We start from the raw sequence: 70,509 nt of genomic DNA, 5'->3' as shown, positions 1-70,509 counted from the left end.
GGAGGAAGAAGAAGAAGAAGAAGAAGAAGAAGAAGAAGAAGAGGAGGAAGAAGAGGAAGAAGAGAAAGAGAAAGAGGAAAAAGAAGAAGAGGGAGAGGAAGAGGAGAAAGAGGAAGAGAAATAGGAGGAAGATAAAGAGGAAGAAGAGAAAGAGGAAGAAGAAGAGGAAGAAAAAGAGAAAGAAGAAGAAGAAGAAGAAGAAGAAGAAGAAGAAGAAGAAGAAGAAGAAGAAGAAAAAGAAGAAAAAGAAGAAGAAGAAGAAGAAGAAGAAGAAGAAGAAGAAAAGAAGAAGAAAAAAAGAAGAAGAAGAAGAAGAAGAAGAGGAAGAAAAGAAGGATGAAAAGGAGAAAGAAGAGGAGGAAGAAGAAGAGTAAGAAGAGGAAGAAGAAGAGGAGGAAGAGGAGGATAAAGAGGAGGAGGAAGAGGAAGAAAAGGAGGAAGAAGAAGAAGAAGAAGAAGAAGAAGAAGAAGAAAGAAGAGGAGGAAGAAGAAGAGGAATAAGAGGAAGAAGAAAGAAGAGGAGGGAGAAGAAGAAGAAGGAGGAGGAGGAGGAAGAAGAAGAAAAAGAAGAAGAAGAAGAAGGAAGAAGAACAAGAACAAGAAGAAGAAGAGGAAGAGGAAGAGGAGGAAGAAGAGGAAGAGGAAGAAGAAGAAGAACAAGAACAAGAATAAAAAAAGAATGAAAAAAAAAAGAAATGGAAGAAGATAATAGCCAATAAGAAGGTGGAAAAGTAGCAGCTGCATAAGTAGAAGAAGAAGAAGAAGAAGCAACAGATGAACAAGAAGGTGAGGAAAAAAAAATTGATGAAGAATAAGCTGACAAAGAAAAAGTTGAGAAAGAAGCAGCAGGTGAACAAAAAGAAGATGCTGAGGAAAAAATAGTTGTTGCAGGTGAAGAAAGAAAAGAAGCTATGGAAGAAAAGGAAACTAAAGAAGCACCAGCTACTACAGATGCTGAAAAAAGAAGAAAAAGAAGAAGGTGAGAATGAAGAAGCAATTGCAGCTGTTGAGAAAAAAGGAGCTGAAGCTGACCAAAAAGATGTGGTCATGGATAATGTTGATGAAATCAACAGTAACATTTGTGTTGATGAGGAACTTAGGGATAAAGACATTTGAATCCTAAGTCGTTTAATGTGTTGTTGAATGATGAGTTGTTAGGATATGACAATTTTTTTAGTTTCACAAATATGAAGGTTGTAGGATCTGGTGGTAGGATATGACAATTATTCTTTTATTTTATGAAATTTGTTATGATTCTGCACTGAATCTACTTCTATCAAACTGATTTGTTGCATGGAATTTGAATATGCAGGGTGTGGTCATAGTTGGTACTGTCTATACTTGATATCATAGAATACATACTTAATCTTTCATATACTGTATGCATAGTCTATCATTACCATGCTGGTCGAATTAAAGTTGACGTGTTGTTTAATCGACTATATGATTCAATCAAAAATCATATTAACATTATAGAAAAATAGAAGTATTATTATTTATTAAATATCACTACATCCATGTTACACTTTTCTAAAGAACAAATACTAGCATTATAGCACATAACATCATTTTTAGGACATTCTCCCTTTCTTCGGCCAAAATTATTTTTTCTTTTAGTTGATCCCTCTTTATTTGGGTGTCATGTAGCAATAATTTAAAGAGATCCCTCTATTCTTCGGCTTCATTGAACAAATTCATGAGGAAATCTATATTTTCTTCGCATTGTTGGAGCCTTTGTAGTAGAATAAATTTTGTCAAGCTTTGAAAATTAGATGTCTCTAGTCCCGGACTCAACGTTTATGAACTGGTTGAAGGTTATAGCTCATCAATCCATTTAAAAAATGGGCATGCGTCACTATCCTAGGTAAAAAAAAATAATTACATAACGATTAAATGAACTTTAAAAAAAAAAACACAGCTCACCTTCGCAATTGCACAATTATAAAATTTGCGACCTAGATTTGAATTCGTGCGTGACGTCCTCAAGACAGCCGCATTCCACAATGACAAATTAGAGTATTTTTTGAATTGTATGTTTGAGATGCTTGCGACATTGTAGAATTTTTAAAGACAAAACAAAGTGGATGAAATAAAATAATGAGGGATGGACACCTTATATATGAAATAAAAATGAAGTGTTAACGCTGATGGCTTACAAAAATAGCTATTTATTATCGTTGGAAAAGTAATTTTTCTTTTTTGAACTAGTGGTGACACTTAATAGACTGTCGTAGATCATGACCTATGTCAGCCATCAATTTGTCTGATCTACCGTAGACTTACACCTTTAGTAGTGCATCGATTGATATCCTGATTATGCGTAGACTACGGCGATCTATGTACACTTCTATAGACCATCACTTGGATGTAGTTAAAAAATAAAAAATAAATTAAGAATGATTTAAATAGATAATCACATGTTTTGGGATTGGTGAAAGAAAATAATTAAATTAAAAATGATTTAAATAGATTATCTTGAACTATTGGTGACCCTTATAGACTCCCATCGATGTTGACCCATGTCAAATTCATGTAAAAAATATACTTGTACTCTGTAGGTCCATTGATTAGTCTGATCTACCATAGACTTACACCTTTAGCAGTGCATCAATTGATATCATGATTATACGTAGACCACGGTGATCTATGTATACTGCTATAGACCATCACTTGAATGTAGTTAAAAAATGAATAAATAAATTAAAAATAATTGTAGTGTGGATTCTACACATGTGAAGGAGTGTAAACAAGTCACATAATCATATTAGAACTAAAACTAATTAGGGGGGTGAATTAAGGAGTGTATGGATAGGTAGTGGTTGAATGTTCAATATCTTAAGAGTAATATTTGTCAGAGCACAAGTTTGTTTTGAGGATATGTATTGTATTTGATGACTACACATTCCACATACTCCTTCCATCACCACCCCTAAATCAAAAGAGTGTGTGGAATTGATTGTGGTAGAACAATCATCATCCTCAATACAATATATATCCTCAATACATACTTGTGCTTTGACAAACATTACTCTTAGGATATTGAACATTCAACCACAACCCATCCCCACACTCCATAATCCCCCCCCCCCCATTTGTTTTAGCTAAAATATGATTTTGTGACTTTTTTACACTCCTTCACATGTGTATAAATCCACACTGCATTTATTTTTAATTTATTTATTCATTTTTTAACTACATTCAAGAGATTGTCTTTAGCATTGTACATAGATCACCGTGGTCTACGCATAATCATGATATCAATCGATACTAAATGTGTAAGTCTACGGTAGACCAGACTAATCGATAACGGACATAGGTCATGATCTACGACGGTCTATTAAGTGTCATCACCAGTCCAAGATTATCTATTTAAATCTTTTTTAATTAAATTATTTACTTCCACCAGCCCCAAAATAGGTGATGATCTATTTAAATCATTTTTACTTTAATTATTTTCTTCCACCAGCCACAAAACAAGTCATTATTTATTTAAATTTATTTTTAATTTAATTATTTTCTTTCACCAGTCCAAAAACATGTGATTGTCTATTTAAAACATTGTTAATTTAATTATTCTCCTCCACCAGCCTCAAAACACGTGATAATTTGTTTAAATCTTTTTGAATTCAATTATTTTCTTCCACCAGCCCCAAAATATGCTATTATTTGTTTTAATTTAATTGATGACCTATCGATTCATATGATCTACGATCGACTGATATGTCCAGTCGAGGAAGGACTGAGTATACGATTGATGATAGACTATATATTACTTTTTACTCTTCTGGAAATTATTCAGCGTAAGCTACAGCACTATAAATTGAACAAGACATACATATTTGATTCAAGTTTTTTCTGTACAGAAGAATACTGCCACATAAAAAAATAAGGGATCACAATAAAGATGGTAAACATAATGTTCAAACAAACTGAAACATACGTATATTAAACTTGTTCATTTCATTACATAATAAAATTTACAGCAAAAAGGGAAAAATAGAAGAAACTTTCTTCTAACAAAATCCTACTAAGAAAGCATTGAACAAACCAAAAAAACTTAAAAACATAAACTAAAATAAAAAGTAAACTAAATTATGGGAATGGTGGAGGTGATGTAGTCATTGCTGTCCATTCCAAGATGCTCCAGAATTGCTCGGAGGAAACGAGTAATTTGTTGGAGCTCACACTCCAAGTACCATCGATCTCCTCCCAGGCCGTAGAAAAGACGGTCAAAGTTGTTTCAAAACAGCAGTAGATCATAGGTACGAGGGGGAACTCGTCTGATTGGGAGAATGGGAATTCTGGGACAAGACATTATTTTGGATTTGGGTGAAGAAGAAGAAGAACAAGAAGAAGTGGGTTTCTGATATATTGGGTTTAGGAAATAGAAGTTGTACTTATAGACCTATAGATGGAGTCCTTTCATTTATCCACCCAATGGTCAATTGACGTGTGTGAGAAGATAAAATACTTGATTTGTGTATACCAGTTATTTTTCTCATGAACAGACGTTTTTGTAGCTTTTCATTAAATGGGAACGGGGAAACAATGATTCATTACATCGATTGGAGAGATTCTGAAGTAAAATGACCAAGATAGATTGTTTGATAAGCAATAATATAACCAATACTCAATATTTTATAGACCTTATGAAATATACACCGTAGACTTTACATAGTATATCATAGACAACGCATTAAGTCAATTACAACTGAATGTTAAAATCTACAGAAATGCACATTTAGCCACCAAAACTTTAGCTTTTCAACTGAAGCTAAAAAAAAAAACTATCTACCATTTGTTGGTCATTCTACACGTGATTCTTTTTTGCTTAAATTTCTTGCACATTGAACACCTATTCCTCTTTTTGGACTTGATTGTTTCACCGATGCCCTTAGTGCATTTGAATTTCTTCCTTTCGAGTTTAGGATCATAGGGGGTGGACAAATTTTAGTGTCTAGAAATTCCTGTGGCACAGTCCATTTGTCCTCCGGAGGGACAACGTTAATTACTTTCGAGTATGCCAGGAGGTAACTTTCAGCTTTATAAATTGGCGAAGAGTACTCGTAGATGGAGTTACCATAACCTTCACAATTGTCATACTTTGCTTGCAAAGCTGTCATCGCATGTTCGCATGATATTTTCACCAAGTCAAATTTCCAATAAGAACAACTCCTCTCCAAGACATTGACCTTGGCAGTAATGCCATTATCGAACACCGTGTACTGTTCGAGAACCCCGTTTGGATTACTTACATACAAGGAATCGCTCACACTATTATTATCCATTAGTATCCTTTCCGCATAAGACACAAATTTGCTTTCTTTACCATCGATAAAGGCATACCGCTCCCTAAACTTTTCATAAAATTTCCTAGGAATCGAATTGAATATGTACGACGCGGGGTACTCCCATTCATCCATCAAAATTGAGTTAAGCGACTCGGCGATATTTGTGGTCATCACGTCTTACCTATTTCCCGAAAAGTGTGGTCTACTCCATTTTTCAAAACCAAGCATATTTTCAAGGACATGTGCTACCTTGGGGCAATTACTCTTCAATTCTACAAAATTATTGCTAAACTCATCTAAGGAATAAGCCTTTTCCGCGATGTAGAATAGATAAAAATGCTCTCTGCTCCTCGAGGGATACTTAAGCCACTTTAGTGCAAACTAAAAGGACTGGAGTTGTTGGATGTTGCTTAATCCTGCTATAACTTAACAACCAAAAAGCTCTACGTCAAACTTCAGCCTCTTCGAGTTAGCCATGGGGTAACAGTCTTTGGCGCCCCATACCATTACGACAGGAGTGGGTTTGCCCATTAGCCTACTTTTCCAAGAGGTGGCAGGAGCTCAACAACCTTAGCCCAAACCTACTTAAAAAACCTAAAGGATTGGCTCGGTTTGAAAGTAGACCTTGTAGAAAAGAAAATAGGAAAGGTAGCCATATCCTAGCTATCATCAAGGCAGTTCCACTATAAAGCCTACCGGCCGGCCCAAAAGTCCTTAAGAACGAGAAAGTCGACTAAAAGGCTATTTCATAACTGACTCTTGTTGCCGATTAAGGGGGCGTTTAGCCACTGTAAAGAGATGGAGCTTGGCTGGTACCAGTCCCTAAAAGAGTTTTCTTCAAGCGAGTGGTCTTTCTATCTTTTTGGGTTGCATTCCCAAGGCAATGCTTTTTGTAGATTGAGATGGATTGATCTTTCTATCATGCCGAGTGTTGATTTATGCAAAGATTTTCAGCGATATGCCTCATGGAAACTCCATGATATGCACGACTGTATACATGGTAGAAGACATTGGCAATGCTAATATGTTTTTCGAAGATAACACATAGATTTGGTTCATCTTCTACTATAGACTTCATCTTCTCAAAGAAGAAGGTCCAAGAGGCATCGTTCTCTTTATCCACGACGCAAAAAGCAATCGAAAAGATATAATTTTCAGTGTCCTATGCAACGGCACTTAGCAGAACGCCCCCATATTTGCCATACAAATATGTTTCATCGATGGTAATTACCTTTCTCATGTGGGCATATTCCCGTATGCAAGCTCCAAATGCTAAGAAGTAGTAAACGAATGATCCATCAATCCAATTTACCATGATAGAGTAAAAAGACTCGGGATTCAATAACTCCACCATGTGGAAAAAAGCCGGCAAGCAAGCATATCCTTGCTCCGGTGTCTTGCGAATGATGTTCTTCGTAGTTACACTTTCTTTCCAATACATCCAATATCTTGCATTGCAACGCAACTCCTTAAACATAATTCTTTGAATTTCTCTTATTCTTGGACCCTTACTATCCCAAAAATGATTTACTCATGCTGAAGCAATCAATTTGGAAGAGAAATTTTTGTGCCTTCGAGGGGCATTTTCAACACCGTACGTGTGCAACTCGACATATTTGTATATAAGAAATTTGTCCAAGGTGTCATACTTTTTTGCCCGCAACAATCATCCACAACCACGAGATAAGAATTTAACCTTAATCAATTTTGTGCAGCTCTTCTCCATATAATAATCAAAAGACTACCTCGTCATTACTGCATCTAGTAGCATTTTCAGCTCTTTCTTATCGGCGAATATTTGACCACAATAGAATTGGTTCCGTTAGTGAATGAGTATCATGGTTGTGATCCCATTCCACGGTCTTCTTCATCATCTTGCGAAGTTGATAAAAAGTCTTCCATATGCATAGAATCATCTTTCATATTAATTGGATGATCGTCATCATTCTCGTAATCATTCAAATCATCATCAATCAAATCATCGTCGACTGTCGGGTGCCGCGGTGGGGGTGATGGTGAATTCAGCGGTCCTTCAAAGAATCTTTCAACCACATATATCCTCAAAATAGGCCTAAATCCATCTACATCAGCATCCATTATGTACGTCCGCATACGTACATCATTATTTATGATCGTAGGATTCATTTTTTCCCTCGAATACATTAGATAACTAATCATTATATTGCTTGGCATACAATCTAGATCCCCGCTCTGCATTACTCTTGCAACGAATTCATCATACGAACTGTTGAAGTAAACAGGAATGGGAATTGTCACCTTGGTAAATGATCTCCATTTCCAAAATTTAGGAGTCTCCACCCATTCTCCTATGAAATCACCAGAAACCAGAAAAAGCTCTACAATAGATATCCTATAATTAAGCTTTTGCCGATGGTAGTTATGCTTAGGGTCTATGTCGAGATGTATACACGATCGATGACTGACGATAATAGGTCGATGGCTGCGCAGATATTCATACAAAAAATTGAAATTGTAAATATTGCTTCTAATTAATGATTGTTGGGTTTATAGAATAGATAAATGAACTTGGAGTCGTCTGAGCTGCTGTAATGAACTTTCTAAAGTGGTTTTGAGTAATGTGAGTGATTTAAAACTTTTTAACAATGGTGAAAAGTGTGTTTGAGAAGATAGGAAACAAATGGGGTAACAATGGATGCAATGGACAAGCTTATGATGTTTGTGGACTTATTTACAGCTGATCGCCGAAAAATAATGCCAGAAAAGTGGCCGAAATCAGAGCTTTTTGGAGGGAAAAATAACCACCTTCCATTTTTAGCTTTTGGAATTATTTTTAAAATATATTTTTGGAAAACCTAGATATTTTGGTATATATAATGGTGGATGATGAAATGGGTTGAAGTGTATTATTAGAAACTTGTGGGTGAATTTATTAAGTTGGAAGTATTGGGTTAAAGTGAATTATTATAAAAGTTGTAGCTAAAATTGTTAAGTTGGAAAAATTGGTAGTGAGGTGGAATTAAGTGGGTATATGGCCAATTTTTTCTAACTTTTGGAAATTTGACAAAATAGTTTTGAAAAAGAGTCTTTTTGGCATACTTGCCCCAAAAAGTGACCCAAAACCTAATCAGTTGCCAATCCTTCATTTGCACCTGATTGGCGGTAAGCTTTAATTAGGGACTTGTTATAGTTGGCCATGACTTGCTTCTCCCCTGTAATTGCTGCAACCCGAGGAGAAAACAAGATACATATCTTACTTCTACTGATGGTGATTTTCAGAGAAGAAAGTAAAACGAAGATTGCTTTACTCCTATACAAATTTCATCAAAGCATGGCATTTCAATAATTTAAACTTATGACAAGGCCATTCTAATGGAGTTTATTATCTGTTCAACCACCGTTTCAGCCTTGGCATAAGCATCTTGTCCTCTGGATTCCATCCTGGCTAAGAGAAGGGACATCGCTCTATCAGATATGACAAGTAGAGGAATGATGGATAACATGGCAAGCGTGAGAATCCAGCCTTTGGTAAATGAAATGATAAAGCCCCCAATGAATGTTGGTATTAGTTGTACAAATTTCCAAACCTGCCGCAGATAAGAAAGTAACATAAAGTATGGAAAGAGCAATTATGTCCTCATAAAGGATCTTTTATGCAAAAATCAAGTTATGTAGTGGCTTCACTAGGAAGGGATTTGTAGAGTTGCTTTACAACATGAGTAACTTCTCTCCCATTATGTCTTGTATAAGAATAGTGTCACCAGACATCCACCCAACCACCTCTCACGTATTTGTTTCCTTATCATAGAAAGCAATATATTGTTGCAAAATAGTTTTTAAATAGAGACTCCTTATTCAAGAAGCCTGTCTTTCACCGGAGATCATCCAACAAGAGACCTTTGAACAACACTCATTCATTTAAACTTCAATAATAATTCAAAAATAGCTATGCTTAGTAAAGGCAGAACACTCATCAGAATGAGAACTTACGATAAAACAAATTTCTGTGAGACCGACATGAGATTAGAAAATAATTAGAAGATCTCTATTTACAATTCAATTTGCAAACCATTTAGTATGCAAACCATCAAATAAGGAGTCATGCAACAGGAGTAATAACCTTTGGAAACTATACATGGAAGAATACATTATTTTGTCCATATTGAGTGCGACTCTAAGTTGTTAGTTACATTCACAAAAGGGGATGCACACATTCAACGATAGAGTCCAAATACAAGATATTTGTTGATGATTAAATACTTGGGCAAGTATGCCAAAACACCTCTTTTTCAAAACTATTTTACCAAATACCCACAAGTTCTTAAAAATTGGTCAAATACCCACATAATTCCACTTCACTTTTTCAACTTAACAATTTTCGCCCCAACTTTTATAATAATTCACTTTAACCCAATACTTTCAACTTAACAAATTTACCCATAAGTTTTTAATAATACACTTCAACCCACTCCATCATCCACCATTATACATACAAAAATATATAGGTTTTTCAAAAAAAATTTAAAAAAATCCAAATGCTAAAAATAGAAGGTGGTTATTTTTTCCTCCAAAAAGCTTCGATTCCGACCACTTTTCCGGTGTTATTTTCCGACGATCAGCTGTAAATCAGTCTACAAACATCATAAGCTTGTCCATTGCATCCATTGTTACCCCATTGGTTTCCTATCTTCTCAAACACACTTTCCACCATTGTTAAAAAGCTTTAAATCACTCACATTACTCAAAACCACTTTAGAAAATGCATTAGAGCAGCTCAGACGACTCCATGTTCATTTCTCTATTCCATAAACTCAATAATCATTTATTAGAAGCAATATTTGCAATTTTAAGTTTTTGTTCGGATATTTGCACAGCCATCTACCCGTCATCATCAGTCATCGACCGTGCATACATACCAACATAGACCCCAATCATAATCTACCATCAACCAAAGTTTAATTCTAAGATGTTTATTACTGAATTTGTTCTGGTTTCTGGCGAATTAATGGGAGAATGGGTGGAGACTCCTAAATGTTAGAAATGGAAATCATTTACTAAGGTGATAATTCCCATTCATGTTCGCCGCAACAGTTCATACGATGAATCAGTTACAAGCGTAATGCAGAGCGGGGATCTAGATTGTGCGTCGAGCGACGTGGTGATTAGTTATCTAATGCATTCTAGGGAAAAGGTGAATCCTACGATCATAAATAGTGATGTACGTGTGCTGACGTACATAATGGATGTTGATGATGCATCATTAGATCTCTTTGAGGATAAATATGGTTGAGAGGTACTTTTAAGGACCGTTGAATTCATCAGCACCCCCACCACGGTACCCGACAGTCAATGATGATTTGATCGATGATGATTTAAATAATTACGGGAACGATGGCGATAATACAATTAATATGGAAGATGATTCTATGAATATGGAAGACTTTTTATCAGACTTGCAAGATGATGAAGAAGACCGTGAAATGGGATCACAACCAGGATATTTCTGATAGTTGACTGTTATGAATGTGAGAATACATACATGCATAAGTAACTATAACTAAACTCGCAGTGATACTGACTACGGAGTCTGAATACTGGCAATATGAGTTTACTGATACTGAGATACTGATTGACTGAGTTTACTGATATTGATAGGTAAGTCACTAATAAGTGAGGTGCTGATACTGTATTACTGAATAAATGAATGAATATTTTTGATAGTTTGAATTATGAAGAACTGGCTTAATTGATTGTGCCTGGCAGTCCTAAAACTGAATACTGATAACATGAGTTTTGATAACTGATATAACTGATAACATGAGTTCTGATAACTGATATAACTGATAACATGAGTTTTGATAATTGATATAACTGATAACATGAGTGACTGTATCTGACAGTCCTGAATCAGATGGAACTATCTGAGTTCCGTACTCGTACTAAGTTGACTATATCTGACAAACCTAAATCTAAAGAACTATCTAAGCTCTTTTACTGAGACTAGGTGACTGTATCTGACAGTCCTGAAATTTGTAACTAAACTGTGGGAAGGTAGTTGTTTAACCAACATGTCTCATGTGTGCTAATATAGCTGAGCTGGGGTCCAATCCTTGCCCTGATTGGAATGGTGTCAATACCACGCCACTAGTAAGGACAAGCTATGAGAACCCTCTACTGGCAGGTTCTCAAAATGAGAACAGTGGGAACCCTCTACTGGCAGGTAAGCCACCTCATCTACCCTCAACCTACGCTGACTACGTAGTTCTGTAATGCAAGGATCACTTTTAGGAATCACACCCTCTATTGGCAGGTGAGTTCCCATCCTTGGGTTCACTCGGTGCTAACTCCCACTCCCATCTGAATAGACACTGAACTGATTAAACTAAACTGAGCATGAACTACACTGAATTCATGATATTCCCCGTTGATTGATGAAATAGTACTGATATCTGACAACTGACTGAGTTTATGAGACTACTGAGATTAATGGGAATATTGAGGTTACTGAGATTATTGAGTACTGAGATCACTGAGATTACTGAGTTTTCCTGAGTCACATGACTGACTGAGTTTTATGGATCATGTATTGACTGAGGATATCGTGAATACATGACTTTGCTCTAGGCACACAACTATATTTTTTGGGTACAAGTACCCCCAGGACTCGATGGAAGGAAACTGATGCAACGTGACTTTCTTGAATACATGACCATCAATAATAATCCATAATAAATGAGTGAGGGATTTCATGAAGTACATAGTCATCATAATGTCTAACATAAATGGTAATGCTTGTAATCAAGTCATAAACCTCATGTTCTAATATCATGGGCATTCCGACAACATATACTTTTCATAACGATAGCATGGAAACCATCTAAACATAAGAGAATGGCAAGCATGTAACATTGAGTTCATATTATAATAATTGGGGGATAACTCATGTGATACTTCATAATCATGATCTTGTACATAACATGGAATGCATATAGACACACTATGAATCAATTCTCCAATCATCATGTACATTCCACTAACACATATATTGCACAACAATAACATGTGAGCCTTTTGAACATAATATACTAGCATTAACTTATCATATAGTTCATCCCTAAGCTATAATACATGATTTCTATTATTCTAGGCATTTTATCAAACACCTTACATGCACAATTTTTGGCATAGGTATACTTATCAATTTAACAATCTTAAGCCACCCAAATTCATGGATTTAAACTAACATGCTCACATACTTCATGAAAATACATCAAGATACCAAATAAAAATCATTAACATAAACATAATCACACCACAACAAGATAATCACAATTCATGATTTTTAAAGCATGATTCTTGAGCTCCATGGATGAACACTACGCATACCTTAGAAGATTATTTCTTGAAGGTTATTGAAGAAATCCTTAGGTTTGTTCTTAATTTCTTGGCTAGGGTTCTTGAACCTTTGAGAGAAAATATTTTGATTTGGAGAAATTGGATGAAAATGAAGTATTTTGGTTATTTAGGGTATAAATCCCTTTTTTGGATGGGTTTTAGGTCATGGTAAATGTCTAAGTTGCCCCTGAAATTTATAATACGGAGCTGAAACGCCAAAAAAAGATCCACCGTGACGTGCTGGATGACCCATCTCTATACCCACCGTGACACAGTGTGATAGCGGTGAGCTATTGGAATTGACATTTGTCAATTTGGTCTTCATCACAACGCGGTGGCCTGTCAATCGGGAACACTGATAGAAAAAAGGCAATAATTTCTTCACCGGATGTCCGTTTTAGGCGAATTTGGTATCGACAAAAAGCTTATTCAATTCTATACAATTTGGTGGGTCTAAATCTACCAAAATACCACCTATAAACCAAGTTATGCTCATTCAAAAATGACCTATATGAAATCACAGACTAAAACTTGGTGGATTCAAAAGCTCTTAGCTTGGCTTACTCTAAGTGACTCTTATGGACATTCTTAACACATCATAATCTCTATTATCACTAGGATACTCATTGAAATTTATGTACTCAAACATGAATCACGGGATAGGAGGTTTCATACGTAGGAACAATGGTTCATTTTCTAGCTTAGAAATACACGGGGTATTACATCAACCTTCATATTTGTGAAATAAAAAAAATTGTCATATCCTAACAACTCGTCATTCAACAACACATTAAACGGCTTAGGATTCAAATGTATTTTTTCCTAAGTTCCTCATCAACACAAGTGTTACAGTTGATTTCATCAACAATGTCCATGACCACATCTTTTTGGTCAACTTCAGCTCTTTTTTTTCTCAACAGTTGTAGTTGCTTCTTCATTCTCACTTTCTTCTCCTTCTTTTTCAGCATCTACAGTAGTTGGTGCTTCTTTAGTTTCCTTTTCTTCCACATCTTCTTCTCTTTCTTCACCTGAAATAGTTGTTTCTTCCTCAGATTCTTCTTTTCGTTCACCTACTACTTCTTTCTCAACTTCATCTTTGTCAGCTTTGTCAGTTTCTTCTTTATTAGCTTTGTCTTTTTTCTCTCCTTCTTGTTCATCTGCTGCCACTTCTTCTTCTGCTTTTGCAGCTGCTACTTTTCAATCTTCTTCTTAGCTCTTATATTCTTCCATTTCTTCTTCTCCATCCTTCTTTTCTTTTTCTTTTTCCTTTTCTGCCACAACAGAGGCCAACTCATTTATTTTGCTCTTTTTTTCTCCTTCTTCATTTCTCTCTGATTCACGAAGGTCCACATGCACTGTATCATCATATTACAAAGTGTTACTAATATTTAAAGCTGAAAATTCATTAACAACATCAATTATTGAATGAAGTTACCTCGCTCGTATTGTCGCTCATTCTTTTCCTTTTTATTTATTCTTTTCTCTCTGATATAGGTAGCAATATCCAACACCGCTTCCTCAAGCGCATCAACACGCTTATGAAGATCCCCGGGGGATGAGGTTCCCACTGCATCTTTGGAGGTACTCAAAGAATCATCATTACCAACGCGTACTTCAATGGGGTTACCACCCAAATCCCCATCATCATCAATGTCCTCATTTGAAGTAAGGATAGTTACCCCTTCTAACTCTTTCTTCAAGCCATCGAGGACGTTATTCTCAACCTCGTCTGTATATGGATCAAACGTAATCATGTAATCTATCTTCGTCTCACAAACAGTAGGGATTAAGTATGGTTGCACATTCTACAAAATATCAATTAACGATTACATAACATTTGATACAACGGTAGTAGTATTGCATGATGTTGAGTGAATTTATGCATTCTAGTATTACTATTCTAGCTTATTTCGCCTTATTTTGAGGATGATTCTTATGCTATATGTGTTTATAATGATATAAATGATCATTCATTTGTCCAATTATATGTTTACAATGTTTAAGGGTGTTTCCACACAAGTTTTGATTCAATTCAGCCATTTAGAATTCAACCGAGAAAACTAGTGTGACTAGCTAGAGCCAGGTGTTTTTCTAGTCTATTGTGTTGAGTTCTAATGTGTTTTAATGAGTTACTAAGGTTGTTATTATGTGTTTATATGTAAAAAAAACACTTAATTATAATGTTCAAGGTTCAATTGGATCAGGAAAAGAGTGAAAACAATGAGTTAAAGCTCAATGTGAATTTAGCCTATGCTTAGCTCGTGTTTCTAGTTCATCGGTGAGGATGTTGTGTTGTTTTGAGATCTTAATTGATGTGTTTAATGATTTATGATGCTTATTTCATGGATTATTATAATATATTAAGGATATACAAGCTTCAAATTAAGTGGAAACAACTCAAGAAGGCTCGAAATGCTCAACAAAAGCACAAGATGCAAGTTGGACTCAATTTGGACCCCTGAAAAGTATTGGGCGAGTGTAGACTGTACAGGTGTCCAATGGAGTAGATAAAAATACTAAATGGATTCATAATAGGCCCAAATGTTTGTAAATATGGCGCATGTAGCTTAATTTGGGGTTTAAGGAGGACCCGCAATGCTTTGAAATCACGAACAACTACTGGAATTTGATAGATTTTTTGACAATTGTGAACTTGCATGTATCCGTGTCGCGCCGATGCCCAAAATAGGGATAATTCTGCCCAGTTGAAGTAAAACAACGTGGAAACCCAATCCAAGTCGGTTTATGACTTGTACATTACAAATATAAGTCCCAAATTCTATTTTAATCATCTTGGGACATCTTGGAACACCCTAGATCACTTGGGACATCATTGGAGGCTACCACAACTTCCTTTTAAGTTTTATCATTCTTTAATTTAGTTTTTTTTATGGTTTGTATCATCATTCCAAGGGATTGGATGATGAATATTTCCATTAAAGGCTAAAACCCTCTTTTCGGGGTTAAGGCCAAGATCATGAATACTTTTGTTTTGAATTAAGTTTGTTAAATTGCTTATCATTATGGTTGCTTGTTTATTCTTGTTTTAATTATTGTAAGGATTAGCTACCCTTAGAATATATTTATTGTAGACTTTTTGATCTCGGGAGGGGGAATAGGGAGATAGAACATGGGAATAAACAAAGTTAGGGTTTTTATTCTTTTATAAAATAAAAAATGGAACTTAGCACCTAGGACAGGGATGTACTTAGGAACCTTACTTGATTCACACGTAGGATGATAGCTTTAAAACACTTAGGGGTCGTTTGGTAGAGTGTATTGAAAAATATAATGCATGCATTAGTTAATGTGTATTATTAACACCTTGTTTGGTACGTTTTTTTCTCTATGTATAACTAATGCAAGCATTAGTTATACACTCTATTTTGTATTAAAGTGTGTATTCGCAATACACTCCATTTTCTATGTATTAGAAATACAAAGACTTTTAACACATGTATTAACTTATTAAATGACCTTAATACCCCTCAATTTTCCTCTCAAAATATTCACAATTTCTTTTCCCGCCATTTTAATTTTCAACCTCAAAACATTTCACAATTTTTTCTCGCCATTTTAATTTTCAACATCAAAAATTTCACAATTTCTTTTCCCAAAATTTTAATTTACAACAATGGATAGTTGATTTAAATAATCACAACATATTTTTTCTTTCCTTTGAGAGTCTTTAAAAAGATTAAAATGAATTCTTGAGACTATTCGTTAATTTTACATCTTGTATTTTATTTTTTTCGACTACGTTAATCCGTCGGCATAACATTTCATGTGCAAAGACAAAGGTCTTGCAATTGATCCAAAATCTCTATATACTAGTTAAACAATATTAATTATATTTGAGATGACAAAAAAAGTGTATAAAGTCAAAGAAGGGTATTTTTGTAAACAAACACGTTTTTTATAGAAATTATGTAAGATATATTATTTCTTATACATCAAACCAAACAATGTATAAGAAATAATACATGCATAATTAATACAAGCATAACTAATACAAGCATTACTAATACACTATATTTGCATTATTCTTATACACTCTACCAAACGACCCCTTAATTTGATTATTGCATCCCCGCTCAATGATGTAGTTGTAATATCCAAATTAGGTAAAAGGTTAGAGGTCGGGAGACCATAATCATGCAATTAACCCTACAAATTAACAACCAAGATAAGCAAGTTAACGAATGATATTCAATAACGTAGTATGATTGTTCGTAAGCCTTAACCCTGGGATTCTATCCATTGATTGTCCAAAGTTATTTACTTTTCTGCATTAGTTTAGTTTATTTTTAGTTTACATTCTAAAACACTATTTGCTACCTTCCTCAATTGGTTAAACTAGAAGTAGATAGGCGGCGAACGCAAGTCCCTGAGAGATCGATACTTGGGCTTTCTTGAAGCCACTATATTACTTGATAAGACCATGTACACTTGTCCGTACGCTTGGGCGTTGTCATTGCATAATAGAAAATAAGTTCATACCTCGATAACTTTTACTTTATACTTGAATGGATCGCCTTCAATTATCTTGTCATGGTGTGACATCTGAGGATGCGGGGAATGAGAAAGGGCTCATCCATTGATTTTCCAGCAAATTCTTCAAGATAAGGAAAGACCTCATAGATCCAATCTGTAAGCAGTGCAGTAGTGAAAAAAATAACTCAAAGTTTATGACAGAGTTTAAATAAAATGAGAATCTACGATAAACTCACTAAAGGATTTATGGTAGATACCATGAATGCCCAGGGAAATACGAATAGAGCATAGGATGCCTTCTGCTTCTCATCAAATACTTTCTTCTTCTTCTTCAGGTCACTTTTCTTCTTCAGATAGTCCATGATCAGTTGAAATGTATCTTTTCCCCACAGATATTTCTCGAAGAAACTCAAAAAATCAACCATTCTAATCAGTTTTGTCTCGAAAACCTTCGTCGAATCTTTTGCAAGCAACATGGTGTGCAAGAACCACAGTAGACAGCACTTGAACTTCTGGTCCTCGTTCAGCTTATTTCCTCTGATCAAGTGTAACAAGTTGACCATTGTGATGTTTTTATTTTTCGTCACCTTAAAACAAAAATTGTCCCCCTTTGCTAACACCTTCTTCATTTTTTATTCACTGGGTATGGTGAGCAATTCAGCCCCGTGATCAAACAAAACTCTTTCAAGCCAAAATAGGAGGCTTGTTGTTAATGCAGAACCACATCCCATGACGCATTTTATCGTTGTTGATGCGTTGCAACAGTAAATAATGGACCAACTGCCCATTGAACTTGAGATGTTCCGGCAGATTTCTCAGGTGTCCGAAACAGGACCGCTTGAATCTTTTCTTCAATTCTTGGTCAACAAAAACTTGCTTAAATTCTCGATAAGCACCATTCTTGATCTGACTGATATATTTGCCGGGAAAGATTCGACCTCATCAATTATCGTTCAAAGGTCATACCGCTCTACGAAAATGCACCTTGAAAGATATGGCACGGACAAGGGATCATTATCCCCATCATCACTATTTCTCTCACTTCCCTCGCTCTCTTCACTGTCAACACTAACACTCCACCTGGAAACATCTTCACTAGACTCGACGTAGTCGCTTATCTCCTTTAACTCCGAATCTGATTCGGACACCGACTCTTCAATTTTCTTTCTTTTTGACATATTTTCAACTGCCTCAACTTTTCTTTTTCTACTGCTACCAGCAGAATCAGAAGCGGTACCGGCTTTGAGTTTAGGAATGATTTTTTTTTACCCATTTTTAATATAATCTACACCTGAAGAACAAATCTCCCATTTTCAGTTCATAGACCACAAGTCTATCAAGAAAAATAACTCAATGCTCAAATGAAATCACCCCCCCCCCTCCTAAAAAAAAAATTAATAAACAACCCACCATTAAACAATTTACCACACAAGCATACAATAATTGAACCAAAATCCAACATGCAATATCAAAACACAACAATTGCTAAAAATCAAATTAGTGCACCTAATCAAACTAATTATCTATTAATATTTCAATTTTCACTATTTCAACAATCATGTTTTAAAAGAATTTCATACGTCTGAGAATTGATTTCAATCTAGGGCATTCTTATTTCATAGACCACGGGTCTACGGATAGACCGCGGGTCTACGGACAAAAACAGGTCACTGTTCAGATTACAATGTTAAAATAACTCTTCAAATAGCAATTATCCCACCATTCAACACTTCATTGCTAAAAAAAACCACGACTAAATCAAAACACCTAATTCGAAAAAAAAAATCTTACATCACTACGAATCGATTAGCAAAGAAAACCATTTAAATGGATCTAGAAATGATCGAAACTTGATTTTAACTAACCTTGTGAAGCAACAACGACCCCTTAGCAGCTGGAGAAGAAGACGAAACGAAAATGGCGTTTTTGGGAGAACAAGTTTCAAAAGCGGAAGTTGGGAATTGAAGAGGAGAGAGAGGGTTTTTTCTTATATTGGAATAAGTGGAGGGTGTTAGGTGTAATATATTAAAGTTGTGAAGTTGTAAAAATGATGAATTGGTCCCTTGGCCCACGTGTGGACCCCACTTTTTCTATTTTTTCCCACTTTTTACACCCTGAACCTAAAAAATAAATCAAAAAAAAAATTAAGTGGTCATTCGGTAGATTAGTTTTGAAAGGTGCCTTCTTTGCCAATTATTCCCTAAATACTTACTGAGCTTGCTGACGTACAAGTCTGGTCATTGTTCTTCTCAAGTGAATCGAATTCTTGGCTAAAGATTGGTCCTTGAATATGGTGCTGAATTGTCCAGGAAGTGTATCGTATTTAGGTTCATTAAACTTAGACACTAGTCTTTTTGTACGACATGGTCAATTTTTTAGTATAGAAGAAGTCTTTCCTTCTTTCATGTACAGTAGCTTGCTTTGTTTGGCTTGCAGCTAAAGAGGCATTGCTGTCATCTACCATGTCAAAAACGCGAGGCATTGCTGTCATCTACCATGTCAAAAACGCTTTAAAGTCGTGCACTTGATTTAATTTATGAATGAATAAGTTAATTTCAACATGTCTCTTGAAGAAAGATGTGATATTAAGTAATCATCATGCCAATATAACGCTGTCTTTTTATTCTCATATTGTATCAAGAACTAATATCAGTGGACCCTTTCTTAGTTCAAGATTTATTTTAAGCCAAGAACTCACCGTGTCACTAAAATGAGAAGCACCTTTAGCAATACATAATCAAATTAAAAATGTACTGCAATCGAGTTCGACCACATCAAATATCACGATTGGAACTGAAGTGGCACTGGCAACACAACTTTATTTGAGTATCTCACCAATTCATGCATATATAAGATCTAATCAATGTCCTAACCAAATAAGATGTCTTAAAAATATCTACTTCGATACACCTGTACCTGTAGGGCGCTTGATAATATCCTACAAGAAATAAAGAAAAAGAGGGTGTGAGAGGCTTACCAGGTATCGCCACCGATAATTATTCGTTTACTACAAAGGGTGATTCTGTTGGGTTCAAAATCGAGAGGGTCATGCGGAAGTTTATAATTTGCAAACTAATATGGTGGTAATTCAAATGACACAAAACTAAACTAAAAAAACATAATATTTTTTATATGGTTTGGCCAATCGGCCTACGTATTAAAAACTAGATCAAAAAAACATAAAAATGATGAGAGAAAATCTCTCCATAAACAAGACAAGAACTACATTATGGATTATATTGTGTTATCATATGAGAAGAGAGGGTTTTCTATGTATAGAGTTCCAAAATCTTTCCTCTTTATGAGATTACTTTTGTTTTCCTTCTAAAGTCAAATATGAAAAAATTTTATGGTATTACTTTTATTTTCCTTTTAAGAAAAATAAAACTTAAATTTAGTAAGAAAATCAGAACAAAAATCCTAACAGATTTTTGTAGGCATCACTCATCAACCACAATTACCAAAATCTCCAGTGTAGAAACATCAGAGTCTACACTATTTTCACTTATCAAAGCATAAAACAGAAATCCAGAGGCTTGAATAAAATACACAACACATTTATGTCCAAAGCTCACAAAATCTGTGTAATTCATTATATCGATCTGATTTGGATAAACGCACACAATTGTGTCATCCTCATACATGCTACAATAGTTTAGAGGATCAGCAAATAAGTAAAAATTGCGTCTAATTATTAAAATGTTTTCTGCTTCATGGTAATCTGATAATAGAAAATATGCTATACACTATGAATGGGCTTTAAACTTGTTTCATGTGAGGAAAATAGGAAGCTCGCTAATTGAGTTAGCGCTCCAGACCTTTAAATTTGTACTTAATCATCATTTCGAAGCAAACCTTTAATTTAATTAAGCCAAACTCATTACTTGAAACTCGAGCATATAACAAATTATCGAACATATAGTAAACATGGAAAAGAAAAATCTGAAATTTCTAATTTCGGCAGTTATGGACATTTTGAATAAACTGTATATACACAATTGTAAGGTTCATTTGTTTGAAATATCATGAATCAGAATTGAGTTTTATGTGTTAGGAACAAACGCAAGAGGAAAGTTAAAAAATTAAAATAACAGATAAACCGACAAAAACATAAACAAGAATAAAAATTCAAAGCAACAAACAAAAACGAAGAACAAAAGCTATGGAGATGTTCATGTTGAAAGCACACATTAAATAAAACAATGATGTGTCTGTATGAATAAGAGATAGGTAGAAAGAAACACGGAAAATCATCCATTTAACAATCAATATATTTATATAAAGGAAGAATATGAGATTGTTTATGTGGCATGCTTCTAAAGCTATCATTCTCATTTATTTTTTTTGTGGAATTTTTGAGCCTTTTCTTTCATTCTAGAGCCTTTTCTTTAATTTTAATTATTTTGTTGAGCTATAATTAAACATCAATTTCATAATTAATGAAAAAAACGTTGCCAACAATGACTATTATTGACATTAAAGTTCAGCGTTTATAGCTCAACATTTACAGCATGATAATAATCCATTACCTATTCTTTCAAATATAGTAACTTACATTTCATTTAAACTCATTAAGTCTCATAATTATTAAAAACTCTATTTAACCCATTGTAAATTGTAATCTTTTCTATATGGCTCAATTATTCCGAGAACCATAGCCTGTAATCTTCTTTTCTTTCTTTTTTTTCTTTTTATTTATGTGTTGTTTGATTAACTTACAAATAGTAGATGATGAGAAACAATTGTTTCGCAACCTATTTCTCTAAAATTTATTGATTTACTGTGAAAGTGTAGGTTTTTTGATAGTATATGGATAGCAAACAATAGAGAAATGGATAGTATTTACCAAACACCTCATTTTTTTCTACTTCTCATTCAATATTTTATTTATAATTTCATATTGTAAAATGTAAATAACCAGTTTGATGATTTTTAGGCTATACACTATGAATTTATAAAAGTAGGATAGTATGAGAAGTTTACTAAGCATTTCAGGGAGAAGCGGTGGAGGCGGAGGCGGAGGCGGAGGAAAAGTAGAAGCGGAAGAAGCACAAGCAAAAAGAAACAGGATGAGGAAACATAGAGAAGAAGAAAAAGAAGGTGGACCTGTTCTTTAAGAAGATTTTATGTTATGAATTTTAATAGAATTCGTAAGCTTAAGATTTATACTTTTATTCACCATATGCTTCTACATGTATGTAATTGTTCATATGAGTTATATCACATTTTATCTTCTCAATTTTCTTTTACATTTTGCTTATTATTGAAATAACATTTTGAATTTTAATTTTTTTAACTTGTAAGAGCAAGGTCAAATTCAAAGTCATGAAGTAGATCTACACAAAGAGAGTCTCAAAATCGAAAAATCAGTGAAATATTTTTATTTCTTTATAATTTTCTTCTTGATACTTTTTTTCAATTAATCTATAGTCATGCATCTTTTACTTTTTCCACATATAATTTGTCAATTTTTTGTTCTCAAAATTTTAAGCTATTTTACTTACCCACAATAACAAGTTTCTCTTTTGCACGTGTAGTATCTATTTTTTTTATTTTTATACATGTAATATAAAATATGTAGATATGTTTTACGATAGCGCAAATTATGAAACATTACAATTACAGAGGTGCACGAAATTAATAGTTGTAATAATATCAATCTCATAAAGAATGATTTTTTGTACGTCTAATGTTGGTGAATGAGGATCAACTCTCTTTGCTCAAATATATTGCAATCTATATATAATATAAATGAAGGCTACAGATAAGGTAATGTGGTACCTCCTCCGTTATATTTATCTTTTTTATCATTTTTTTGAATTTTTTTCTACTTTTTAAAATTTTATATCTTATTTTTATTTAATGTCTTTTGTTATGATAATAATAAATGACTATTATTAATACGCTCTCCTTATTCATGAACTAATTTATTGACATAAAATAGTTATGATTTTTCATCTTCTTCATCCGTAACAACTCTCAAATTAAGATTAGCAATTAATAAACATTAATAATAATGTCTTATAATTTCATTCCACATTCGTTGGTTTTGCTTAAATATTTTTTCATATATATCATATTGGAATTCAGTTTTGTAGTTGTAAGCTTATGTTTAAAAGCCTAATTTCTTCCTATGTAGTTGTAAGCTCATATTGTAAGTTTTTGTTTATTATGTATGTAAACTGCAAAGCATATGTTAATTGTTTATAAGTTGCTTAATTTATTTTTCGTAGTTGTCGCACCCCTATTTTTACTTCTTCCGACCCCGCTCGGGAATTGGTTTAGAGAAAATGAGTTTTTCCAATTAAAGTGACGTTTTAAAAAGGGATTATTTTATTTTACAGAGTCGCCACTTGGAATTAAGTTGTGGTATTCCAAGTCACCTTTTTGAATCCCTATTCAAAAGAAAATGACTCTTTCTTTTTGGTCTGCAAACTAGAAATCCGGATAAAGAATTCTGTTGACCGAGGGGAAGGTGTTAGGCATCCCTCGAGTCCCGTGGTTCTAGCACGGTCGCTTTAATGACTTGTGTCTGGCTTAAATGAATCTTTTGGATATATAATATTTGTTAGCCTAAAAGTGAGTTTTATCCCGCTTTTTATTATTTTTTGAATATATTTAAAACTATGCTGATGTGTGGCTTACCGATAGTAGTACTTTTCGTCCTTACCACGAGTTTTGAATATATTTCTTGCGCCCTTGAGGCCTTTATGGATCGTCCCATTTTTTTCTAAATCTAATTAAGCATCTAATAGGTTTAGAACCTACGCGATCCGATTCAATCGGCTTCAAATGATGTATTAAATTTTATTGTAACGAATAGTCGGTAGCAGGGCTTTCCAACTTCATTGTTAACCTTCACTTGGATATAATTTTAATTTTGTAGAGGCTAAGGAACTAATTCACTCTTTTATGAATCATTCTCTTGAATTGATTGTGCACATGATCTATATTTCTTTAGCCAACCATAGTTGTCTATACTACTGCCCGTTATATCATACTCCTAATGGTCCAATTAGATAACAAAAATAATGAAAATCTTAAGAGTAAAATACAACTTCATTCGTCATATTTCATGTATTCATCACTCGATTTATATGACGAATCTTATCAAGGTAATACAAACTTTAAATAAATACATCAAATAAAATAGTAAACAAAATTAGATGATATATTATAAAATAGCAGCCACAAATTCAAAAGATCACAAATTTGAACCAACCTAATTTAATAAATTATTTATAAACCCAATTTTTAGTATGAATTTACGGTTCATATGCCAACCGAATAACCTGAACTAAAACTGTAATGTAAGTGGAAATGAATTTCATGGTTGTTTTTAGGTTATAAAAAAACAAGAAGAGTGGTGAACTATGGCTAAAACAAAAATCTTCTGCACGACCCTTTTTCCTATAGTGCACGTGCACATTATGCATGGCTACATAGTAGGATGCTGTGTGTTTTCCTACTTTTATTTATTTTATTTATGTATCATTATTATTTTTATTTTATTTTTTTGGTAATGCATGGTCATTCATATATAATGCATGTTTCCTTTCTTTATGTATATGCACAGAATGTGTCAAAAGCTAAGAGAAGGAGTTATGGTGATGGCGTTTTCATGCTTTTGCTTTCTTTTTTTTTTAAGTGTTTTCCTTTTGTTATTTTCAGTCTTGTTTTTAATGTTATTGTCTAGTCTTCTCTTTTCTTCTTTGTTTTCTTGTTTTTCAATGTTTGTTTTTCTTCCTACTTTGCATTCTATGTGAGTGTCATGCATTTTCTTTTCTTTAAAAATTCTTTTATTTTTTTGCATGTATGCATGCATGCATCGTAAATTGTGGTTTATAACACGACTACATGCTAATCGTGTGATAATAAAATGCAATGCCACATCTTTTAACGCTAATCACTTTAACAAGTATCTCATTGAAAATTCAAAATTAATCTAATGAACTTCATTTTAGACCGGCAAACGAATTATAAATGACACGTAAAGCACGAATTATATATATAAAAGTAATAAACTAGGCACAATGAATAACATAAAAAGTCATTGAAATAACTTTATTCATGCTTTGATATTCACAACGAAACTTATAAAAATAATAGTAGAGGATTTGAATAAAACCTGTATGACAAACTAAATCAAAAGAGAAGCTTTTACGTCAAAATCGAAACACAAATGGAGATCCCAAACGACAAACTCGAATTCCATTTCCTCTTCTCCTTTGATTTTTCTTTCCTACTATTTTTCTTAAGTCTTTTTTCAAGTTTGTATCTATGTTCTTTCCTTTGTTTTTGTGTGTGTTTATATAGGGAGTGTGTATGTGTGTTTGTGTGGAAGAAAATGGAAAAAATTAGGTTTTGGGAGATAATGGGAAAGTTAGGGGAAATTAGGTTTTGGGATAATGGGGAAATTAGGTTTTGAGATAATGGAGAAATTAGGTTTTGGGATAATGTAGAAGTTAGGGGAAATTAGATAATTTAGAACTTTTTTTTTAATATTTTAAATAAAATAAAAATAATAAAATCTATTTGAAACTAACAAAATACAAGTTAAATAGATAGTCTTAAAAATATGATTAAGAAATATTAACATCACTAGATTAATTATTAAAAGTTAAAAGAAGAAAACAAATATAATTTTTATTATTTAAAAAAAAACTTATTTAAAAATGTGACTCTATTTTTGTAGTTTTTTTAAAAACTTTTAACAAACTTCGTAAAATAAGACAAACTCAAAATATCCAATTTAGACCCCCCAAAAAAAAAAATTAAATTAAATTAAGTTGAACACTAAAATGGTATAAAAAAACATTAGGTTTAGGTCAAAAATTAGGTGTTTACAGTAGCTATAGGTTTAATAGGGAGTAGGATTATGTGTTATATGCGGAAAGGAGAGAAGCAATTAATGGAAGAATTTGTGTGAGAATTATGTTTAGATTTTTTTTTTTCTATTATGGTATTCGAATCAACTTGCGCACACCTCGATTAATTTCAGAGAATACTTGCCACCTTAACATCAGGTCATGTTTTAATTATTTTCAATTATTTTATATTAAACAGAAATAGGATTACGTATGATGTGTAGGAAGACAGTGAAGCCAAAGGAAAAAATGTTGAGCTTCACTTTGCAAATAAAACATGACCTGAGGTTAAGGTGGCAAATATCCCGTGAAATCAATCGAGGTATACGCAGGTTGATTTATTTTCAATTATTTTATACTAAACAGAAATAGAATTATGTATTATGTGTAGGAAGACAGTGAAGTCAAAGAAAAGATTGTTGAGCTTCACTTTCCAAATGGATCTTATTTTTACATAAGGTTAGAAAACATTTTGGTTGGAAACTTTACACTTTTGAATTTCATAACTAATTTTATTATAAGTATTAAATTTTGATATTTTGTGGTATGTATTCTACATTTAGGAGTATGGTATGCATGTAATATATACCTCAATGTTAGATACATTGCTTCTAACTTATTTATACCCTCTCCAAATTCATATAAGCTTTTTCCTAATTCTTAATTGTTTAGGCTTTTTTTTTAATCAAGTATAATTTTTTTTTCAATTAGATTTGTTGAGAAATTATCACAATGTAATTTTAGAAGATCTTTCGATACTTAGTATGTTGAAATAGAAGCAAAATCTAACTTCTTAATGAGATATGATCATTTTCTTAACATTTAGTGTAAAATAAAAATTGTTAAATAATTTGTATTCATTTTGCACTCAACAATTTTCAGCTAAATGTAACTCACAATATATAGAGAAATTAAAATAATAAAAAAAGTGATAAAATAAAAATTGAAATAGACCGCAGAAGCATTTACTGCCAACACGAAGAAGAATTTGTTAAATTAAATTTTTAGTGATCAAAGAGTAAAATTATTAAAATAATTTATATTATTTTGTTGGTTCTTTCCTCATTACTCCTAATTATTTGTTATTGTTCCTAACTGATGAGTTATTTTCATATTAAATTGAATAAATAATGTGGAATAGTATCTCTTTACAATTCTTCATATTATATAGTGTGTTTTTATGCTCTAATTCTCAAAATTCTTCTTTTGGTTACTTATCTTTTATATTATTAGAAAGCTAAAGAAGCAAGAATTTATTTTTAACGTTTCTTTAAAGAAAACGAGCGATTGTGTAGATACTAAAGCTAAGAAATAAAGTTAAGAGATAAAAAAGTTTAAAAGGCGAAATTGTAAACATAAAAAATTATTTAAAAATCATAAAATTAGACACATATATACATACATAAATGTACAAAGAAATAATTACATTTTAGTTTCTCACATATATATTTTTTTCTTTCTCTTCTTTCTTTTAAGAAAAATAAAAATATTGATTCACGTATACATAAACAACACAAACCTGAATTTTGTAGGCTTACATGTGAAAATTATATCTTTTACTAAGTTAAATTACAAAAGATTTTTCAAAAAGAAATAATAAAATTTATTTTACACCCGTGCGAAGCCCGAATAAATTCACTAGTTGAAAGAGTATAATAGTATGAAGTTGCATTTTAATATTACTATTAAATATTATTATTTTGCATGGTTTTATGGAAGTTTGGCAGATAGTAGGTGGTTACACCTAATTTTTTACCCTCCACATTTCAAATTAATTCTTAAATTTTTCAAATTTTTTAATAATTTTAAAATATTTATTCTAAGTTTTTTAAAATAAATTTTAACTCTACCTTTTGAATTTAGGTGAAATTAATATATTTAGTATTTAATTATACATGATTATATAATTATCAGTTAAAGAAAATGTTTAAGAATTTATTCGGAGTGAAAAGTTTGAAAAATTATAAATATTCCATCTTTCTCAAAGTCGATTGAAAATAAGAATTGACAGCATAATTAGTTTCTTAATTACTGTTATTATTATTATTATTATTATTATTATTATTATTATTATTATTATTATGAAAAAAAAAAGATAAAATGAAAATGCATTTTATTTAATATTTATTTTGAAATTATTAAATTTTGAGAAATTTGTCAATTAATTAAAAGGTAACTTCCTCTCAATTTTATCCAATTAATTCAATTGTGGCCATTTTTATTAATATAAAATGTTACGATTTTTAATTGGATTCCCTTGATTTACCTAATCCTAAACCCCTTTTTAATAACTTTTTCCCCATCTTTTTAATTTTTGGGCCAGCCACCTAAGCCCAAAACAATATCAATAACAATCCACTAGCCAGCCCAATTAAATCATGAGCCCAACAACAAAACTAGGCCCATCTCCCATTCCCTTCGCCCCTTTTATCCATCAGCAACCAAACATTAACAACAAACAAGTTCTCACCAACCCGACCCCATATCTTTTTTCTCCTCTTTTACACCCATTCCATTAACAATACAACAAATTCAACAGCAAAAGCTGCGTACAACCAACAATTTTCAACGCCAACAGCTAACAACTCCTGCTAAATCACCAAAATTCAATCAATAAAGATCCAAAAATCACGGGAATCATCTCTCTCCATCTTATCTCTGCAAATTCTCAGACCTCGAGCCTCTATTCTTGACTTTGATTTTTAAAAAAAATAAAAAAATTATATATATATTTTTTGGTCAAAAACTGATCTGAATCAGGGGTCGTAAATTCGAATCCGGATTTTAGGGGGTATGTCTTTCTCTCACTGGTATTTTCTTTCAACTTGCTCAGCCAATCTCTCATACCTCGCTCAAACGGCTATTTTTTTGAAATTCAAACCAATATTCTTTCTATAAATAGAAGTTGAGAAAAGGGAGAAGAGAAGATTTTGGAGGGAAAAATTAAGGCGGGAGACACGTGCTTCTAATCCTAGGTAACCCAAAAGATTCTTGAAGAAACATACTCAAAAACTCAATTCTGATAAATTCGAATTGAAATTTCTGTGGTGGAAGTCCGTCATCAACTCGTTCCCATTCGTTGCCCGAAAAAAAGGTGAACAGATCTTCCTTTTTTTTTTTCTTTTAGTTGATTTTTCTTCATCGTCTTCTCTCGTAATGGTAACTGTTTCTACTGTTTGCTGTAGAAACTTAAGATTTTCTTATATTTTTTGATGATTTGTTGGTTGTGCTGCTGTAATTCGTGGACTGCATCTCAATATATTTTGTTATTTGTGATATTCGGTTGCATGTCGGATTTGCGAAATTGTTTATTCTTTTCCTTGTTTGTTGGGAATAAAAATTCGCTTTGCAACTGTGGCTTCCTTCACTAGTAAGTATATTTTGTTAAAAAGGAAATCTGCTTCATTTGTTTCTCTGTATTGCTTGGAAAATAGTGGCTTGAAAGTTTTCTTATTTTCCTTTTTCCATATTGGTTATTAGTGTTTATTAGATTTACTTTGTCCCGGGTTTTGTTAGTTGAAATAGAGTAATGTCTCTCTAAAGTTGGCACGATCATAATCAATTTTGCTTCATTTGATCCATCTTCTACGTAAGCTCTAATTGATGTCCCGTGTTTATATTCAAGAAGTACCCCAAATATGTTGCTTCAGTAAACAGAACAAGGAATTAGTTTGGTTGGCTAAGCAATATTAGTGGTGTCATAGGACTATTTAAAAGAGCAATAGTAGCTTCTCACTAGTTACACAGAAAAATGAAAAAGAAAAATCAACTAAGGATACTGTTCAAGAGTGTTTCACATTGTTCAAATTGCCTCCTATATTATTTTGGGTATTTGTTTATTTCATTGGTTGACTTTCAATGTTAAAGTTGGATCAAGGCTTATTTTCCTTACACGGTTCTATAGCCAAATTAGACAACATTCTTCGTTTACTCATTATTATTCCCGCTCCACCCTCTCTATTCGTTATTAGTATTTATGTCGTTTAAAATGGGATATTGTCTTGAAATTGCTACACCATTTTACTTCATACAAATTGACTAGATTTAATAAATGGATATGTATGAATAACAAATTTTTACGTTGCTTTCTTGATTAGTTATATCAGTACTATTTGAATAAATTCTAATCTTTATATTTTTTTTATGCATGTGAACCGACTTGAGTCTCAACGGGATCCATTGCCCTTGCATTTCCTCGGGATCAAAAACCATCTTTATTTGAGTCAAAAAATTTCGTCAAATCTGCATAGGGACTGGTATACATTTGTATACAGCAGATATACAAAAATGCAACAGCAACAGGGCTGATATACAGAAAATATACACCAGATATACATAAACACAGCAGCAACAGTACTAATATACAGTCAGTATACAACTGATATACACTTCCGATCAAGCCCAAAACTGGGCAGCTTCATTAATGGGCCAATTGAGGGCCCAATTTTAATTCTTGCATCATTTTTGTAACTTGTATTGTTTATTTGTGCTAACCAACATATTAAATTAACTAATCTAGATAAATACCCTAAGTCATTACCATTTTATTTTATCACGTATTTTAGTCGATTCATGATCTTCTCACTTAATATAACTAAATAGTCTATTTGAATTAAAAATAACTCTTTTCAAACTCAAGAAACTAATTTTTTTTTTTACTTATAAATTTCAACTTGTCATTTTTTTTATTCAACATTCTCTTAACATTTTTCCAAAGTAATATATCTAATATAATCAACTTTTTTTAAAAAAATTAATAATAAGAAAATAAATTCATAATCCTCTTCTTTTAGCAAAATCCATTTCCCTTTTAAGCCTGAAAAACTAGAACTTAATTCAATTCAAATAAACTGTCTTCTCCTTTGAATAAGTAAGTGTCATTTCTTTAAAATGTTTAATAAATATATTCTATAAAATCAAGTCTTTGTAAAAATTAGTCACTTTAACCAGTCAAGTTACTTCTTTTTGGTATACCGTATTAAACGGACGCTCCTAAGTGTCTTAAAAATCTTTTTAGGGCGTTAATTGAACTCTTACCCATTATCTCTAGTTTTTAAAGGTTTATTTTTGTTTTTTGAACCTTTGAAACTCTTTTAAATTTTTTCTTGATTTTTTTTTTCTATAAAAATCAAGTGGCGGCTCTGTAAATTTTCTTAAAATTATTTCGAAATTTTCTTAAATATTTTGAAATAGTCTTAAAAGGTCAAAACCATTTTTTCGCCAGAAATGAAGTCCGAAAATGGATAAAACAGTGGGAGTTTTTATTATTGTCATTATGTAACATCTTTGGTCAGTTTTTTTGTAAAATACATTCAACAATTATCACTTCAATTGCTAGTTACTCTTGAAAGAGTTAATGGTCTTTGTTTTGCTGTAAACCACTCACGTTGCATAGCTGATTGTTCACTTTAAATTTTCATTATTTTGTCTTTTTAATCACAATATTTAGTGGGCTATACTGTGAATATAAGTTTTATGTAACTCTTTTAAGTTTCACTCTTTATTCCTCAATTACTCTACTCTTTTATGTGGTATCACTCATGTAACTCTTGTAACTCATGAAAAATCAAAGTCATTGATCTTCCCTCTTTACTACCATCATTCATTCTTCCTGATCATTGCACAGAAGATTTCTTCACCTATAAATAGAGGAAGTCTTGTATGATTTTGGTACACAAACATACACAAGATATTATAGAGTTCACAAAAAAGTTAGTAAAAAAAAGAGTTTGTTAGTTGAAGAGAGGTGTTCTTTTGTGGAGCTTTGAACTCAACTCTTGTCCAGAGTTGTTGTGAGAAGGCTATTGTATCCTAGGGGACAAGTAAAGAAGATTACTGCTGGACCGGTGAAACATTTTGCTGCAGTGGACTTGAATCTCTTTAAGGAGAGCGAGATATCCGCGCCTCAGCCAAAGAAGAAGAAGATATTTTTTTTTTATTTTCTTCACTTGTAATTTTTAGTTGTATTTTTATTATAATTTCACCAATAATTTTAAGAAGATTCAATGGCAACAACTGAAAAATTCGCGGATATCAAGATAGGAGATCTTAACAAGTCATTCTAGTTCAACGGTACTCACTTCAAGAGGTGGAAGGGTAAAGTGTTTTCTACTTAAGTCTTCTCAACGTTTCTTATGTGTTAACTGAGAACAACCCAAATAAAGTAGTTAATTCTTTTATGACCGATGATAAACTTATCTCTCTTCAAGAGAAAGTTGAAAAGTATGATGGTGACTTCTACAAGTGTCGGTATTTTCTTCTTAATTGTCTATCAGATAATTTTTATAATTATTATGATAGTTCTTACTTTAGTGCAAAAAAAATTGGAAAGCCTTGCAGAGTAAGTATGACCCTGAGGAGGCAGGAGCGAAAAAATATGTGGCTAGCAGATTTTTCCATTTTCAAATGGGGGACAAAAAATCAGTGGTAGACTAAGCTCAAGATTTCATAGTGATTGTTGGAGAGCTGTCACGCCCCAAAATCCCATCGGGCCGGACTGGCACCCGAAGCCGAGAAGGCCCGGGAGAACCCGTTCAAATACCTGTACTTTCACTTATATGTCACCAAAAATTTGGACAGCACTTCGTTGCATATAGAAGGGTCTAATTACCTGTATCAGCACAACACGCACAAATATATATATATATATTACTTGGCCGTCGGGGCCACCACATATACAAATATAACATCACTATATAAACTTCCATGACTTTACCCTTTCTTATGTCTACAAAGCCTCTAGGATATACATGACATAACTAGGGTCGGGACAAACCCCCCGCCCACACATGACTCCTGTACAATAACAAAACATAAGGAACCGACTCGGAAAGCTCCGAAGCAAACTGGAGCTCACCAACAATAGCTGTATAACCTGGCTCCTATCTATGCTGTGAATGAGCTGAGGTACCTTTGCCTGCAGCATGAAATGCAGGTCCCCGTGGGGGACGTCAGTACGAAATATGTACTGAGTATGTAAAGCGGTAGATAATCACATATAATATAGGAGCTCAATAGAAATCAGAAACAAGTGAATAAGTCGTAATAGGAGTGGACCACATTTACTAGAACTTGTGACAACCTATACATTGTATTTATTCAATCACTTTACCTTCGTTCTTATCGTCTTTGTAATCATTACTGTACTGTACTGTGACCATTAGGCTGCCTCCAGTACATATCAACTGGGATCGACCCATGCTAGGCTTATGCCCCTGGGATACCACCCATAAACACATAAATAGGGATCGACCCATGCTAGGCTTATGCCCCTGGGATACCACCCGATAAGAGAGAACTTCCATCACTTAGTTCAATTAATCTTTGAGATTGTTATTTCGGTCGCCACCATATTTTTGATACTTTGAAACAATGATACATCAATAGGAACCAAGTAATAGACCTTCTATACAATAACGATGTAATAAAGACTCATTGGTACATCAACAATGTGTTTCAGAATCATCAATATCACAACAATGAAATAGGAGCCTTTTGGTATATCAATGAAACATTTTGACACTTTATAGAATGGAAACAACTTCGTTGGTAACGTAGAACAATACATGTTTTTGGACAACCTCGGAATCTTACTTGATGGAACATTGGTGTTTTCATGCCAAAGAACATTGTTAGAGTATGCTTTACATACCTCGTCGTAGATTAGGATACCAATTCAACACAACTTCCCGCCTTTACAAATCACTTATCTACAATGAAATGTTTGGCATCTAGTATTAGCAACCCAATACCACAATTCTCTTCCATAATTCCATACAACCAATATTTGTAAAGCATTCCAAAAACCAACTTGAACAATAGGTTTATGTGTATATATATATATATATATAATCATCATTTCAATACCACATCATCACACCAAATCCCTTCACAATTAAACATAATCCAACCATGCACAAGAATAATCCAACATCATTTCCAATCATCTTTCAACAACAATCAAATAACACACTTCTTACACTCACATGCATATATATACATATCCATATAAATAACACCAACATAATTTACATCCTTACCATAAAATGGCCCTTTTGATTTCGAAGTCCTGTTGGCACAAATAAGAGGTGCTTCTCGAAGCCCTCGAGACGGTGAACACAACTACGGAATCAATTTGGATTTTCTACGGTTGAATCACAAGATAATTGGAGTTGAAATTTGGCTAAGGTTTCTTAGTCTTCAATAATGGATGATAAATAATGGATATGAGGCTAAGTATATGTATATAATGACCAATTTTCGTTCATGAGGTGATGGAAAATGATCATATTGCCCTTAAAATTTTAAGTAAATCCGAATCTGTCCATGGTGAACTGTTTTGACAAGCTAAAGTAGATCGACCATAACTCTTTTATCCGATATCGGATTTGGGTGAAATTGGTATCGTTGGAAAGATAATTCAAAGGGCTTTCATTTCATATAAAGTAGGACACCCAGTTCGTCCTGTACAAGGAGTTATGATCATTTGAAGTTGATCCCAAAAATCTGTTTTGAGAGGCTAAAGTAAAACGAGTATAACTCCTTACTCATACGTTGGATTTGTATGAAACCAATTGCATTGGAAAGAAGACTCAAAGATCTTTCTTTTGATAGGTCGTATCTCTCCCAGTTCATTATATTAAGGGAGTTATGAGCGTTCAAAGTTGACCCAAAATACTGGCAGGCCTCAGTAGTTTGTGTGCAGGAAATTTTCCTGCACATTTACTATTCACCATATCCCGGCCACCGTTTTATAGTTTCGAACGTGCACGATTATATCCGAAACTTATCCTTTTTTGGAAATCTTTATATCATTGGAAATCTTATTCAATAACCTTCGTATGGAACCATCGACGGGCAAATTCCGGTATAAATAAAATAAAAAATTAATTCCATATAAATAAGACCAATACACGTACTTGAATACGCCAATACATGTACTTGAATACGGGGTGTTACAAGAGCTCAGGTCCGAAGAAGTCAAAATTAGAGATACTCTTATTGTTTGTGGCATAATTAGTAAACTTCCACCTTCGTGGAAGGAATTTCAAAAAACCATGCGCCACAAGCAAAAGGAAACTTCTCTTGAGACTTTGATAATGAGAATCCACACGGAAGAAGAAGCAAGGGGCCAAGATGCACTTTTGCAAACAGAAGAGAACAACATCACACCGAAGGTAAATTTAAATTCTTCAAATAATGTTACCCCTGAAACTAACAAAAATACTAATTTGAAGCCTAAGAAGAAGAATTCAAGAAAATGATGGTAGACATCCCAAGGACAACAATGGTGAAAACAACCAAGCAAAAAATCAACATGTATAACAAAAAGGATCGTGCTTTGTCTGTGACAAGAATGGGCATATTGCTCGATTTTGCAGATTTTAAAAACATGAGCCTAAACCTCCGGTAAACATTACTGAAGAACCATTTGTGATAGTGATAATAGACATTAACATGATGGAGAATGTTAATGGATGGTGGGCTGACTCTGGTGTAAACCGTCATGTCTGTTATGACAAAGACTGGTTTAAAAATATATATAAATTTTGAAAAGTCCAAAACCATCATGCTTGGAGATTCACACACAACTCAAGTACTTGAAATGGAAGATGTCGAATTGAGTTTTACTTCTGAAAGGGTATTGATATTAAAAGATGTTCTTTATGCTCCTTCTATGAGAAAAAATTTGATGTCTAGTTTTCTTCTTAATAAAGTAGGCTTCAAACAGATTATTGAATTGATCAGTATGTAATTGTTAAAAATAATATTTTTGTGGAAAAGGGGTACGCATGTGATGGTATGTTCAAGTTGAATGTTGAGATGAATAAAACATATGTTTCTGTTTATATGCTTTCTTCTACTAATTTTTTGCATACTCATTTGTGTCATATAAATGATCGTTATGTAGGAATCATGAGTAGTTTAGGACTAATTTCAGTGATCAAAAAGAACTTTGAAAAATGTGAGGCTTGTAATAAAGCCAAAATCACAAAAAGGCTGCATTTTCAAGTTGAAAGAAAAACTGAATTATTCGAATTAGTTCATATTGATATTTGTGAACTTGGAGAAAGTTTAACTCATGGAGAAAATAGATATTTTATCACTTTCATTGATGATTTTTCTAAGTTTGCATATGTTTACTTAATGAAAAATAAAAGTGATGCGTTTGAGAGCTTTAAAATTTTTCTCCATGTAGTTAAAAATCAGTTTAATAGAAAAATAAAAAGTATAAGAAGTGATAGAGGCAGTGAATATGAGTCACATGAGTTCAATTATTTTGTTAGATCATTGGGTATAATTCATGAAACTACTCCTCTTTATTCCCCCTCATATAACGGTATAGCGGAAAGAAAAAATAAAATTTTGGTTGAGTTAACTAATGTCATGTTAATTGAGTCTAGTACACCTTTAAGTTTTTGGAGTAAAGCTCTTTTGGCATCTTGTTATGTGTTAAATCGTGTGCCTCATAAAAAGATCAAACTAACACCTTTTGAGTTATGGAAAAGTCATAAGCCAAACTTGGGATATCTAAAAGTTTGGAGTTGTTTAACCTATGTAAGGTTAATGGATCCTAAAATCTCTAAGTTGAGTAAAAAAGTTACTACTTGTACTTTTCTTGGTTATGCGTCAAATAGTATAGGCTATAGATTTTTTAATCTTGAAGATAGTGTGATAATAGAATCAGGTGATGCTATTTTTCATAAAAATAAATTTTCTTTTGATTCTAAAAATAGTGGAGGTCTAAGGACTAAAGAAAATATTTTGTCACTACCTAGTTCTTCTACTTCTACTTTAAAAAATAAAGAAAATGATGATTTTGAGTTAAGAAATAAACGAGCTAGAGTAGAAAAAGATTTTGGTCTTGATTATTATGTTTTTAAAATTTGAAGATGACTCACTCACTTTAAAAGAAACTTTTTCTTCACATGATGCTATTTTCTTGAAAGAAGCTGTAAACGATGAAATGGAATCACTAATTTCCAATAAGACTTGGAAGCTAGTTGATTTACCAGCGAATTGTAAAATAATTGGATGTAAATGGGTCTTACATAAAAAGTTAAAACCGGATGAATCTATTGATAAATACAAAGTTAGGCTAGTGGCTAAAGGTTTTAAACAATTAGAAGGCCTAGAATTTTTTGATACTTTTTTACCGGTAACTAGAATTACATCCATAAGACTTTTAGTTGCTATTGCAGTTTATATACAAATTCATCAAATGAATATAAAAACTGCTTTTTAAAATGGAGACTAAATGAGGAGATTTACATGGAATAACCCGAGTGTTTTGTTGAGGCTGACCAAGAAAGCAAAATGTGTAAACTTAATAAATCTCTATATGGCTTAAAACAGGCACCAAAACAATGACATAAAAAGTTTGATTCCTACATGATTGATAATGGGTTTGAAACAAATGAGTGTGATAAGTGCATATATCATAAGTTTTGAAATAATTCACATGTTATCTTTTGCCTATATGTTGATGATTTATTGATCTTTAGCTCTAATATGAATGTTATTGGAGAAACTAAAAATATTCTTAGAAGCCATTTTGATATGAAAGATCTTGGTGAGGCAAATTTTATTCTAGGAATAAAAATTACTAGAACATGTGATGGAATTTTCCTTGGTCAGTCACATTATGTTGAGAAAATATTGAAAAATAATAATTTCCTTGATTGCAAGCATCTTGTAACTCCATTTGATTCTAGTCTTCACTTGTTTCCTGTTGAAAGTGAAAATGATGTTATAAATCAAAAGAAATATGCTAGCATAATTGGAAGTTTGAGATATGTGACTGATTGCACTAGGCCTGATAATGCATATGCAGTAGGAGTACTTAGCAGGTTTACTAGCAAGCTAGGTAATGAACATTGACATGCTTTAACTAGAGTAATGACATATTTAATTGGAACGAAAAATTTTGGTTTGTTCTATAAAAAATATCTTGTTGTACTTGAAGGCTTTTGTGATGCGGATTAGAACACTTTATCAGGTGATTCCTTCTCCAATACTGGTTATATTTTTACTTTGAGTGGTGATGCTATTTGTTGAAAGTCTAAAAAGCAAACTATAATTGCTAACTCAGCAAACTATAATTGCTAACTCTACCATGAAAGTTGAACTAATTGTTTTATCTTCACCTAGTGAGGAAGCAAATTGGTTGAAAGATTTATTATTTCAAATACCTTATTTTGAAAAAAATAATTCCTCCTATTTTAATTCATTGTGATAGCAATGCTGCAATTGGTAGAGTTCAAAATCATTATTACAACGGTAAATTCAGATCTATACGGAGAAACACAGTAATGTAATATCATATTTGACAAATGGTACCACTAATATTGATCATGTCAAATCTTGTGATAATCTTGCAAATCTGTTGACTAAGGCCTTATAGCAAGAGAAAAGGTCTGGAGCACATCGAGGGGGATAGGATTAAAGCCTATTGAAGCTTGAGTCATATGTGAGAAAACCCAACCTGGGGACTAGAGATCATATAACTAGGTTCAATGGGAAAAATGAATCACATGATGACTTGTTGTAAAAAATGTACTGTTTTTTTATCCCTCCCTATGATGTGAGTGCATTTGCCTGTAATGATTGTGAGGTTGAGTTTTAAGAAACTCTTAATGAAAATCTGTAGATCGTATGAATGGGATGCTAAAATTACAGGAGCACTCTCGGCGGATTTCACCTCTGTGAGTGTGGAGGTAGGCCGCTTCCTATGAGAATAAGGCTCATTCTCAAATGGTACTCATTAAAACTGGAATAACACAAGGCCGTAACGTGTTAGCTATAAAACTCATGTCAACACCTTGACTATTAATTGTAAGCAGTAAATTTTTATTTTCCTTAAGCAGTCATAGTTCAAGTCTGAGACCACTACGACTCTGGAGTAAAAATTGTTGTTTTATTAAGTGAAGGTTCAATGCAGAGCACGCCTTCATTTTGCATGTTAGTCTTCCTTCAAGTAGTAGACTCTTTTGTTAATATTAAAATGAGTGGGGGATTGAAGTTGCATTTTAATAGTATTATTAAATATTATTATTTTACACGATTTTTTGGAAGTTTGGCAGATAGTGGGAGTTTTTATTGTTGTCATTATGTAACATCTTTGGTCAGTTTCTTTGTAAATACATGCAACAATTATCACTTCAGTTGCTAATTACTCTAGAAAGAGTTAACGGTCTTTATTTGGCTGTAAACTACTCACGTTGCATGGTTGATTGTTCACTTTCAATTCCCATTATTTTGTCTCTTTAATCACAATATTTAGTGGGGTAGAATGTGGATATAAGTTTAATGTAACTCTTGTAACTTTCACACTTTATTCCTCCGACCAAACCCATTGATAGACCCTCAAATTTATTTCGAAAATTCACTTAGATCCCTTAGCTAAGGCTTGTACCTATCAGGTCCCTAAATCCCCCAAATTTTATTTCAATTGGACATTTTTTGCCCATATGGCACTGCGCGTGCGGTGCACTCGCAGGAGATGTGGGAGGTATATTTTTTTACTAAATTACGAATAGAAATGTGCCAAGTGGCACTGAGGGCCCCAAAAAATATTAATTAAAAATTTTATATTTAAATTATTTTATTAATATAATTTTTAATTATTATAATTTCTTAATTTTTTTTTAAAAAGCACCCCACTCCCCTATGTCATCTTCTTCACAGCCCCCCACCCCCACCTTCACCCCCACCCTACCCCTGCATCTCCACCCCACCCCACTTCAGCGTTTCAACCCTACCCCACCCCGCGTCTTCATCGTCACCCCACTTCCACGTCTTTAAATAAACAAATTCTTTTTAATCCACCATAATTATTTTCATTTCTTGAAAAAATTTAACAAAATTCACTTTTTTTTCCTTCACTAGTGTCACCATTTCTTGAAAAATTACTACAAATTTCAATAAAGATCATTTTTTTCTCCAAGAAAGATCACTTTTATCACCATTTTTTTTTTCCTCCACAAGAAAGATCACTTTTTTCTCTATTAATATCACCATTTTATGAGAAATTTCAATAAAGATAGTTTTTTTCTAGGCTATCTTTTGAATTCTTGAAGTAGATTTAAATAAAAAAAAAAATTGTGTGTGTGTTTTTGAGGTTCACGGAGAAGCAAGGTTCACTTTAATGGAGAAAAGGTTGGGGAGTTTTTTATTTTCATTTTCTAAAAAAATTTATAATTTTTTTTTAATATTTAGTTTTTTATTTTTAATTTTTAAATAATTTTATAATTATTTTTTAATAATTTAGATCCTCAATGCAAATTTTTATTTTCATTTTTTAAAATTTATAATTTCTTTTTAATAATTAGTTTTAAATTTTTATTTTTTAAATAATTTTATAATTATTGTTTAATAATTGGGATCCTCAATGCAATTTTTTATTTTTATTTTTTTAAAAATTTTATAATTTCTTTTAAATAATCAGTTTTTTATTTTTATTTATTAAATAATTTTATAATTATTTTTTAATAATTTGGATCCTCAATGTTATTTTTTATTTGCATTTTTTAAAAAATTTTATAATTTATTTTTAATAATTAATTTTTTTATTTTTAAAATAATTTTATAATTTTTTTTAATAATTTGGATCCTCAATGCAGTTTTTTATTTATAAAAATTTTATAATTTCTTTTTAATAATCAATTTTTTTTTTTATTTTTAAAATAATTTTATAATTATTTTTTAATAATTTTGATCCTCAATGCCATCTTTTATTTTCATTTTTTAAAAATTTTATAATTATATTTTATTTTTAAATAATTTTATAATTATTTTTCAATAATTTCTTTTTTTAATTTATAATTTCTTTTTAATAATCATTTTTTTTATTTTTTAAATAATTTAATAATTATTGGACCCACAATAATACTTGTCAGCTTCCAATTAGTCCTTTTTGCCACATCATCGCGTGTGTGCAACACACACTTTGTGCTTTTAACTGATTGGGAAAAATACTTAATTGAAACAAAATTCGAGGGGTTTAGGGGGCTGATAGGTACAGGCCTTAATTGAGGAGTTTAAGTGAATTTTTGAAACAAGTTTGATGGTCTGTCGATGGGTTTCGCCTTATTCCTCCATTACCCTACTCTTTTATGTGGTATAACTCATATAACTCTTGTAACTCATGAAACCTCTAAGCCATTGATCTTCCTTCTTTACTATCATCATTCATTCTTCCTGATCATTGCATGGAGAATTTCTTCACCTATAAATAAAGGTAGTAGTATTGCATGGTTTTGGTACACATGCATACACAAGATAGTATAGAGTTCACAAAAAAGTTAGTAAAAAAAGAAAGTTTATTAGTTAAAGAGAGGTGTTCTTTTGTGGAGATTTGAACTCAACTCTTGTCCATAGTTGTTGAGTTGTTGTGAGAAGGCTGTTGTATCCTAGAAGGGATAAGTCAAGATGATTACTGCTGGACCGGTGAAACATTTGCTGCAGTGGGCTTGAATCTCCTTAAAGAGAGCGAGATGTTCGCGCCTCAGCCAAAAAAGAAGAAGATAGTTTTTTTAATTTTCTTTACTTATAATTTTCAGTTGTATTTTTATTGTAATTTCACCAATATAGTAGAAAATATATAACCTTTATTTATATAGATAAAAATTAATTTATAATAAAAATAATTAAGATTTTGTTTATTCCTTAAAATAGCCATTAGATCATTTTCTTTCCTTTTCTTTTGTTTTTAAGCAGTAACAAAACACTTTTTTGTGTGGCCCTTTTTATGAACCTGAAATAGTTGTTCAATTATAAATTTCTAATATTTGTATTGCTACTGATTCTGTAATGCTAGCAACCGCATGCAATGAGGATACGGATCCCAGTACTAATCGAAAGCTGGGGGATCCACAGGTCAGCCATGAAGGGAGAATCACAAAGAAAGTTGTGGATATGCTAGCAAAGGAGGGCAGAAAGATGGAATCGCATCACTTTTTTTTAAGAATGAACAGTTCTCCCATTATTTATTTTGTAGGACTTTTCAAATAGATAAAGAGGTAACTTCTTTTGTTGTACCTAATAGGCTCGTAATCTTGAATATTAGTAGTAATTTTTGTACTGTCGAACTATCTCCTTTTAAATAAAGAAAAGCTATTTATTGAATAAAAAAACACTTTTTGTGTTGTTTCTACGGGGTTGTTTAATTTTAAGAAAGTTGCATAAATAGTTGTAGTGTATATATAACATATTGATATTGAATTAATAATGTATAAACATGTTTTGATATTGTATAAAATGGGCATAAACATGTATACATGATGTACAAATAATTATGTAATGTAAATACTGCTATACATGTATAACAGTACTTTTCTATTGTCATAAAATCTTCGGATAAATGCTATCACTATAGAGAGATTTGATGTACTTAAATTTATATTTTTAAAGCATAATTAATAAGACTAATTTGATAAAATAAATTCCTAAAAAATATTTTCTTAAGGAAAGTGCTAAGTCATTTAGGATCAATTATTTTGAAATGGAGAAAGTAGTGGGTAAGGGTGAGATTTAAGAGAGGCGTTTGAGCATGAAAACATTTTGGAGTTGGAGTTGACCGTGAAATATTGGAGTTGTTTTTAAATTTAGGTCAAACACATCAGCAGGCTCCTCAACCTAGCACGGTCTTTCAAAGTGACACCTAAAGTGGACGTTGTTTATTTTAAGCACGTAAAGTAGTCATAAATTGTGTCACTTTGACACCTTTTAATGACATTACAAAGTGAGTGTAGAACACACTTTTGGGCGTGTGACAATATTATTTTAGCCCTTTTCATTTAATTTTATCATCTTCTTCCTCATTTTTTTATCTCACTATTTTCTACCATTTTTTCAAACTCAAACTCTTTTAATGGTACTCAAAAACTTCCTCCATCTCTTAGAGAATAATTCATCTGAATGTTTTTTTTATATCACTTCTAACAATGTAATCTAAAATATGAAGAAAATATTGTATGCATATTATTTATGTATTTTGTTGCGCCTCGTATTTTATAACACTTGTTCCAAGGGTATTAAAGTAGCGAGTCAAGAATCTTACTGGGTTATATTTATATATTGCTCACTCCTTACTTATATGTCTACAGATACCGTTGCAGAGGGAGAGACCAGAGGTTGACAATTCGTACGTTTGAGTTCCATTGTTGAGGTGAGCTTTCCCATTATATTGTTCGTGGAGGTTGTCATTCAACTTTAGATCTTTTTAGATTATGTTTCTTTTCGTTGAGTTTACATGCCCAAAAATTGAACTCATGTAACTCTGTTTAGATGCTCTATGATCTTAGTGTGGAATTTGGGCTAAAGGTTTATTATTTGAAGTATTGTTGTATCTATAAATCGTTATATGATGCCTGGTTGAATAATTATTGTGTGTTTAATGGGTATTTTATCCGTTTGGAGATGCATATGTTTTTATCTCGGTGTCTACAGACATTGTGAATGTATGGGAAATTGATTCTCCCGGAAAGTGGTGTTAGCAGGAGTCAGTCACACACAGGAGTTCATTTTGAACGTGACAAAGTTGTCTAAAAATATATCTACGAAAAAAGCTAATAAAATTAAGTTACTAATTCTAACATGAAGAATTATATATTGTATCAATGGCATAATTAATTTATAAAGAATATTATTAAAATACAATTTGATCTGCAAGCTTCACTTCGAAGCACCCAATCTTTGTAAATTCAACTCCCAACGATACTTATTTTTCTGTTGTTAAAATTTTCTAAAACAATAGAGGCTCAGATATGCCAACAAAGCTCAAGAAAAAGTGATTCCGACAACGCCAAAGAGATTCACCATAGTTGCAAATGCCTCAATTAGAAAAGCTCGTAAGGAAATGAAAATGTTAACCCCCATGAATAGAGGTTAAAGAAGATGAGTTGGGTGGGGAATAATTTGATTATTTTTTAAAAAAAAATAATTATAGGTGTATATAATGATGTGGCGATTTAAAATGAGTAGGTACAAATCAATTGATCGTTTAATTCAGATCGGAGCTATTGCACCCCACGCATCAGATCTGATGCAAAAATGTGTCCAAGTGACATAGTTTGTAACTGGTCTAGGTGCTTAAATTGGACGTTTTTCATTTTAGTTACTAAAATGAAAGTTCATGTCAAATTGAGGGACCTAATGATGTGTTTGGCCTTAAATATGTCACTAATTTTTTAACTGAATTTCTACTTTTACTTATCATTTTTGACATATCAAGAAGAGATAATTTTTTTCTTATTTTACCATTAATATTAATTGTGTTTTCTTCAAATAGTTTCAAGATTCAATATAAACATCATTTAATTGAAACATTATAATAAAATAATTATCCTATTAATTATTATTTTAGTAAATATGCTATCTCAATTTGTGACGAGTAAAATCGAATGGAGAATCGAAGAGAGTAATAATAAGGGTGAGATTTAAAAGAATGAAATAGTAGGAATAGAAGGATGAAAAGAAGAAATATACGTATTTAGGTAGAGTGTGAGGACTAAAAAGTGTAAAAGGACGGAGAACCCTAAGGGTCATTTGGTGTGAGGTATAAGCATAAATAGTTTTGGGTTTAAGTGAGATTATTTTTTATCATATTTGGTGTGAGGTGTTAATTGGTACCAAGATTATTTATTCCACCATTTACACCACAGTAATGAGATAAGTAATTTCATATATATGATGGAATAACTAATTCGGAATAACTAATCCCGAAATAACTAATATCGAAATTAGTTATTTTGGGATAACTTTCTGTCAACCAAATGACCCCTAAAAGATCTGATATACATTGTTATTTTGATCTAACGACCCCAGAGATCGTTTGATAAGTGTATAAAAATAATGTAAAATATGGTTTGTGTTAGTAATGCTTGCGTTAGCAATGCTTGCATTAATTATGCTTGTATTTTTCTTATGCATTGGTTGGTTTGATATATTAAAAATAAAATAAATTAAATAATTTCTTAAAAGAAATTACAAAAATATCCTCCATATATATGTTGGAAAGGATGTAAATTCTTTTTTTTTAGAAATAATAATGTCTTTAATCATGTCAATGCATGTATTGGATCCATTGCATTATTAATACCATGAATTTTTAGGTATTAATAATAAACACCTTAATACATAATAGAGTATTAATTATACATAGGTGCAAAAGTATACCAAATAAGATACTAGTGATATACATTAAACTGATGCATGCGTGTTTTTCAATACAGCAAACGACCCCTTATACAATGTTATTTTGGTCTGATCGCATTGTTGTCTTCTCTGCTGCGGCAAAATCACAAGGCACTTTGAGGTTAGATAATGAGCCACATTATATGGACTACCATTTGGCCTACAGCAGCAAATAAAGAATATCATTCAACCAACATAACAATATAAGGAAATATTCGAATAACGATCTCTACAGGATCAATGTCTCGCCTCTCAGAGACCAATAATACTTGTCCCTCGAGAGTGACAACTTAGGGATATAAGCATCTTCAAGAATTCACTTTAGTAATGGTTCAAGCATCAATTTAGAAAATAAAATCAATGGAAAATACAGCCATGAAAATCTCAACAGAGAATCATTAAGCTAAGCATATGCAAAAACTATTCTTGAGGAAATAAATGGTCGGCTCGATAACAAAGTAAACATTGCTTAGGTGAAAAGAGGCGCATTAATTCATGATGAATAGCTAAAATTAGAATACGGTAAATATAAGGTAGAATGGCTTCCTTAAAGTATAACGAATGCTAAATAAAGAAAAAAATTCAAAGAATCCTAAATCTAACACACTACAATTTTTTTTTGGCTTCCTAACGTATAATAGACACTAAATAAAGGAAAAAACAAAGAATCCTAAACCAAATACAATATAAATTTTTAAATAAGGTGAAAGTCTTAAATTACATATATTTTAAATAAGGTAAAAATAATTTATAGTAAAGTAAAAACTAATTTATAGTTAGCAGGTTTCAAAGTCCCAAATCAAAAAAAATAATTAAATTATTTATTTTTAAATATAAAAATAGGGAAAAAATGATTTTGTCTAAAGTGAAAACGTTTAATGAAGGACAAAAAGTTCAAATCACTTTTTTAAGAAATTTCATACTTTAAATATATTATAGATATAAATTATAGATTATAGATATAGATTTACTTCTCTCTCTTCTCTTATTGAGATGCATTTTATTATTTATAAAATAATTTAACTATTGAAATAACAATAATTTTGAAGATATCAGAAAGTTAGAAATAAAAAGTAAAGATTCGTAATCTTACTTTTAGAGTAAAGGTAGGATATATAGAGGAAGAAAAAGAAAAAAGAAATATAAACAAATACTAGAATAAAGGATAGAGACAAAATTAACAATAGAAAATTATTTAGATGATGATGAAAAGTTAGAAAAGAAAAAGATAAATATGAATAAAATGTCAAAAAAAAAAAAAGATATAGAATTGAAGAAGAATTTTCCGAATATAAATTTACCTTTTAGTGAAAGCAAGAAGAAAATTAAATTCTTAAATACATATATTTAAATTGTATTAAATTTATAAAAAAAAAGTGCATTATGAAACTTTTTCTTCCTAATTTTTATTTTCTTAAAAATATAAAAGTCATAAAATTTAAGGACTTATAATAAATTAGATGCACCCAATATTTTTAAAAATTATTTATTAATTTGACAAGGTATTTTATGATTGTGCGAAACACGATCAAGTTCTCTAGTTTATTATATATACAAATTTAACATGTAATGTACTTCTGGAGACACCTTCAGTGCTTAGAACTTAAAAACTCAATTTTAGTACTTGCAGTCGTTTGATATTGTATTTTAAAGATATACATGGTTATGTTCATTTCATGGCTTTAGTATGAAAGTGAAACTTCTGCAGTATTTGGTATCTTTGGACTGTCTTAACCCAATATCAAAGCCTATGATTTATGAAAACGAGTATGGTTATGGTGAAATAATTGTGCAAAGTTTGCTTTATTATTTTTACCGGTAAGTAGAGACACATGCACGCAAGGAACTTCAGTGGTCATAAATACTCCAACTATGATTACAAGGCAGAAAAGCTTTCAAATGTTCTGAGTTCTGCTTCAATGCAAATCATATAACATGGACCATCAAAACCGTTTGTGCTAGGATTCTGGATTAAAAATTATATACATTGTTGGTGTGAGAACTTTTAATACTATGACGGTACTACAACCTTTGGTAGCAGGTTATACAAAATGAAAGAAACCGAAGGCATTGCAAGGCAAGCCTTCATGTGTTGAAGCAATACTCTCTCCTGTCCACAACAGAAATATCAAAACTACCCAAACAGGTATATTTATTTATGATTATGAATAGCTAAATTCATAATTCCCAACAATCATGATATGATAAAATAAATTCATATTAGTTACTTTATAGTATAATTATTTGAAGAATAATATGTTAAGAAGTTTGTTAGCAAAGTGGAAACGAAGAAAAATTCCTAAGAACTATACCATCCTAAAGGTGAAACCAATGAGGCAAGAAGCCGTGGTGGGGAGTAACCAGAGTAGAGGCGCTGTTTAAGGGAAAAAGTATCCAAATTACCATGCTAATAGTGACCAAAGAACATGTTATTTAAGAATAATCTAGTATATAGTAATCTAAGATGACTATATTTTGTTATATATATGATTGGAGGGAATATTTTGAAAATAGCAATTTTATGAAAATGAATAATTATTTATCTGATGTGATGGTAGATAAATTTAAAATACTTATTTTGTATGCACTTAAAGATATAAAAGTAGTAGATATAAGAAAAATCATATTAGAAAAAGCATTTGATAAATATTATATGACTAGAGTAAATTATATATCATACCTGCCTAACTACTTTTACAAATACTTACCATGATAAATTACATAAAATTTTTAGAAAAAGATATGAGCAACATACAGTTAATAGAAAAACAGATGAAACTAAATTTAGACAATTACATGAAAACTAAAGAGATAAAATAAATAGAATTTCTTAATAAAAATATGCAAGAACTACTAAGGCTAAAACAAACAACTAAAAAATATTATAATAAAATATTTAATCAATTTTAAAAAATAGATCATCTTAAAGTCTTAATCTTATATATATTTAGAGATATAGAAATTATAGATATTAAGAGAATAAAATTAGAAAAAGTATTAGACTATGAAATTGAAACCATAAATTGGATAGAACAGTTATACCTAGATAATTACCCAGAAGGATATTATTCAGATTAAGAGATGTTAGAATATATTAGAAAAACTAGAGAAAATCAACATAATCTAAATAAAGAAATTAATTATAGAAACCGAATTAGAAAAATAATGGAAAAACTAAAAGAAAAATTAATATGGATAGAAGAAAACTTAAAAAATTTAGAAAAAAGTCCATGTGATAGTTTATATAATTTAAAAAACTCACTACGAGAAGAGCAACACAAGATAATAAATAACATTGAAAATCTAGAATTAGATATACATTACAGTACAATTAGGATAAATTATTATACAGAAATTTGTAACTCTACAATTACTACAGGATAAAATAATAAACCATACAAATTAATAATACATCTTACGAAAAGAATAAATCAATAAAAGATATTGAAACAAAATTTAAGAAATATTCACACACATAGAAAAATAGATTCATCATACATATAATAAATCTATTTCATAAGACAGTTTTCTAATTTTTGTGTAATTTTTTCACTTCCTTTTATCCAATCAATTTTCTTTCTTATTTTATTATTAACTCTTTTTGCTCTTACTTTCTGTTTACATAGTGTTGTAAACCACCAGTCTGTTCTAGTTATTATATGTGAATATAATTTATCTAAAAACGACATTTCTAAAAGTATATCTTTTGATGTTAGTTCATAATTATAAACTTCTTTTATTGTTAATATCTTATCTCATACTTGTATTTTTACATTCCTAGCTTTATAAGTAATTAGGCTTCCTTCATTATTAAATCCTTTAACTATTATTGGTGTTTTTAATTTATCCCATTTACTTTCTGGTAAGCAATAATATCTACATAAATTAGCTTCTGCTCTTGTATCTATCATGGACGTATAATATCTACTGTAATTTCTTTCTACTACTATCTTCATTAATACATATATTTTCATTTTATGTTAAGGCTCTTCTTAAGAATAATTTCTCTTTGTTATATGTTAAGGTTAATTGTGTATGTTCTATATTATATGGTTTTACTTGTTCTAGCCATTTTATTACTAATATTATATCTGTTTTTTGCATTTCTTCCTTTACTTCAAATTCTATTTTTATTTTTCTAATTCCTATTATTATTTTTTTTTCTGCTATATTTTTACTATTTATTAAACTTCTTGGTAGATCTGGACACATATCATTATCAGTTTTTATTTCTTCATTTTTTACTAGATATTTTGCTATATAATTTTCTTCTTGTCCTGTATTTAAGAGTATTAAATATTTTTTTTCATTTATTTTTCCTGTTATGTAATATTGGTTTAAATTACTTGTTGAATTTATTTCATAACTTGTTCTTTTTGATGAGCTTGATGATTCTGTTTTTTCATTAGCTATTCTTTTCGTTGGACTTATTCTATCATTTACTATTTCTAAATTTTCTTCTATATCTATGTCTCTATAGCTATAATCATTATAATCTATTGTTTTTACAATTTGGTCGAATGAACTTTCTATTCGTATTTTGTTAATCTTATTTTTTTTTGTTATTTTATGTTTTGTTGTTAATACATATAAATTTTTGCATCTTGTTGTAAATATTTTACTCCCTAGGGTTAATTCTATTCCTGATATTTTCCAATATAATACGAGTGATTTATCTATATTTTTATCTGTTACCGCTACTGAATAATTTGCACTTATTATAAATTAAAATTTTTGGTATATTAGATTTCCTTTTACGGTAGTTATTATGCTTTTTTCTATAGGTTTTATAATTCTATCATCTGCTAAATATAATTCTATTGGTGTATCTATTCCTTCTCTAAAACATGCTTTTATTAATATCTCTGTACCTCCAAGGTGTACATATTTTATTGGGTCTCCTTTACATTTTATATCATTTATTTCTTTATTAATTATTTTTTTTGTTACTAGTGGTATACTAGCTTTGCCTTTTGCATATCTACAGTCTATTACATGTTCCTTTTGGCATACCACATAATATTCGTCCTTTTTCCTAGTAAAAATATTTTTTATTGTTGGTATTTTAAATATTTTTTCTACACTTAAATCTAATTCTTTTCCTTTTATTTCATCAAATATGTTACTGTCAAATATTATTTTTTGTTCTGTTCCTTCATCATTTAAATATTCTTCCTTTGTTATTATTTTTATATCTTCTTCAGTCATTTGATTCATCTATTTCACTATCTATTTCATTATCTGTTTCGTTTTCTGAAATTTTATATATATTATCCTCACTTTCTAATTCATAATCTATATAATCTATCTACATATATTCTGTATTATCTATTTTTATTTCTGATATTTGTTTATTTTTTGAATTTTTAGGTAATTTACAATCTCTAGCTAAATGGCCTAACTTTCCACAATTATAACAAGTACATTCTTTTATAGATTTCTTCTTTCTATATGATCTTTTGTATTTATAATTTTTTACATAATATCTTTTTCTTGATTTCTTGTATTTATATTTTGATTTTTTATATTTCTTATATTTCTTATGCCTTTTTTTTTCTTATAATATCTTTCTTCACATCCAAATTGGGGTGCTATTTTATTTTTGCAACATGCTAAATTTCTTATCAATGTTTTTTCCATTTTTAATTCTTCTCTATATTTTTCACATAAGTTTCTATACCATTGTTGTAAAAATTTTATTCTTGCTCCTAAAGTATCTACTATTTTTGCTTCTTCCCAACTCTTTATTATCTTTGAACTAAATGGTTCGGGTAATTTATTAAAATATAATTTTCTTATCTCTTTACTTTCTTCTATATTATATGCTCCTTTATAATAATACTCTTTAAATGCGCAAGTATATTCATCTATATAACACATATTATATATTGCTAATTTTAACATTAAATTCCTATTTGTATCTTTTTCTTCATCTTGTTCTTCTTCTATTGTTGTCATACTACCAAATTCATCTTTTATAGCTGTTTCATATTTTTTTAATAATTCTATAGGTGTTAGTTTAGTTGTTGTTGATGATGTTCCTTCTATAGGTTTATTAGTTCTTAATACCTTCTTGCTATTTTCAGTTAAATTTGAAAACCATAATTTCACTGATCCTATTAGTGTTCTTTGTATATATTCTGGTGCATCTGTTATGTTTATATTATTATCTAATAATTGTTTTGTCATATATCCTATCCATAATTGTATTATTTTTTTTGTATCTATTACACAGTTTAGGTCTAAAAAGTTATAATTTTTATTAAATATTTATTTTGGTGTCCATTTATCATATTCATTCTTTAGATTATATTTCTTAAACTTATTCTTATAATATATAGGTTTTCTTATTTCCGATGTTCTAGGTATTATATTTTCATCTTCTTTTTTATCAGGAGTATTTATTTCTGTGTTGGTATTTTTTAAGTTTTCTTCATTAATTACTTCTTGTTTTTCATTGATTTCTAAATTTTTTGTATTTGCTAATATTTCTGTATATGTTTCACTATCTTTTGAATCATAATTATCTGTCTCTTCGATATCTATATTATTTATTTCTAATTCCTTGTTTTTTATTTCTAATTTTTCCTTAAATTGATTTATCTCGTTTAGTAATTTTTGTTCTTTATCTTTTTCTTCTTTTTCCTTTTGTCTTTGTTCATACAAATCTTTTAACATTTGTAGTTCCTTTTCTAATTCAGCAATCCTACTATTTTTAGTTTCTTCTAATCGTATTTCTTCTGTAGTTTGTTGTTTAATTTTTTCTATTTCCTTTTTCCTATCTATTTCTTCATTTTCTCTTTCTATTCTCACCATTGCTGTCAATTTATCTTCTAATTTTAATTCTTCTTTTTCTAACATTAGATATAAATGTTCATCTATTTTCTTATATCTTCTTCCTAGATTAGAAAATACTATTTTTATTTTTAATCCTTCGTGATTTTCATATATTTTTTCATCTATTATAAATTCTTCTTTGTTCATTTTATTGTGAATAGTTCATGTTGATATATATATTCTAAACTATCTATTTGTGATTCTAATTTTGATATTTCATCTTTTTGTGTATTTATTGAGTTTTTACTAACTCCTGCAAATATATTATAATGTAGTCTTTTTATTCTCATTTTTAATTATTTACGTTTTTCAGAAATAATTTATTTTAATTCTTTATATTTTTATACTTTATTCATTCAAACCATTTTTATAATAACTGTCATCAGTTAGCAAGAAAACAAGAAAAAGAAACCAAAGATGATAACTTGGATCTGAACAAAGACAAAACAGATTCTAATAACCACTTTTTTCAACAAAAACAAAATACACGTTTTTTGGGGGGTTAATGGGATGATGGATTTTTGGGTCAAGAATAGCGACAGAGATCCCTAAAGTCAGACACGATAGAATAAGCAAGCAAACAGAGAGAATGAGATTTATGAGAAATTGAAAATAAAACTTACCTCTTCTTGATAGAGAGCAGCAACAGTTTGCTTTCTCCTTTGGCCTTTGGGTCTTGAGTAGTAGCCGAGCTTTGAGCTCTGATTGTAATTCTAAGTATTGAACCTAAACCTAATTAAATGAAGACTCCCTCCCAAGTTTGAGCCGATCGGATCCATAATTATTTATAGGCCAAACCCACACCTCAAACTTGTCCCAAAATTTACACTTCTACCATTCAGCCCCTCAGAGTTCAATTATATTCGAATTCATCACGCATCGAGCTCTATTTGAGGAGAGCTTCTAACAAAGTGTTTATCCATACCCAAGATCGAATCTTCGAACTCTGAATAGTAAGAGAGAGTGTGTTACACAATGCGTGAATGAGTCTCAAATGATAATTTTTCTTTTTTTTTTTGATAAAAAAATCACACTTTAACTTATTTAATATATTTTTAATAATAACAAATTTTAATTTAAAAAAAAAAAATCAGCCCCCCCTTCGACTACCCACTCCCCACATTTTAACTTATTTAATATATTTTTAATAATAACAAATTTTAATTTTTTTGAAAAAAAAGAAAACCAACCCCCCCCCTTTCGACCACCCACCCCACCCCTCACATTTTAACTTATTTAATATTTTTAATAATAACAAATTTTAATTTTAAAAAAAAAAAAAAAAAACCCAAATCAGCCCCCCCTTCGACCTCCCGCCCCACCCCCCACCCCCACAAATACCCCAATCATCTTCTTCATTCTTAGCCATCTTCTTCATTCTTCATCTCTATTTTTTTTTCTTTTTAAATTCTTAACAATTAACAATTTTCAATTAAAAAAAAAAACAGTGAAAGTCATGAGCTTTAGCATATTAATACATTTCTCTTTGCAAACTTGATATATTTTTACGGAGTAAATTTGATTTCGGCTAACTTCATTTTTTCCGGCTAACTTGATATGAATCTAAGATTACTTTATTGATATTATTAAAGAATTCAAATTCTAAGGAACCCACAACACAAGAAGAAGAAAAATAACAATAAATATGAATTAGATTGCAAAAGAAATAGGATTTCTAAAATATGCTGAATTTTTTATTTATTTATTTTCAAAAAATAGAGAAGAAGATGATAAGAGGGAGCGGGGGTCGCGTGAGTGGGGGGAAGGTAGTGGAAAACATTCTTTTATTTTTCTTTTGATTATTGAATAATTAGATATTGAAAAAAAAAATGAAAGATGGAGAAGAAAAACAAGCGGCTGGGGTGGGGTGGGGCGTGGGGGTGGGGATGTTGAAGGGGACCCCATTTTATTTTATTTTTTAAAAAGAATTTATAATTATTTTTTAATAATTATTGGACCCACAATGCCATGTGCCGGCTTTCAATTAGTCCTTTTTGCCACATCATCACGTGTGAATTACACACACTTGAATGTTCTGCTGATTGGGCAAAAAATGCCCAATTGGAACAAAATTATGGAGGTTTAGGGACTTGATAGGTACATGCCTTAGTTTAGGAGCCTAAGTGAATTTAGAAATAAATTTAAGAGTCTATCGATGGGTTTGGCTTTATTTATATATAAATAACATAAATACCAACACTTTTGAAAGTAATTACACTCTCTCCCACTTTTTTAATTACTTTACTCTCTCTCCCTATTAATATATATAACATAGCCGACATATACATAACATTCTAGGTATATATTGGGATTTTTAGATTCTTTATTTGGGTGGTGCCCCAATACCCATTGCATAAAATTACTAAAAATTACACAAATACGCAAATTATATTTTCAATATTATAAAAAATCTCAACTACCTAAACATATTACAAAAATCCCAACATATACACATAATGTTATGTATATGTCGGCTATATTATGTATATTAATAGAGAGAGAGAGTAAAGTAATTAAAAAGGCGGGATAAAGTGTAATTGCTTCCAAAATAGTTGGTATTTATGTTATCTATACTAAATATTAGGGAAAAAGATAAAAATAGTCTCTCGGCAAAAAAAATACACACGAAAATAGCCCTTGAATTCAAATTCTATTTCTTAGCCATTTTGGTAGTTGTGCAACTTTCTTTGACTTTTCCTTCTTCTTTTTAAATTTTGGTGATTTTGTATTTTTAATTCACTGCTCCCTGTTTTTTAAAAAAAATCTATCAATTTTTAATTCTAGTAAACATCATCATGAACATACACCCACAATTGACTTTCTTCTCCAATTAATCATGAAAACCAATTAAATTTTTTTCATTTGCTCATTCATGCAAACAACAACAACTCTAATTGAAATTGAGTTTTGTTTGAAATTTGGTGTGTTTTGAGGGTTCAGGCTAGGATTTTTTTTTTATTTTGCAGTTCTTTATTTTGTTGAAAAAATATTTTCTTAATTGTATTATTGTGGAACAATAGAATACATATCTACATATATACAACATAATATAATAGTGATATGAATATTTTTATACAACAATGACATAGTTTTTACATACATCATGTACTATACACATCATAGACGAAAAAATATTATATGTTATATACCATATTGATACAATCAGTATACCGTATCGATACAATCCCTTTAACCAGATTGATACACCCCCATATCATATTGATATTTATTTAGATACATGCTTTATACAACTATTATATAATTTCTATACACATTTTATACATATACAAATTTTATACAATAATGATGCAGTTTCTATAGCCTTATACATATAGTTTCTATACACATTTCATACAATAATTATATAGTTTTTATATACATTCTATACAACCTTTAGCTGCAATTATTATACGAATGTGTATTTTATACATCAACTATACATTTCTATAACATTTTATACAATTTTATATATATACATATATATATTTTATAGAAGTATATAATTTCTATACATATATCTTATATAGATACATATTTATGTAACAATTATACCGTTTTTATATAATTATATTTAATTATTATTATTTTCAATAAAAAAGTAAAATATTTTTCAGTTAAAAAATTTTGTAGTTAAAAAAAAAAGTATAAATAACATAAATACCAACCATTTTGGAAGTAATTACACTCTCTTTCACTTTTTCAATTATTTTACTCTCTCTCCCTATTAATATACATATCATAACCGACATATACATAGCATTCTATGTATATGTTGGATTTTTATAATATGTTTAGGAAATTAAGATTTTTTGTAATATTTAAAACATAACATGTGTATTTGTGTAAATTTTTAGAAAAAAAAAAGAGTAAAGGGCCGAATGGCCAAGGGAAGGGCCGAAAATGGCCCAATGGACAAAGAAAATGGCTGAAGATGCCAAATGGCCCAACGGCCATAAAGTGACATTTCTTTTGCCAATAGGACATTATGTGTCCAGGAAATTGTATGTCATAGACTCAAATATGGGTGACTTTAGATATTTGATCCTAATAAGAAATGTATTTAAAGAATAATCTTCCTTACTTTTTAAGTATAGTACAAGTATCGTTTTACCCGTCTACACGTCAAATATATTTTTTAAACTTTCCATACTTACTAGATTAGAATACGTACACTGCACGTAGTTTTTATGTTTATAAAAAGGTAAATAAATATATACTTATAAGAATGCATTATGTGTAACGTTAATTAATGCTTAGATAAATATAACATTCATTTAAATGAAGAGATAAATATTAATATATTGACGCAATATTTGTATTCAAAGTAAATTGAATATTTTTTTAATTTGAAAAGATAAAAAATATGAATTATTTAGTTAATTATACAGTATTTTTTTCTATCTAATGTGGAGAATTATTTAATATATGTTTTATATATTTCATCAAGATAAAAGAAAATAAAAGATATTCATATTACTTTCAATAGCTCTATCCAAAAAAACACATAAATATAAAATTAAAATATGAATTATTGAGATTAAAACTTTTGTCAAATATTCTCTCTTCATACCTTAACAAATTTTTAAAAATAAAAAATCCAGATATACAAAAATCTAATCTAAAAATCTTTTTCTCCTCTAGAAAATCACTATCTAAAAAAGAAACAAATATAATAATTAAAAGTTGAATGATTAAGAAACAACAACAACAATAACAGACTCAGTATATTCCCACATAGTGAGGTCTGGGGATGGTAAAATGTACGCAATCCATACCACTACCTCCGAGAAAGTAGAGATGTTGTTTTCGATAGACCCTCGACTCAAGATAGAGAATAGTATACCAAGGTCGTAATGAGACATGAAACAGGATGTATAGCATAATAGAAATAAGAGATAAAAAATAATAACACTAACTAACAGAGAAATAGGAAATAAGAGAAATACGAACAGTACGAAATAGGGAATAAGAAAATGGATACCCATGTAGTAGTAATATGCACTCACAGACTTAAAACACCCACCACACCCAAACTCTCCTAACACCTAGCAACAACTTACACACTCACACTAGTCGTCTACCCTAATTCGCGACCTCCGCACCTTCCTTTCTAGGGTATGTCCTCAGTAACCTGAAGCAGCTCCATGAATGATTAAGAAAACCTTCAACAAATACTTTGAATACATACCTTCACATTAAAAAATATAAATCTTCAATTTCTTGTTATCCTTTTTGCAACCATAGTCTCTGGGCCTTTCTCCTTCTCCAACAACTTCTTCATGACCATCATATACTCTTATAACATAAATAGAAAAAACATCTTAATTAGTTAGAAGTTCGAACTTTTAGAAAAAGACATAATCAAATTTGAGTTAAAATTAATTGAACATTGAAAGAAAAAAAAAATAGCTAACCTCAAATTCGTCCTTTCATTTTTCTCCTTTTTAGAGATAAAAAAAATCAATCTACCTAAAATTTAACGTCATAAAGCTAACCTCAAATTTGTTCTCTCAATTTTCTCCTTTCCGAAGCTAACCATCAAGATTCAAATCCACATAAATCTAATCCAAAATCTTTTTCTTTATCCAAAAAAATAAATAAACATAATAATTAAAATATGAATTATTAATATTAAGACCTTCATCAAATGCTCTATCAATATATCTTAACAAATTTTAAAAAATAAAAAATTTAGATCTATAAAAAATTTAGTTTAAAAACTTTTTCTCCTCTAGAAAACATCTATCCAAAAAGCAAACAAATATAATAATTAAAGTCTGAATGATTAACATTAAAAAAAAAAATACAGTCTATCTAAACAATAACGTCATAAAGCTAGCCCCAAACGTCCTTTCATTTTTCTCCTTTCTAAAGCTAAGTTTTTTGTAAAGTTGTAAAAATTGTAATGCACTACAAAATTAATATTATTGAGCTTAATCGATTTACATTATAAACTTGAAGTATAAAGCTATTTGAAAGACGTCAATAGAAATTTTCTTTGAAGAATAGATAATAATTTATTATTATAAATTTCAAGAACATATCAAAATTGTAGAAAATTTATCTCAAATCATAAATAAATTTAACCTATTAAAAATTTAAAACTTACCTCAAATCACAAACAAAATTTGTCTCTTTATTAAAAAAATATATCAAGATTTCACAAAAGAACTTCGCAGTTAGCAATTATCTATATCAAGAATACATAATGATTTATTTGTTGTAAACTTCAAGTTCATACTAAAAATATAGATAGCTTACCTTAAAGCACAAACAAATTTATTTCTTTAATCATAGATAGTATCAAAATTGTAAACATCAAGAACTTATTAAAATTTTAGAAAACTTACCTCAAATCACAAATAAATTTATCTCTTTAATTATAAGCGGTGTCAAGATTGGTAGAAAATTCTATAACTAAACCTGTTTTCCCCCTACATACGAAAAAAACTCCATATTGCATGCTTCAATCCCTAAGCAAAATTCTACAATAAGATCACAACAAACTCATATAATATATATAATACATATACATACATATATACATACATATATTTAACTAGTGAAATAGGCCGAGCTTCGCGCGGTTGTAAAATATCTTAGTGAATATGTGAATTTTTCAAATATTTAAATATAAAAAATGAGTTAAGATTATTCAAAATACATTTCAATTCATAAAAAACTTGTTTATGATATGCCAAATTGATGTTCTCAAGTTTTTCCGATTTTCATATATCAATACTATTATCTAATGCACCGGGCTACCCTTTTTTCCTTTTTTTAATTACTATTATCTAATGGTATAAACCTATTGGTATAACATTAACCACATTGAAAAAATATCTTTCTTTTAATTTTCTTGGTGAAATTGTTTTTACTTTTATATGGAAGAGCAATTGTGATATTGTGCCTTATATAGTATTATTATTGTTATATTTAGGATATATTTTTTAAAATAATTAGTTTAATCAATTAATACAAAGAACGAAGGAAACAAAAGAGAAAAAAAAAGATAAATATGAATGGAGAAATGAAAATCGAAAAAACTTGAGAACATCTATTAGATTCTTTTTTTTTTCTTTTGTCACGTTCACTTATTGTTTTCAATTTCATGAACAAATAAGATTTACCCTTTCATGTAAAATTGATCTCCAATAATAGATAAATTCAACAATAACAACATATTGAAGATGGTAGAATGGACCAGTATTTTAACAACATATTGGAGGTGGTAGAATGGATTAGTATCTTGCTTTTATTTTTGTGGGATAAAAATTTATTTTCGATAGACTCTCCGCTGAAAAGAAAAAAAGAATTCAAAATGTGATTATAAGAAAATAAGACAACAAAAAATATAGTTAAAGAAAATATAGCAAAGAATAATAGGTAAGTTCAAGATAATAAATTTATCATTTTATGAATCTAATCTATAGTATCTTTAAGTAATCTAATGGTATGAAAAATACTTCACCCAATTTATTTTCTATAAGTTAAATCTCTATATTTATTAATCCTTGTTGCTTTAGCCTGTTTCACGAAAGAACTAAGAAGACAACAATCATGTTTACGTTGTTTATAATAATAATACATATGATAAGTTGAGCCAATAAATTATTCAAGAATCGAGAGAGATCTTAACGACAGAAACATCTAGGAAAAAGTGAAGGGCCATTTGTTACCTAAACTTTGTATAAAAATGTTATCCTTTCTAGAACCAAAACCCAAAGATATTTGAATACAAGCTTTTTCCAAATTTTAACAACTATCACAAAATTGATCGAAACTGACTAAAGAAGCCAAAGTACAACGCGCATTGAAAGTCTGCGAGATTGTATTTGATGATTCAATTGATAAACTTAGCGAGTCGATTGAATCAGTGAAAGTAAATGGAGGCAAGAAACTGCTTGCTTACAGATCAGGAGACTTGCTTGGACGCACCGGAAGAAATGAATGTCACGTTCATGAACAATGCCAAGCTTTTAATGAAGAATTCGACTGAGTTTACCAGCAACAATTTAGCTATCGTAGCCAACATTTTGAGAATTCTAGGCCAGTTCAACATTTTGATTCACCAGAAATTATTGAGGAATGAGGAGTTCCCTGGAAGGTTCACAATAGGTGACAACGGATTTACGCAGGAGGTTAATCCGAAACCTGATATGACAATGGCGAGTGATGGATCAGGGGATGTTAAGACTATTGGAGAGGCAGAGGAAAGCTAAGGAAGCCCAAAAAAAAAAAAAGCCAAACAAGATTCGTGATATAAGTGAAGGAAGGTGAATATGTTGAGACAATGAGAATAGATAAGCCATTTTGGAGTTTTAATGTAAAATTGAATTATTGGGGGTTATGAATATAAAAGGATTTGGAGTTATGAATATATTAATACTAATTAAGAGGATAATTTATGATGACAAAGAAGTGTGAGTTATAAAAATAATTTTTAAAAATAAAATAGTTGAAATAAATCCAAAAAAACAATAAAAAAGAAAAATGAAATTGGAGACCATTGAGCGGTGTCACATCAGCAGCCTTCAATGTCTCCTTTATTATTATATATATAGATGTATGCAATATATATTTTGCGTATCAATTCTTATGTCTTCATGCTCTTGTTGCAAAGGAGTATCAAAATGCTGAAAATAATACACTAATCTACCAAAAATACAGAAGTATACTTACATAAATTAGGCAACACTGAATCTTCAGACATCGCTTGTGACCATGATGAAACATTGAGAACACTTCATTAATATTTTATGCAGCAAAATAAATGACAGTGCAAACATATGTTTACTGTAACTATTCATGTTTGACAAGACGAACATTGAGATTTAATAGATTAAGCGTGCAATTTTGTGTACAACTTTTGCAGGTCCTATCAATGTCAAAAGCTTAAATTCGACGCACTTGCATTTGATTTTGATATGTATCTGTACAACAAATGAGCATTTTAGCATTTTCTTGGTTATCGCTAGGTAATAAATGCAATGAAATTCCTCTTTCTAGAGAAGCTTGCTTAAATGGAAAAAATATAAAAACAACACCCAAAATCCAAATTCACCAGCATATTCTTATGTTACGCCTATGAGATTTCAGTCTCTCAGTCTCATGCATCTTGAAACAAAATGTGTTGATTCGGCAAGCATTGAATATCAAAATACTCAAAGGAAAGAGCTATGAAGCAGTTTAGATGGTAAAGAGGAAATTCAAGTTTGATGTAAAGACATATTTAGATGCTCACATTAATATGTACACACATTAATTGTGCTATTTCAAATAAGAAAAATATAAAAACAACACCCCAAACCCAAATTCACCAACATATTCTTATGTTACGGCTATGAGATTTCATTCTCTCGTTCTCATGCATCTTGAAACAAAATGTGTTGATTCGGCAAGCATTGAATATCAAAATACTCGAAGGAAAGAGCTATGAAGCAGTTTAGACGGTAAAGAGGAAATTCAAGTTTGATGTAAAAACATATTTAGATGCTCACATTAATATGTACATGCATTAATTGTGCTATTTCAAATAAGAAAAGTTTATACTAATTCTTTATAATTTCCCAAAAAACAACTTCTTCCTTTTGCCAAAATTAGATCTTTTGCCAAAATTAAACCTTTGGTAGTTATTGACTTTTGATAGGAGAAGGAAATTTTTTCTTTATTAAACCTTTGGTAGTTATTAACTTTTGATTGGAGAAGGAAACTTTTTCTTTTAATTTTTTTGGTATTGCAGAAGTTTTTATTTTTCTTTTGCTTTTGAATATTTTATCTAGTTTTTTTTGGATTGTCCTCTTTTAGTTAGGAATTGTTAATTTTTTTGTGATGAAAGGTTTTATTTTTTGTTTTGTAATATGGTCAATATTTTATATTATTAAATAATCAGAAAAAGATACGTAAAAAGATAAATTTATCTAAAGGGGAGACTTTTAATGAAGGGCAAAAAGTTCAAACGTGATTTATAAGGCACTTCACAGTTTTAATATATAGATATAGATATAGATATTTGTCTCTCAAATTTTATTTTTTATTATTTTCACTTTTTATTTTTTCTTTAATTTTATTATTTTATTTTTTATTATTTTCAATTTAGTATTTTTATCTTTAATTTTATTATTTTCACTTTTTATTTTTTACTTTAATTTTATTTTTATGTTTTAATTCAGTTGTCTCAACCTTTATTTTTTTTCTCTTTTATCTCAAACATTATCTATTTTTTTTTCTTTTTTCAATTAAATTGTCTTTAACCTTTATTTTTCTTTTATTTTTGGATTTTATCAGTTCTCTTTTTTCCCCTCATTTTTCTCAAACTTTATTTTTATTTTTTCCTCCTATTTTTTTATTTTCTCAATTTTTTTAATTCTTCATTTTTTTCTTAATCTTTATTTTTTCTTGTCTTTTTTTTTTCTCACTCTTTTTTTTTTATATATATATTTCTCTATTTTGTTTGATCATTTTTTTCCTTTTTCAATTCTCCTTTTTTTCCTCATTTTTCTCAAAATTTATTTTTATTTTTATTTTTCTTCTCATTTTTATTTTTCTCAATTTTTTTAATTCTTTGTTTTTTTCTTGATCTTTATTTCTTTCTTTCCTTTTTTTCTTAATCTTTTTTTTTTCATCTTTCTATTTTGTTTGATCTCTTTTTTTTCCTCAACTTCTATTATATTTTGCTAATAAATAAAAAATTGGATAATCTGCAAAGACATCTTCTTTTTTTGACATCAAAACAAATTTAAGGGCAAGAATTATTGTTACGAAGCTCTTTGAAAATTCTTGAGATAAGTCGTGTCTCTTAGGCGAGAGTTGTAGAATATCTCATAAATAAAGACATAACGTAGTAGTACCAACTCTTGCCCGTGGGGCATAATTTATTATTTGAAAGCCCCTGAGCAAAGTCTTGCCTCTAAGGCAAAAGTTGTAGAACATCTCATAAATGAAGACATAATGTGGTAGTGTCAACTTTTGCCCGTGGGGCATAATTTATTATTTGAAAGTCCTTGAGTTAAGTCTTGCCTCTAAGTCAAGAGTTGTAGAACATCCCATAAATGAAAACATAACGTGGTAGAGTCAAATCTTGGCCGTGGGGCATAATCTATAGTTTGAAAGTCTTTGAACAAAGTCTTGCCTCTAAGGCAAGAGTTGTAGAACATCTCATAAATGAAGACATAACGTGGTAGTGTTAACTCTTGCCCATTGGGCATAATTTATAGTTTGAAAGTCCTTGAGCTAAGTTTTGCCTCTAAGGCAATAGTTGTAGAACATCTCATAAATGAAAACATAACGTGGTAGAGTCAACTCTTGCCCATGGGACATAATTTGTAGCTTGAAAGTCCTTGAGCTAATTAAGTCTTGCCTCTAGGACAATAGTTGTAGGATATCCCATAAATGAAAACATAATATCGTAAAGTCAACTCTTGTCCGTGGGGCATAATTTGTAGTTTGAAAGTCTTTGAGCAAAGTCTTGCCTCTAAGGCAATAGTTATAGAACATCTCATAAACGAAAATATAACGTGATAGAGTTAACTCTTGCTCGTGGGGCATAATTTGTAGTTTGAAAGTCCTTAAGTCTTGCCTCTAAAGCAATAGTTGTAGAAAATCTCATAAATGAAAACATAATGTGGTAGAGTCAACTCTTGCCTGTGGGGCATAATTTGTTGTTTAAAATTCCATGAGCTAAATCTTGTTTCTAGGGCAATAGTTGTAGAACATCTCATAAATGAAAATATAACGTAATAGAGTCAAATCTTGGCCGTGGGGCATAATCTATAGTTTGAAAGTCTTTGAACAAAGTCTTGCCTCTAAGGCAAGAGTTGTAGAACATCTCATAAATGAAGACATAACGTGGTAGTGTTAACTCTTGCCTATGGGGCATAATTTATAGTTTGAAAGTCCTTGAGCTAAGTCTTGCCTCTAAGGCAATAGTTGTAGAACATCTCATAAATGAAAACATAACGTGGTAGAGTCAACTCTTGCCCATGGGACATAATTTGTAGCTTGAAAGTCCTTGAGCTAATTAAGTCTTGCCTCTAGGACAATAGTTGTAGGATATCCCATAAATGAAAGTATAACGTAGTAAAGTCAACTCTTACCCATGTGACATAATTTATTGTTTGAAAGTCTTTGAGCTAAGTCTTGCCTTTAAGGCAATAGTTGTAGAACATCTCATAAATGAAAACATAACGTGGTAGAGTCTGTTGGGTTCAAAATCGAAAAGGCGTCATGCGAAAGCTTAAAATTTGCAAACCATGAGATGATAAATCAGACGAAAAGAAAAACATACTAAAAACATTATGATTATATAGTTTGGCCAATTGGCCTACATATAAAAACATAATATAAAAGAAAATATAAAACTATTAGAGAGAATATCTCTCCCTAAATAAAACTCTTTAAACGACTACATTGTGGGTGCTATTGTGTTGTGGTATGAGAAGGGAGTTTTCTATCTATAAATGTCCAAAACCTTTCCTCCAAGAAAGAAGTTAGCCAAATATGAAAAAAAATTATATTTTTTCTTTTCGGAAAAGTAAAAATAATTATGGTAACTTTTATTTTCCTTCTAAGAAAAAGTAAAACTTAAATATAGTAAGAAAATTAGGGTAAAAACCCTAACAAATCTCTCCTTTTTGGCTTGATTTTCTTGACGGCATATTCTTGATCCTCATTCTTCACATCGGCATATTCTTGATCCTCATTCTTCACATGATCTTCATATATCACTATTGCTTACCATAATTAAAAGTTGATATGGGTTAAAAATTGGAGCCCTATGCGTTAAAAATAAAAGCATGGGTTAACATTATTGGAGCCCTGTGTTATAAGTAATCAGGGTTGAAAGTGGAGCCTTGTGCATTGAAAATGAGCACAGGTTAAGAGTGGAGCTCATGCGTTAAAAATAAATGCATGAGTTGAAAGGAGCCCAAACTTTAAAGCAAGTATGAGTTGAAAATTGGAGCCCATAAACATGGATTGAAAATTGATTTTGATTTTAAAGATGGACTAGCAGCAGGACCGTTGAAAATTTGTTTGAAACTTTTTCTCCACATGTAGCTTTTTTTTTGGACATATACCTTCATTATCATCAAATTGGTTGCAAATTGATTTTGAAACCGCTTTGAAACTGTTTAATCTCGTCTCACCACACCATTGGACCTTTGAACCATAGACTCTGATACCACTTGTTGGGTTCAAAATCGAGAGGGCGTCATGCGGAAGCTTAAAATTTGCAAATCATGAGACGATAAATAAGACGAAAATAAAAACATACTAAAAACATGATGATTATATAGTTTGGCCAATTGGCCTACATATAAAAACATAATATAAAAGAAAACATAAAACGATTAGAGAGAAAATTCCCCCCTAAACAAAACTCTTTAAACAACTACATTGTGGATGTTATTGTGTTGTGGTATGAGAAGGAGGTTTTCTATTTATAGATGTCCAAATCCTTTCCTCAAAGAAAGAGGTTAGCCAAATATGGAAAAGAATTATTTTTTTTTTCGGAAAAGTAAAAGTAATTATGATAACTTTTATTTTTCTTCTAAGAAAAAGTAAAACTTAAATATAGTAAGAAAATTAGGGCAAAAACCCTAACAGAATCAACTCTTACCGTGGGGCATAATTTATTGTTTGAAAGTTCTTGAGCTAAGTCTTGCCTCTATGACAATAGTTGTAGAACATCTCATAAATAAAAACATAACGTGGTAAAATCAGCTTTTTCCCATGGAGCATAATTTGTAGTTTGAAAGTTCATATGCTAAGTCTTGCCTCTAAGGCAATAGTTGTAGAACTTCTCATAAATGAAAACATAATGTGCTAGAGTCAACTCTTGCCCCTGGGGTATAATTTTTTGTTTGAAAGTCCCTGAGCTAAGTCTTGCCTCTAAGGTAAGAGTTATAAAATATCTCATGAATCAAAATATAATGTGATAGTGTCAACTCTTGCCCATGAAACATAACTTGTTGTTTGAAAGTCATAAGTCTTGCCTCTACAATGTAGTAATGTCAACTCTTACCCATGAAACGTAGCTTATTGTTCAAAAGTCGTAAGTCTTGCCTTTATAATGTGATAGTATTAACTTTTGCTCATGAGATGTAACTTTAATGGAAGAAATTGAAGCAAAGAACAAAAATAATAAAAATTGCAGAAAAAGAAGAAAATGAATAAGGATATTAAAAAAATAAAAATCAAAGAAAATGTAGAAGTTGAGAGAGATTAGGAAAAAAATAAAGGTTGATAAAAAAAAGAAAGATTAAATAACAATAAAGGCCGAGAAAAATTTAAAAAGAAAAAAAGAAAAAATAAAAATCAAAGAAAAAAAAAAGAAGTTTTTTTTTTTTTTTTTAAAAGTAGATGTTGAAAGGTGTAAAAAAAAAGTAAGGGTTGATAAAAACTAAAAAGAAAAAAAAAAGGAAAGAAAAATAAAAAATAAAATAGAAAAAAGAAAAAAAAGAAGTTGAGAGAAAAAAAGGAAAAAAATTAAGGGTCGAGAAAATTAAAAATAAAAAGAGAAAAGGAAAAATAAAATTCAAAGTAAAATTAAAAAGAGAAAAATAAAAATAAAAGTTGGAAGCTATAAATATGGAGTTGTTATCAATTATGAGAATCATTTATCTAATTTACTCCATTGATCATGTGTAATTTTATTCCAAAAAATATTTGTCAGTAGGTAAAGACTATTTTAAAGAAACTTTTTTATTTGGGGCTAAAATTTAAAAATCACCCCAATTTGAATCTATTTTTGAGATTCACCCTTATGTGTCCATATGCTCAAACTTGGGCTATTATTTTTTAAAAAGGCTATACAATGTCCTTTTTCATAAATATTAGGGAAAAGGACACTCTGTAGCATTTTTTTTAAAAAATAGTTCAAGTTTGAAAACTTTTCAAAAAATGGTCACTCGAATATACTATTTTTGCTTTATAGTTATTTCCTAATTTGAGTCATTTTGGCCTACGTAGTCCATATACAATACTAATACAGTATTCAACTTGGGTAATTCGGCCGTTTTAAAAATATTCTAATTTTTTTTACTATAATTTTTTTAACTGATCAATTTTTATTATTTTTTTAGAAATAATAATTAAATTATATAAAAACGATATAATTGTTAAATATAATATGTATTTATATAAGATATACGTATAGAAATTGTATAGTTCTATCAAATATGTATAAGTATAATATATATATAAGAAATATATAGAAAGTGTATGAAAATGATATAATTATTATATAAAACGTGTAAGAAAAATGTATAGTTATTGTATAAATTATGTATCAAAACTGTATAATTTTTGTATAGAATATTTACATGTATCGATAAGCCAAGGAAAAACAACCACCGCTTGGTTTTGTTTTGACACTCAAGCGACCAAAGTTTGTATGGAAACTGTATAGAAGGTGTGTAAAAATGGTATAGAACAAACCAGTAAATTGAAATGGCTAGAAAGTAAAATTTAAATTCCATAATCATTTTCATTAAAATAGTTTAATTTAAAGTATCATTTCTATCCTTTTCTCTAAATATTAATGGTACAGGGCCCTTATTAGTTTATCGAGTGGGTTGTCCGATAAAAAATCCAACTAACCCCAAAACTCGTTAACAGAAATAAAAAACTCGAAATAAAAAAAAATCGACCCACTATCCCGCTAATCAAATATGATGATATTTACCCTTTTTCTTATTTTAGTCCCCACAATTTATCTGTATTTCCTTTTCTCATCCCTCTATTCTTACTATTTTATTACTTTAAATCCAATGCAAGATTAAAGTGAGACTCAATAACTAAAAAGCGATTAAAATAAGACACCATTTTAATAGGTGATCAAAATAAGCTTGACCGAAGTTTTGTCTTCCAATTTGTCCTTTTTTTTGTCACCGGAGATGTTAACGTTGAACAGTTAACAAAAAAAATCATTAAAATGAAAGTTAAAATAGGTTTTGTTACTCAGAAGTATTACTTCCATTTTGTTTTAAAAAGTAAATTACAAAAATGTAAAATGTAAGTTAAACGTACAAATTGTAATTCAGAAGTTTTACTTCCCTTTTACATTAAAATCACAAAAAAATGATAAATTTAAAAAATATTACGAATTACAATTTTGAGTTGTGACTCGGGATAAAACCTTTCGTTTTAATCGATTAAACTTCAACCATGTTGATTTTTTAGAAACTATGATGTCTTTAACGTATTATTTTGATTTTGATTTGACCTCTCATAAAAATGGACAAAATAATTATGTTATGAATAATATTCAGATTTTTTTTGGCTCTCCAAGCTCCTCCAAACAATATGTAAAGAGGCCTTAAACACGAGACTTGTGTTCACCATTTTCATCATTTCTTTGTTTTTCTTCATTTTGATCAAAAAATGTATCTTCGAAATCAAAAATTCACTTTTTTTATTTTTTTTGTGTGTGTGTTGGGGGGGGGGGGGGTGACATTATCTATGACGGAAACATCATATATTATAGTTGCACCACCTCATATTTTAGCACACATACGACTAAGTTAACATCGATAAAGGTATTATAAACTTGAAAAAGTAAAGTAATTTTTGATTTTAAAGGTTAGAGGTGAGTGTTGTGTTTAAGTAAAAGGATTGAGATTTAAAAAATGAAATAAAATAAATGAGGTGCTTGTCTTGCTTAATTAAGCTAGTAGATGACAAGTATGCGCATCAACTACTTAAATTATTTGACCAAATTAAGAAAGAAAAAGAGTTTGTCTTCCATTTTGTAATTTTTTTTAATGGAGACATCGATGTTGAACAGTTAACAAAAAATAAAATTAAAAAACATTAAAATGGAAGTTTAATTTAATACTTAGAAGTTTTACTTTCGTTTTGTTAAAAAGTTAAATTAAAAAATGTAAAATGTAAGTTAAAATAATAATTAGAAAGTTTTACTTTCGTTTTACATTAAAATCACAAAAAATGATAAAGTAAGAAAATATTACGAATTACAGTTTCAAAATGTAATTCATGATAAAAATTTTCATTTTTTCAATCAAACTTTTACCATGCTGTTTTTTTTTTTTTAGAAACTATGACTTCCTTCTTTAATGTATTGTTTTAATGGTGATTTGACGTCTCATAAAATCGATAAAATAATTACATTATGAATTTTTATTCCATTTATTTTTTGGCTCCCAAGCTCCTCCAAATAATAGCTAGAGACCTTAAACATGAGACTTTCATCGAGTTCATCATTTTCTTATTTTTCTTCATTTCAATCATAAAAAATGTATTTAGAACTAAAAGTTATTTTTTTCTTTTTTTTTTTGGGGGGGGGGGGGGGGGGGGTTTGACATTTATCTATTACGAAAATACTATACATTACAATTATAACACCCCATATATTTCAGCACGCATACGATTAAGTTAACATCCATGAAGGTATTATAAACTTGAAAAGTAAGGTAATTTTTGAGTTTAAAGGTTAGAGGTGAGTGTCATGTTTACATAAAAAGATTGAGATTTGAAAAATGGATACTTGTTTAACTTGATTAAGCTAGTAAATGACAAGTAGTTGCATCACCTACTTGAATTATTTGACTAGCTTAAAGAACCAAGCATACATATTACCTACTTGAATAACTTTTTTGACCAAAAAATAAAATATCTGATCTAAATTAAAGAGAGAGAGAGAGACAGTCATGAAAAAACCCAACTAACTCATTAATAGAAACGTAAGACCCCGTAAGATTCTAGCTCGTTTTCGCTCTTTTCATGATACAGGGGTCCCGACTTTCAAAATTTTTTATTAAGTGTTAGGACTTAGTCATTTTTAAAGACCTCAAACCTCGATGAATTTATTCTCGACCTTTCCGACATCGAAAAGTTAGTTTTTAAATTGATTCATGATCGAAAAAGTCAATAGTACATCTCGGGTGAGTTTCAGAATTTTCGAACAAGCGTAAGGGCGTGTTTGAACTTCCAAAATAGTAGCTCAGTGCGATTAGCCCACGGTACTCTGCCCAGAGCGGCGCTCCGGAGCCCACGGTGCCCTGCCCAGTCTGGTCCGTGTAATTTTTTTCATTTTGTTTTGCATTTTTAATGGCAAATGGGTCATTTTACCTTCACCCAATAGATCCATAACACGAGATTAAAGCCCCAAATAACATAATTGACCATTTTTCACTCAAACTCTCTCAAGAACAAAACTCTAGGTTCATTAAATTCTAGTCCAAACTTCAAGCAATCGCTAACAACTCTCACAAATTCATCAACCAAGATATGTTAAGTTTTCATCCTTGGGTTTCTTCCACCCTTGGAGTCCAAGAATCTCTCTTTAAATCTTAATTTATGAGTTTGTTGATTTAAATCATATCATGTCCATGTATGTGTTGTAATTTGAGTGCCAAGTGATGTATATATGAATTTCATGCGAAATAAACTAAGGTTTATGTTGGTTGTTATAGGTATTATGTTGAATCCCC

General features: G+C 30.6%; 1 protein-coding gene and 2 long non-coding RNA genes across 10 annotated transcripts; 1 reads left to right on the top strand and 2 right to left on the bottom strand.

The window, feature by feature from the left end:
* Positions 1-13,259: 13,259 nt before the first annotated feature.
* Positions 13,260-25,456, bottom strand: LOC107854546. Of its 8 annotated transcripts, none has more exons than XR_007045481.1 (7): positions 25,288-25,441; positions 19,372-20,097; positions 19,025-19,279; positions 17,417-18,450; positions 17,166-17,313; positions 14,101-14,394; positions 13,260-14,020 (listed from the first exon to the last, which is right to left on the bottom strand). XR_007045481.1 is itself a non-coding variant. In XM_016699554.2 (7 exons), the coding sequence occupies exons 5-7, from the start codon at positions 17,226-17,228 to the stop codon at positions 13,875-13,877; spliced, it is 579 nt and encodes a 192-aa protein (XP_016555040.2). In that variant the 5' UTR covers positions 17,229-17,313; positions 17,417-18,450; positions 19,025-19,279; positions 19,372-20,097; positions 25,288-25,428; the 3' UTR covers positions 13,260-13,874. The 8 variants fall into 8 exon arrangements, 5 of the variants coding, with proteins under 5 accessions (XP_016555040.2, XP_047253296.1, XP_016555042.2 ...); XM_016699554.2 differs by having other exon boundaries at positions 14,101-14,470; positions 25,288-25,428; XR_001670040.2 differs by having other exon boundaries at positions 19,025-20,097; positions 25,288-25,428.
* Positions 25,457-28,499: 3,043 nt separating this feature from the next.
* LOC124887651 lies at positions 28,500-30,558 on the top strand. Its single transcript, XR_007045479.1, has 2 exons — positions 28,500-28,817; positions 28,929-30,558. It is a non-coding gene; the product is annotated as an uncharacterized LOC124887651 (long non-coding RNA).
* A 14,497-nt stretch (positions 30,559-45,055) lies between these two features.
* Positions 45,056-53,071, bottom strand: LOC124887650. Its single transcript, XR_007045478.1, has 2 exons — positions 52,681-53,071; positions 45,056-45,380 (listed from the first exon to the last, which is right to left on the bottom strand). It is a non-coding gene; the product is annotated as an uncharacterized LOC124887650 (long non-coding RNA).
* Between the last annotated feature and the right edge of the window lie 17,438 nt (positions 53,072-70,509).

This window comes from Capsicum annuum, chromosome 10 (assembly GCF_002878395.1).
Source record: "Capsicum annuum cultivar UCD-10X-F1 chromosome 10, UCD10Xv1.1, whole genome shotgun sequence".
In the NCBI taxonomy this organism is placed as follows: Eukaryota; Viridiplantae; Streptophyta; class Magnoliopsida; order Solanales; family Solanaceae; genus Capsicum; species Capsicum annuum.
The sequence above is the reverse complement of the archived record's forward strand: the minus strand, read 5'-3'. Positions and strand labels throughout refer to the sequence as shown.

Bases quoted from the DNA above. Each gene is read 5' to 3' on its own strand.
- LOC107854546 (XM_016699555.2), bottom strand. From the start codon at position 17,228: ATGTCACACCATGACAAGATAATTGAAGGCGATCCATTCAAGTATAAA. The intron at 14,471-17,165 runs GTATGAACTTAT...GATATTTTGTAG, and splicing joins ATAAAGTAAAAGTTATCGAG to AATGTGCAACCATACTTAAT. The intron at 14,021-14,100 runs GTAACTTCATTC...ATGATGATACAG, and splicing joins TGAGCGACAATACGAGCGAG to TGCATGTGGACCTTCGTGAA.